Genomic DNA, 58,236 nt, shown 5'->3' with positions numbered 1-58,236 from the left:
TAATTTAGAGTGGGTCCATGAGTTTGTGGAATTCAAAATAAATTGCCCTATTTATAATTTTTAAATTGGATTGCACTGTGCGTCTATGGTATGCACTGAAATTTTCCCCGCTGTTTGAAATCCACTATTTTCATCATACCATGTCCTGAAGAATAAAAGATTGATCAAATTATTTATTTTATTTTTTTTGGAAAAAAAATGGTTTTTATATTAATATGTTGATTATTATTCTTTTGCAATTATTATTCATCTCAAATTTCTCTCCATATCATATACATATATATATATATGTATTATAAAATAAAGATATATTTTTGGGAAAATTTCCACACAAAAAAACCTTTGAATTTCAAAATTGTAAATCAATTTTGTTTACTACAGTCTAATGACAATGGACAACATTTAAAAAGTAAACGGTAACACATTTTTGTGATTATTCCTGATTTGATTTTGAAGTTTTAGAGGTATGTTTTTAGGACTTTTCCTGTATTTTTCGTTATTCTAAATATGATACTATGTGTAATATTTTTCACAACCTTTTCGATTTCCTTTGTATTTCTTCTTTTGATATTCAATTTTTCCTTAATTTTTAGACCATTTCATCAAAATAATTTTAAATCACAGTAAAAAGCAGTGGCATCCCAAACAAGGCACATTTTAGGTGAGAAAAAGAAAAGGCTATCATGATTTAAGATTTTATCCAAGAAGAATATTCATATTTAGTGTCTAAGTGCCTAAAAGATAATAGTGTCTCGAATAATCTTATCTTGATGAAAAATTACCTATGCGTAGAAAAAAATGATTTTACTCGCTTATTTGAATAGTATAACATAATGGGGTTATACATATATATATATATAGTACTGTTGAACTCACGATTTTATACACAAAAATTGGTCATAAGATAAGACTTTAACTTGAATAGTATGTTACAGAAATAGATGGGTCCCGTAAGTGAAACTTCCCTCTCTTTTTCTTTCTTTATTTTTTTTTTAAACTATTTGCCATTATAAATGAGACGTGTATCTGTCATCTGAGGAAATCGTGTATTGTATTACTAATATTGGGAAGACTTGTGACTAGATTAACAAGCCGGCTCAGACAGGGAAAAGCCGACAGCCGCCGACAGAGTCATCCCCGCTGCTATAGACCCCGGATTTTACTAACGGCAAAAATGATGGACCCCCATGCTTTTATAAACCCATCCCAGGTTAGGCCTATGTGCAACTGACACGAATGCTGGAGTGACACTCCGTAAATTAGCTCGACTCAGACTCCAGTTTATAAAAATTTGTTAAACATAATGAATATGTAAAAAATATATATATAACTTACTTTTCTTAAACACCTTCATTTATGGAGTAGGTGAGTGAGTGGGGAAAAAAAACATGAAAGAGATATATAATTAATTAAAAATAAAAAAAAAATCTGACAAATCTAGAGCGACACTCATGGGAAAAAAACAAGGCCTTATATTTGAATAGCAGGGAGCAATGGCTTGTTTTTTTCACTCTTTTTATTTTTTTATTTTTTATATTTACTTATTTTATTTATGACATTCTCGGCATGTTCTAAAACCGTGTGGCGTGTCCATGGGTGTGAAGTCAACTTTTCTGGGTATCTCAAACTTTGAGGAAGCATCCGCGCATAGGAAGATGCATGCTGACCAGCCATCGTCAAAGGAGGAGAGAAGAATCGAGCCGGACTATGGAATTTTCGTGGAAGTGAAGAATCAGAGAAATGAAGGGAGGAGATTACGATCTCTGAACAATCCTCCGTTGGAGCATGGAATAGCCGCTGCAGACAAGCTCGGCGTCGTGGTCATGGAACCCCCCCCCCCCCATATTATCTTTGGGCTTGGTCTCCTTGTTTTGTAGTTGCCTTTAACCCAAAAAACACAAGCATCGATGGCAAACCTCAATTTCAACATCACGGGTTGGTTCTGAAGTCACTCTTATTCTTCTTTCTTTATTTCTTTGAAAAAAATGACACAAAAATAACATTAAATTTGAAAATTCTAAAATAGTAACTTGAATAAGCAATTGGGATTTTGCTTATTCAAGTAACCATTCTGGGATTTTTAAGTTTAAATATCATTTTTGTGTCATTTTCCCTATTTCCTTTCCTTATCTTTATTTGTTTACTAGGCACATGTATTCTTCTATTAGAAATAATTCTTTTGAAATACTGTTGATACTAAATATGGACAACTACTGGGATTCCTGGCTAAACCCTTTCCATGAGATTGAATTCTATTAAGCCCAGACTTTTGAGGACGGGTAAGTAGAATACATGATGGACCATCATAATTTCATCAACCTCTATTTCTGTGGCCTGGGATTTATTAGCCCAACCCCCATAACTAATCATGGTGGAAAAATCATAATCCTTTTGTCCTTAATTTAAAACCGTTCGAGTAATTGGATTAGATTTAAAAAGTTAGTTAATTAGTTAGTTATAATTAATATACCGTGTTTTTCTCCCCGAGATATGAATTTACAGAATCACAGAGTCTACATAGTGATCTTTTAAGACCATATTTGAGCCTTACATAGATCACATATTTGCTTCGAATAATGAAACAAAGACTCGAATGTCTCAAGTCTTATTTTTGCCCAAAAAAGGGGTTAACTCTGTTAAGTTAAGCGGGTTAAGTTAGGATGGACTCAATTCCAAATGGGCTTGCAATATATCCAATCCAGCCCATTAAGTTAGGCTTCAAGGTTGCCGTTTTTCTTTCGGCGGGCTTCGTGTTGACATTGGACCCCAGACTTTTGCTTTTTGACCGGCAAATTAGACTGCCAACATATTTCCTGGGAGGCCCATAAGACGGCCCATATATATACGGGTCAGGCTGCAAGCAATGAGCAATTCAGTCAAATACATATTATAAATTTGTACCAATATTTATCGAAATTACATATTCCACTTTCCTCGATATGTTTAAAATACTCTCATTCGGACCAGGTATAATTATTTTGCTCCCGCAACTTGTAATTCCTATAAATATTCTTAAAAATCGGCATCTTTTTTTTTTTTGTCAGCTAAATATCAGCATCAACCGTCTTGATTAATGTTTGTGAGGGAGTGAAATTTTGGAATAATTCATTGGTACTTCAATAAACTTTGAGCATTTGCCCGATTCTTGCCAGGCATTATTAGGCCACTTTTTATATTTCTGCAGTTCTCACTGGGATTTTCGGGGATTTACTTTGTTTTCTTCTTTTCTTTCTGGTTAATGGAATGAGGATCTTTCTGATAATTTTTCCTCAATATGGTTGAGAGCCACGTTAAAAAAAACAAAAAAATAAAATAATTATGGACAACAGATCCTTCTGGTGTTTGTTCCTTCGTATGTACCGAGATATTTCCTTTCACAACTAAATAATCATCGCCATTAATTATATGCTGTGCAGCCAATGATCAACATTATTATTTTTTTGAAAAAAAATATTTATGCTCTTATCAAGCTATTCTTTTGGTTCTAAGTATAAAATCCTTTTTATAGTATGTATACGAATCTTGTATTTATGACCCCAGGAGTATAACGATTGATATAGATTCGAATCTGATTAATAATGCAAGCAACTAAACCTAGTGTTCGTTAAAGGTATCTGAATCAGTGAGTCAGTGATGACGCATAGAATCATATAACTGTCAAGCTATATATACACGTCAGATAAGGATATGATGCCCATAATTATTCCACCGTCTTAAATATAATGTCCCCCCCCCCCCCTCTCTGAAGTATGCTAATGTCCATTTCATAGTTTAGGTTCGGTTCTAAATATAACGTGATATTAACTCTTACTTTCATATTAAGGAACACACTTATTTATTGAGGCATTTTTATCCTTGAATAAATGTCAATATTATTTTCTGCACTAATAAATTTTCGGCATATTCATCACAAACAACTATTCCCCTGCCCATTTTTATTAAAAATAAATATTATCTCTATATTGTCTCTATTCATGAAAAACATTTCCAAGGCGTCTCAAATTTCTTTAGCCAGTTTCATATTCTGTCCTCTTTAGTTATTTATTTATATACTCAATATATTTATTATTTCATTCCTCAAAGCATTGTTCATTTGTTTTTTTATTCTCTCCGTCATAACTGTGGATTTTTTTTATAAAAAATATTTACAATTTTTTATATGTTTATTGTCTTTAATTAACTTTTTAATCTATAAATTTGATTAACAAAATTTTTATTAAAAAAAGGGCCGGGAGTAATTCAGAGAGGCAGAGACCAGAAAATTCGGAGAACCTTTTTTTTTTTGCCAGCAGAAAATTCTGAGATTTTGAATGATTAATAAAGGGAAAATTACGTACAGGTCCCACAGAAGGCAATTTATTACTCTAAGGTCCCACAAAATGTCAAAATCACTGACAGGTTCCAAGAGACCTCAGAGTAATATTTTAAATTTGTAAAATGACATTACTGCCCCTCATATTCCAGATTCACATTTGCTCTGTCATTGCGATTTACAATTTCAGCAGCGACTATTAACAACCCAATGAGAGGGCGTTAACAACCCTAGCAGTATCCGTTAACAACTTACTTTATAGAATCATATAACCTTCACATAAGAGTAAATTATAACCAAATAGTATAATACAACAACTTTAACACTAAAATGGGAAGCTTTTTGATATCATTAAGAATTTTAACTAGATCCAATAGGATTATAGTAATATTTTAATGCGAAGAGCCATTTACAACCTCAACAGCGACTATTAACAACCGAATGAGTGGGCATTAACAACCTAAGTAGTATCCGTTAACAACTTGCTTTATAGAATTATATAACCTCCGCATAAGAGTAAATTATAACCAAATAGTATAATACAACAACTTTAACATTAAAATGGGAAGCTTTTTGATATCATTAAGAATTTTAACTAGATCCAATAGGATTATAGTAATATTTTAATGCGAAGATCCATTTACTTATATAGTCTTAAAGTTAATCTTATATAGTTGTTAGAGGTTATATTATCTAATAAAGTTAGTTGTTAACAGACACTGCTAAGGTTGTTAACAGTTCTCTTTGGGTTATTAATACTCACCATTGAGGTTGTAAATGGATCTTCGCATTAAAATGTTGCCATAATCCTATTGGGTCTAGTTAAAATTCTTAATGATATCAAAAAGCTTCCCATTTTAGTGTTAAAGTTGTTGTATTATACTATTTGGTTATAATTTACTCTTATGCGGAGATTATATAATTCTATAAAGTAAGTTGTTAACGGATACTGCTTAGGTTGTTAATGCCCTCTCATTCGGTTGTTAATAGTCGCTATTGAGATTGTAAATGGATCTTCGCATTAAAATATTACTATAATCCTATTAGATCTAGTTAAAATTCTTAATGATATCAAAAAGCTTCCTATTTTAGTGTTAAAATTGTTGTATTATACTATTTGGTTATAATTTACTCTTATGTGAAGGTTATATGATTTTATAAAGTAAGTTGTTAACGGATACTGCTAGGGTTGTTAACGTCCTCTCATTGGGTTGTTAATAGTCACTGCTGAGGTTGTAAATCGCAATGACAGAGCAAATGTGAATCTGGAATATGAGGGGCAGTAATGTCATTTTACAAATTTAAAATATTACTCTGAGGTCTCTTGAAACCTGTCAATGATTTTGACATTTCGTGGAACCTCAGAGTAATAAATTACTTTCTGTAGGACCTGTACGTAATTTTTCCATTAATAAATGGGGCAGATGGCTCGAAACTTCGTGTGGTGTTCCAAAGACCAAATAGCTTTGCCCTCGTAACAATCAAAACCATTAGACCACTGATTATTGTAATGTTAGCGATTCAATTTGGTAAGTCGCATGGAATTATTAAATTATTATTGCAGGCATGCCACGTTTGGGATGGTAGGGAACACACATGCAAGCGCAGCTTTAAGGTTTCTGCATTCTTTAATCCAACATGGCCCCTCCTCCCATCATTTCCCAATCTTAACTCATTTTGGGTGGGCCTCCCCTTCATTAATCTCGTTTTTAGCTCACCTAACGCAAAATCAAACTCAATATTATAAAATTTTAGTCCTAATCATTGTCCCATGCCCTCCTATTATTACTCCTAACCCTTTCATCATTTCACGATACCGAATGATTGCTTCTGTGTTAGCCAGCGATGTCCCCAGATTGTTTTTCTTTAATCTAACCCAAAAAAAAAAGAAAAGAAAAGAAAGAGGGGCAGGCACTTGAAATTACAATAATTATACATGTCCAGGTCATTTTAGTCAAATCCTGCGAGAACCCTCTAAAAACATTACAGATCAGAACTGCATAACATGTGCTTCGATTATTTTTCCAATAACAAACACAGATATCGAAATCATCGCAAACCGAGTCATACCAAGGGCTTTATCAATCAAATCATGCTTCCAACCAATATTATTGAGCAGATCCAGACGCTTGAATCTATAATTATTCATCTGATCCTTAATATAGGATATAATTATTAAGTTAATTTTGCTCTTAAACATAAGACCTATTTTTTCATATTTATCAGTTTTTTTTTAAATTACTCTTATAGATACTCTCTCAATTATAATCAAGTAGAAAAAAAAACGGGGTGTTAAGAAAGATGATTATGGTATTTTAGAAAAAAACATATCACATTTTTTATAATTAATTAATTTACCTAACTTTTTTAATCTGATCAAATTAGTTAAATGAGTTTTATATCAAAAACCGAAGGAGTATTATTTAAGGGAGGGACATCTGTGCGGGTCGGGGTCGGAGCCGGGAGCCCCGTTACACTTTGACATTGAGGCAGGAAAAAGGCGGTACAGCCAGCGCACGTGCGAAGCAATTGGAACATAATCATCGATTAACGATAAAACCGATCCAAGTAAAGGATTCGTTTAACTGCTAATCACATGGTGGCCAGATCAGCGCGTCACGTGGCCAGATACTGCGGGACCCACCGGAGCGAGCCGAGCTGGCTCTGAACGAGTGGGGGGACGCACGTTTGGGGAAATCCTGGAATCCAACAGTCGCGAATTGTTTAATAGCGGATCAGACGGCCAGGGGATCCCACAGTGCTGGGGGGGAGGTGACCGGCTGAGCCGGTGAGGACGAAGGAGAGAGGAAGCCGATGGACAAAAGGGTTTGACCGTTGAACAAGGAGAGGAAAAAATAAGGAGAAAGAAAAAGAGGTTTGACCGAGAAAGTGGTGGAGGGGGATAGACATTCCACACGTGTGCTTTGCTGTCCGTCGGCATTATGGAGAAGGGTGCGCCAAGTAGGATCCACGTGGGTGGCCACAACCCAACACCTTTTCCCTGCAACTTGCTCTTTCATTAACTTCACAAACCATGCATTTTTATTTTACTCGCAACTTGTTCCCTTCTTTATTTTATTTTTAATTTTTTGCCTCCGAACATGACAGTTACGAGCACCAATTAACTGGAGCCACTATATGCGCATCGTGTTCTTTTTTTTTCAAGTTTATGATAAAGTAGTAAAGGACTCCTACTGTTTATACCATCGTTGATTTTTTTTTTGGCGAGAAATTAAAGAAAATATTTAATTAATGCTTTGTTCCTAAGAATTATCCGGGGACCACGGACCTTCCGTCGTTTCTATCAAATTGAATTCTGATAATCTTCATCACATATCATGGATCTATATTTCGTTAGATAAAAGGAAAAAAGAAAGGATTGATGTGATATAATGGTCGTATAGCCATATACTATTGGAGTGTTGACAAGTGATGGGCTTTGAAAAGAAAGCTAGCTGTAGTGATTAAGTAAACCATATTTGGTGCAGCCAAGAACACTGTTATTGATAATTTGCATATTTGCGTGGAGTAGCTGTTGACGGCGACCATATGAATTTGGAATTTCCTGTAAATTCAAATCAATAGGAAATTACGAATGCTGGTGAGTAGAAGTTGATTCTTCCCAGTAAACGGAGTTCCACTGTATGTATATACGGGGTGGAGAGGGGGCGGGGTAAATAAGAGAGCAGGGGAAAGGGGAGAGTCAGGGACAAAAGAAATCAAAAGGAGATTCGTGATGATGAGGACATGACTAAGTCAGGTGTGAAGTCTAATCAATCTGGGGTGGGCAGGGATGGGGGCCACCGAGCTTGAGAACTGAAATGCTACCACCAAATGCGCCCTACCTCCAATCATTGAACAGCGACGCGCATCCATCCAAATCCCAGGGGCAACATGGTCATCCGCATCAATCTAAAGTGGGAGCTGAACTTCCCGGGGTCCGGTGTTCACGTGCCCTTCACATGCTGCCATCCCCCTGTACGGACCCAACTGAGAAACGCGCGGCCCCATCTCTTGATTGTCGTTTCCCTTTTATTCCAATTATTCACACCACTCCCTTCCACCCCTTGTTTATGGCGATCAACCTGAAAATATTGCACATTAAATAAACCCATTATACCATGAACAATGAAAGTTTAACCGCAACTGCTGAACCCAAGCTTAAAATGATACATGATCGATCTATTGAACTGAAAAGCGGGCCCCTCGTCGTATGCAAGTCCAAAAGAGAAAGCTCTGCGCTTGCGAGAAAGGATGGTTTTCTGCAGATATGGAGTAGAATGAAGGCATAATGAGAAGGGAAGGAGAAATGGTTTTTGTGGGGGCGGGGGTACCTGGCTTCACGTGCAGCTCACATGGGGGGGGAGCCTCGTACGGGGTTAGAAATGGGCAAGATGGGGGGGTATTTGTCGGGTAGCGGCGCTGGGGCAGCGAGTGAGCATGATTTTAATAAGTGAGATCCATTATTGGGCTCTGTGGATGGCGTGGGAACACGTGGGACAGCTAGCACGCACTCGTGGGGACACTATTAATCATCACCCGACATCTTGTCCCTCCCCACGCCCCTTCTTCTCTTTTTATTTTATTCCCCCTAATCCCCTGCAAGCCCTATTATACTAATATCATTGCTTGCCGTCTTTGTTGCTGTCGTCCCTCTAATCTATTTTGCCATTCATACTAATTTTTTTAAATTAATTCTTATAATAATAATAATAGCTCTATTCAATGTATTTAATTAATAAAAATATTTTCAAAAATAACATCAATTTATTATAGATAACTAACTTAATTAATTTTTTAATTTATTAAAATTGATCAATTAATTTTTATATTAAAAATCGGAAGTATTATTTATTTACTAGATTCACACGAATCGGAGTCAGCTTTGACCGCCCCATTTTTGTTCCGCTGTGGTTAGTAATCCGCGTGACCGTCCCATGAAATTTGGCTCATTTTGTCCCACATTATAATATCACCCTGTTTTTTAAATGCCAAATCAATAGTACTGTGAAAGCAATATAACATGCTTTTTTTAAGGGTAGGAGAAGGGCAATTTGGGAACATGGGGATGCGCAATCATTAGATAATCGACTGGGTTGAGACTTGGGAGACTTTTTCTCATCATGCACGGGGGAGTGGCTTGCCTGCAAATTATGCGGAGGAGCCGGGGGCAAAGGAGGCAAAGCGTAAATTCTGCGTTCGTGATAGGAGGAGGGGCGAGTGGGGGCTGATATAGCTTAGGGTAGTGCGGCCACGAGGGAGCGAGAGAATGTGAGTGAAGGGCGGGATTGAGTGCGGTGGGATTCACGCGGAGAGGGGAGAGTGGGGAGGGAGAAGGGGGTGGGGGAAGGGGAGTTCAAATGATTGTGAGGAGGAAGATGTCGGCGCGACGAGGGACAAGATGACACGGAGGAGTTTGTTTTGGGGAGGGAGTGAGTGGGGCCCGGGGGAGTTGAAGAGATTGATTATACTGGGGAGGGAGGGGGGTCAAGCGAGGGGATACAGCACGTGTCGAGGAGGCAGGCATGTTGGTCCACGTGAGTGAGGGACAGGTTTTTCTTCCACGCTTCCCTCAAATCCGCAGCCCCCGCCTCTTCCCACGTGAACTCCACTCTCCCTTGTCCCCCCTTTCCCCTTTGGATCTTTTTTTTATTTAAACATGCCTCTGCTGGCCTATTGGTCCAAACCCACAATCCGGGTTTGAGAATTGAGAGGATCTTCCATATGATGGACCTCCTCGTCCTCGGCGTCTCTTTTCATGCCACCTTATCATTAAACACAGTATTATTAACAGGATTGGGTCTAGCAGAAAGAACTAATTTCTCATAATATGATAAACTAATATTCAAATCCTTACTGAGAGAGGTGTCTATATTTAGTACCCGATAGTATCTCAAATAGGATTGCCTCTAATAAGAGGATACCTATACTTTAACAAAAAGAAAAAAAACATAGTATTTATTCGAACGCCTTGCTACCAGTACTATGCATCACTTATTCATATTTTTTATTTCAAAAATTGAGCCATGCTATTATAATCATAAATCTAGACCAAAAAATTATAATAAAATAGAATGCGATTTATTTGAAAATTATTATTTAATGATTGCGTATTTTTTCAAATTACTAGTGTTTTTTCAGATTACTAGTATTTTTTTTTTTGCTAACCATATTGTAGTACACATGATCATCCGATTTTTTAAAAATTATTACAGCTTTCCTTCTTTTTATAATTTTAACATTAATTTTTTAAGAAGTTAGGTATAAAATAAAAATATGTTTCCATCACTAATTTTTTCACAAAAAAATTCCCAATAAAAGAAGCTAAAGTAAAAAAAAATTGACCCTTCATACTTACTCTTTAAGTATTATCTTAGATCTTAATTATAAGATTCTGTTTATAAATTATAAACAGAATCACAAATGAAATGTTATAATCACAACACAGAGAGAAGATAGTACATCAGCGGAGGTTATCATTTTCCAACATTTAAAAGGAAAAATAAAAAAAAATTACTGTTCAATTTTAAAATAACAAATTAAGAATTACTATAAAAATGTGTTGTTACTGTTTTTTTAGTGTAGTCATTTTCTTTACAAGTTTAATAATCAATAATAATTTAGAATTTTAAAATTTAATAGTCATTTTTTTAGGATTTTTTTATATATAAAAAAACTATATTAATTTTTTTTGGTTTTACAGAATTCAAACACGGAGTCATTGGTTGTTAGGAAGCAGCGGGATGATCGAGAAAATATTTGGAAGGCATTGGGATAGTACTAGGGGCAGAGAGGGTGCTGATTTAGCGTAAGCGGGGATACAATTATTGGCGACCGGAACTCGCCAGCACGCTCTTTATTGGAGGAGTGAAGGGCACGCGTGCGGAAGCGAAAGCATTCGGCCCGAGGAGGGGCTAAACGACGCTCGACAATGCGGAGGAGATTGAGGCAGAGACACGAGAGAAAGGGCGAGGGTGCAGAAAAGGTGGAGAAAGCGACGTAGGGGAAAGAGTTTTGGGAGGGAGGGGGTGGATTTTATGACTGATGCCCCTCTCGCGGGAATCGCACGGGGAAAGATTTCAGTGTCGTTTGGGATAAGGATGAGCGGGGCCCACGGCAGACACAATCATGACCACTGGTTGGAGGGAAGAGTGGAGAATTGAGGAGAGCCGTTGATGTAGGGAATTGGTTCTGCAATGGGAGAATGGTTCAGGTGGCCATGCCACCTGTCCCCACCGGGATTTTAATGCCTCAGGATTTCTTGCGATTTGCCAATCACACCCCCTTCCCCAACCAAAAGCTACCTGCATTTATTTTGGGCCTTTCCTTGCCCCCTTCTTTTTGGTACTCTCCATTCCTCCTCTTTCCCCCCGTTTTTTTTTTTTTTAAATACACTATAGTTCTATCAATTTCTTCTATTTAATCTAATCAATCATTGGTCGTTTCTCCCTTCATTTCGTAATATAGTATGAACAAAAATAAATAATGAGATTATATAAGACGGTAAATTATGTTTTGTGCGCAACTATTTTTTTTTTTACTCATTCCTGATTTTTAGACTAGGTTGAAAATATGTAGAAGTAAAGGAATAATAAAAATGTATGAGTTCCAACAAAAATATTATTTGGGTGAAAAAAATACTTCATGAAAATAAAAAAATTCCACGGTGCATGATTGTGTTAATAATGTGATGTGATGGTGCATATTATTTCTGCTACTGTTATTGTTAATATGTCATCAGTTGAAATTAATTTGGCGTCATTCGTAAGTTAATATAATCTAAACAATGTGATGTGATGCTGCATATTACATGAGTCTAATTTAATCTGAGTTAAATTCAAAATTAATTTTTTTTTTTCTGTTTCTATTTATAAGTTTCAAATTTAATAAAAAACTAATATAGTTTAAGATTTTTTTATTTACATGTTAAAAATACTTTATAAATAGGATCATAGAAGTACATCTTTTAAAAAAATAGCAATCTACGTTATAATAAATATTAATGAGTGACAAAATAGTATATTTTTACTAAATGTTAAATGAGGTGACTTGTCAAAAAAAAAAAACCTTCTCTGTAACCTTATAAATAGAACCAAATGGGCATTAGGAAATAAAAGTATATTTTTAACATATTTATTACTTTTAACTAATTATTACTCCTTCTTTTTTATTATAAAAGACAAATAATTAAATTACGTTGATAAAAAAAACATTAAAAATAGTTAATGACAATTAATGTGTAAAAAGTATAAAGTTTTCCAACAATACTCTCATTAATAAGGAGAGAGAGTATGAGTTGGAGATAAAATAAATACGGGTAAAATATGAAATCAATACAAAAAAATAAGACAACTTTTAAGTGTCTCTTATATATGGGAACATGCCATAAGCATCAAATATCTCTTATAATAAAGAACAGAGGGAGTAGTTATCTATAAATGAATTATTTAAAACTTATAATAATTATACAATGGAGTAATTTATTGCATGGTTAACTGTTACAGTTTTATTATCACAATCATATTAATAAATCATACACATATCAAAATAATACTCCCCGGTTCTTAATATAAGACCCATTTAACTAATTTGATTAGATCAATAAAGTTAGGTAAATTAGTTAATTATAAAAAATATGACATATTTTTCCTAAAACACCAAAATCATCTTTGTTAATACCTCTTCTCCCTTTTCTACTTGATTATGATTGAGGGAGTATCCATAGGGGTAATTTAGAAAAAATTAATAAATATGAGTTAAATTCAAAATTCAAAATTTCTTTTCTGATTCTATTTATAAATTTCAAATTTAATAAAAAGCTAATATGGTTTAAGATTTTTTTTTATTTGCCTGAAACATGTTAAAATGCTTTCTAAATAGATCATAAAAGTACATCTTTTAAAAAAATAGCAATCTACATTATAATAAATATAAATGAGTGACAAAATAATATATTTTTACTAAATGTTAAATGAGGTGACTTGTCAAAAAAAAAAAACCTTCTCTGTAACCTTATAAAAAGAACCAAAGGGGCATTAAGAAATAAAAGTATATTTTTAAATATTTATTACTTTTAACTAATTATTAGTTATCTATAAATTAATTATTTAAAACTTATAATAATTATACAATGGAGTAATTTATTGCATGGTTAGCTGTTACAGTTTTATTATCACAATCATATCAATTAATCATACAAGTATCAAAATAATATGTATATGTGTATGGATAATATAAATATTAGACGTCCAAGAAATATAAGTTTTAATATGATCAAATTTTTCCCATTATTTTGGGAACAATTGTGAGCTACTGTTACTATTAGAAAATGGCACGGCAGGAGAACAAGCAAGCAAGTGAGCTGAGGAAGGAAGCAGCGAACGAGGACAGTCAGGAAAGTGGAAGAGAGTGAAAAGGGGGGAGAGGATAAAAATGAAATTACCAAATGGTGAAAGGTGGAAGAGAGAGAGAGAGAGGACAGAGAGACAAAAGAGTCTCCATTATTAGGGGGGCAAAAGCCATGATTGAGGAAATTGGGCTTCCTGACATTAACTCTTCATCATTGCACTTCCTTCCCTCCACAGTTTCTCCCCCCTTTCCTTTCCGTTCTTTCTATATAATCCCCCCAACCCCCCAGCCTCTCCCTCGTATCATTCTCACACCCCTCTCCCTCTCCCTCTCCCTCTCCCTCACTCTACACCTCTAAGCTTACACAACCTCCCTCCCTCCCTTCCTTCCTAGTCACCACAAATCCAATTTCGTTTCTCGCCCCACAAGCTTGGGCTTATTATATCTGCAGCGCATAAACACCATGGGTGAAAAGGAGGACCTGGGTTTGAGTCTCAGCTTGAACTTCCCCAACAATCCTCCTAATCCTCTCCAGCTTAATCTCCTCCCTTCTTCTACTTCTCTTGCTGCCTCCAATCTTCACAAACCCTCTTGGAACGATGCCTTCGCCTCTTCAGGTGCTTCTTCTTCTCTGCATGGTTTTTTTCCTGGTTCCAGATCTGTTCTGCTTTCTTACTTTTTCATTATTTTATCTTATCTTTTTTTGCTTTCCCTTCTACTTTTGAACTTGGCTCTTTTCCGAGAAACGAACGCACTCAGAATAATTTGCCCCTCCCTTTTAGTATTTTTTCTCTTCTGCTTTTCAGTACGTCTTTTGCAACTGAACAATCGTTTTCGTTCCGCCTTTTCTAAATGCTGTCCTTCAAAGCTCTTGTTAAAATTAATTTTTTTCCCCCTTTGCGTGTGAGTTGATTTAATAATCCTTCCTCGTTAATTATTAATCTGACTCGTGCTGTTATGACGTGCAGATCGAGATTTTGAAACATGCAGAGGCGAAGGTCGATCTTTCCTGCGAGGAATCGACGTGAATCGATTGCCTTCCGGGGTGGACTGCGAAGAGGAGGCGGGTGTTTCGTCTCCGAACAGCACGATCTCCAGCGTGAGTGGCAAGAGAAGTGAGAGAGAGCCCAACGGAGAAGAGCACGACGCCGACAGAGACTGTTCTCGAGGAATCAGCGACGAAGAAGACGCTGAAACCTCCAGGAAGAAGCTGAGGCTTTCAAAAGATCAATCCGCTATTCTCGAGGAAAGCTTTAAAGAGCACAATACCCTCAATCCCGTAAGAATCATCTCCTCCTTTTTCCGGCTCATAGACAGAAAAAATCTTCATTTTCTTAGCAGTTAACAACCCAACACTTTTTTTTTTGCCTAACAAAGAATTGGTTCCTTTTCTGCAGAAGCAAAAGTTGGCGCTTGCAAAGCAGCTGGGCCTTCGACCAAGACAAGTAGAGGTCTGGTTCCAGAACAGAAGGGCAAGGTAAGATATGTTCAGCGATCTTCCTTCGTTGATAATAGATTCTTTGCGGGAAAGAATTGAGAAATTTACGGAATCTGGACTGGAATTTCAGGACCAAGCTGAAGCAAACTGAGGTAGATTGTGAGTTCTTAAAGAGATGCTGCGAGAATCTCACGGAAGAGAACAGGCGGTTGCAGAAGGAAGTTCAGGAGCTTAGAGCACTGAAACTCTCCCCACAGCTGTACATGCAAATGACCCCACCCACAACCCTCACCATGTGCCCGTCATGTGAGCGGGTCGCCGTGCCGCCCTACGCCGCCGCCGCCGTTGGCAGCAACCGCCCTCACCCGATGGCCCAAACTCATGCTCGTCCCATCCCCGTCGGCCCATGGGCTCCTGCGGCAGCTCCCATAGCTCACCGGCCCTTCGATGTTCTTCACCCGAGATCATGATAGCACGGTGAGGGGCGCTTTGGACATTTTGGTCATCGAAGCCCCTTCTCGAACGTGTACGGCCTGGAAAATGGGGGACACGGTTGTAATTGGGGACACGGGAGTTATTTGTATGTTTAAAGTTGGTGTCTAAGATATGGTTGGTGGGAGAAATGATTTGGTGGGTCTCGATTGTTTTGTACCGTTTTGACCCACCACTGTTGGTTTTTTGGGCCATGGGGGTGTACCTAGCAGCTCTTAAGATTAGGCTTAGTTTCTAATACTTTTCATTTTTGCATTCCGAAGAGTAAAGGCAGACTTTGTGTATATTGCAGCGGTCTAATATAAACTTTCAGCTGTTAGCTGAATTTGTTCTCCAAGATATAAGGTTTAACTCGTTTTCCAGCCAAAGAAAAGTCAGGTTTGAATTTAGGAAAGAAACTAGCAAATGCGTAGAAGAAGAATGGTAATCTGAGGCGCGGGATTTCTGGGAAGTGAACAAATATCGGTTTTCAGTGAGAAATATAATAATCAACACGGGGGGGGGGGGGCCCAGATGTCGGTCTCATACTGGGAAGGGTTATCCGATTTTCAGGGAGTATGAAAGTCCCAGGTTTGACCAGGAATTACGATTCTTCGATCAGATCATGATGACTCTTTCGACAATTAAAAATGTGCTTCCACTCATAACTTGAACCGTTGCAGTTCTCACTAGATATCTCCCTATTCTAGATTCGGCAATTTATTAAAGCGAAATCTTCATTATTTGATTAGACTAAAGAAGCCCTTCACCAAAAATGGTGATTTTGCCTTTAACGTGGGGTCATTTGGCATCTGCTTAATGCTTCATTTCTTGATACGCTCTTGGCACAATCGAGTCCTATCCCCAAGCCTTGTTTATTATTTTTTTTCTTAAACTTATGATGTCATTATATATTGCCTAAACTGGAGTCCCTTTTATTTATTTATTTATTTTTTGTGAAAAAAGACAAAATGATATTTAAATAAGGGTTCTATAATGTACAGATAAAACATGTAGTGGAAGGGATAAGGTAGGAAATAGAAAAAGGAGGTTAAGGTTAGAATGAGGCAGAGGGAAACACGAGTAGCAGCAATGACTCTGAAAAAAGGTAGGCATAACCTATTTTCGCCGACAGCTCGAAGCAAACAGGACCTCGTTTCCTCACTGTCCTTATCTTTTGGTCACAGGAAGGCAATTATTATTGAAATGAAATCATGAGAATGTGAGGCTACAAGTGGAGTTTTTTTTTGGGGGGCGGGGTTATTGTATCCCCCTCTCAGGTCATTATGATTTATTGACAAAATTTCTGGCACAAACAGATGGTTGTACTAAAATCAAAGATAGAGGATATCAGACACAATGGGGTCTCCAGGCATGACTTCGCACATGGAGCTTGGTCATCCAAAAGCCCCTTCTGTGACAGTGAAGTCTAGCCATTTCCCTGAAACTAATACCAGCCCATGGATTTGAGGAACAACCCCCCCCCCTTCCAAAAAAAAAAAAAAGACAGGGTTTTGATTTAAATCCACATCTCTCTGCTTTGTCTCGTGTTTAACAGTCCACAAGATTCGTTTCTGGTTTCCATTTCAAACCACCCACTTATTTTGTACATTCAACCTCATACCTCAACCGCACGAGGCCACCAGTGCCAGCGGTGCATATAATATATCATTATGGCCCATCACGTTTGATGTTCCCGAGTAATCTCTTCAATGGCCATTCTCAATAATAGTAATAAATTGACCATAACATGATCGACAGATCGTTCTCTGATTGTTGCCTCGTACTTGTAGCTTTTTTACAGCAGACACAGTTTGAGCAAAATAATACATATTACGTGGTGATGCAATTACAGTTATAACTCCATTAAACTCTTTTTTCTGCTTCTGTCAAAACCAACAGTTCTGGCTTGGGGTCTGTCGCAGAGGACAAGAGAGAACAAAAGAAAGGGTGAAACAGATAAGACGGAGGCCTTTCTGTTTGTCTGAAATGATGGCTCATAGTGCTCATCCAGGCTTCCAAAGGAAGTGCATTTCAGTTAACCCTTCTTTCTCCATTTTTGTGCTATAAATTAAATGGATCCTTAAAATAGATATATATGACATCGTTCCAATCACAACACAACCAGAAGACCAGGAAGAGAACATTCATTCTAATCCATGGTAACAAAAAGATTTCAAGATCATATGGTAGGGTCTCTGGATTAAGCCATGAGTTCATTTGCCTTCTTATTCACATCAGTTATGATGCATTAAGAAGTTTCATTGGCCTTTGAGATTTCTGCGTTCCGAGGGGCACTTCAGTTGTTTGCTGCCAGTTTAAAACATGGTCATCATCTTCAGTTTCTGTGTCTTCATCGGATTCCACGATTATTTTGTTTGCTTTCACTTCCTCTTCAAATTTTAAACTAACTGGTTCTGACACGAGAGTGACACTTCCGTGACCCATCAATTTGTCGGTTCTTAATGTTCAGACGCATCCCTCTAGATGTTCTTCGCTGGCTCTTCCATAAAATCATCGTCCCACTTTTGTCTTCAATTCCTTTCTCTCTGCGGCTTATCACTGAAATCTGTCTATAACTCTATGGGTCTGTCTGCGAGAGTCGTCAAAATGTCAAAATCATTTATAAACACGTTTCATATAAGCCGTTTCAAATAGGCCATATATCTTAAGCCCGACCTTACTGCTTCTGGTGATGCAAAATACATTTGTATTTTGACATAACATCTATGAAAAGCCACAATATTTTATAATTATGAATAGTGCATCTTATTTTTCACATTATATGAGTCCATGTTTAGTTGTTGGTATATTTCCTTGCCAGCTCCTGACTTAAATCCATTAGATCACTTCATTGAGAATTTGGATTTGAAAAAAAAAAAAACAATTTGTCTTTTTTTATTTTTAAATAATTAAATTGTTGATGAGACGAGACCTAATTTGCCTTGTGAGAAATTATCCTTTTGGATTGTCAATGGTGTCAAGCTGGATCTATACTGCATATTTGTACAATTTAGGCCCACAGAAGGGCTCCCCCCCCGGCCCAAAAAAAATGTTTCTTTTCCCATGGAACATCATTTTGTGAGAGGACGCAGAGAAAATGTATTGTCTTTGGTCCTAAAGGTAAAAATTTAGGAACCTATATAAACAGATTACAAAAAATTAGATAAATTATATTTAGAACAAGAGGTGCCAGAAATAGTAGCATAAAAAAGACCTTATACAACCTCCGGTCCTTAATATAAGACCCTATTTGACTTTTATTTTGGTCCTAAATATAAAACCCCAATCCACTTTGTCTCTTATATTTATATTTTTTTTTTCAAAGTAGCACTTCTAATAATGATAGTTCTAGTCAATACACTTAATTAGTAAGGATATTTTAAAAAAGACAACATCTATTTAGGACAAATAACAAACGCAACTTATTTCCTTAATTTCCTCAAATTAGTCAACTGATTCTTATAATTAGGATCTGAGGTAGTACTTAATTCTCCTCGCTCGATCTTGCTCTTTAGATTACATTCACATATACTTAGCCATATTGGGGGAGGGGTGATAGGGGACCTTTATCTCTTATATGTGGAAATTACTCACTGCACTAATACCGTGTTTGATTTTACGAGGTGTTTGGCAACTTCTAAACCATAGTTTCAGAAGCATTTTTTCGTAAAACGAGACAAATTCTTCCACATATTTACTTTGAAAACTGTAAAAATACTTTTGAAACTATAGTTTGATTTCTATCCAAACACCCCATATATTTAAGTGACTTTAGTGGAAGCCGGAAATTTATTTTGACAGTTTTTAACATGGATTTAAAACACAGATTAATCTATTTTCCAAATGGGTCAATTGGTCCAGAATTGATATGGGCTATCTCTCCACATTTTGGGCTTCACAAATACTATAAAATTAAAAGATCAAATTTATATTTCGCTTTTCATATTATTCCGACAATTTCAAGATGCGGATCATTGGCAGATATCAGGGCTGTCGGCAAATGGCTCCCAAAAGTTAAAAAAGAAAAGCCCCATCATATGTCCATCTTCTCCACGTGTCATTTCGTCTCCGACTGTCTTGTGACTCTATCTCACAGACACGTCATTTTAGATCCTCCCCTGTCATCCCCATTCTCCCATTCTCGATTTCTTTCTTCCTCCTTTACTTTTCATTTCAGAATGCAGATATCGTTCAGCAAAAGGTGGAGTGGAACCTAGGCGATTCTCTCACACAAGCAACCATAGGCTTACGGGTTTTCTAGTTCTATTTTCAAATTTCAAAATTTCATTTTCTTTTCCTTTTCATTTTTTCTGACCAAGATTTTATTTCTTGCATAATACGATCATATCGCCCTGTTTTCAGCGTCCGATCATTCTTTAACTAATATGCTGTTCTTTTCTCCGGAAAATTTCGTTTTCTCTTTCATCTTTTCGAATTCTTGTTCCATTCTTCGGTGTTCCTCCTGTTCCAAAATTGGTATAATTCCGGTGGGAATCTTGTGATCTGCCCGGTACGATTGGCTTTTTCACTCTAGTTGTACCCTCTGTATCAATATACTTGTTTGGTGGTTCTGATCATGGAAACAGAGGGGGTGTAATTGAAGTTTCCACTTGTTCATATTTCTGTATAGAATTTTGTTGCTTAGGTTTTTGTAAAGCTTCGCATTTTGCTCTGATTGTTTTCTGACCGCAAAGAGAGTTATGCATCTTGAGGAATTGAAGGGAGAAGAGGTGGGGGGTGGAGGGGAAGGGAAAGTATATATCGGAAATGGTGTTATTGGCGCGGCTAGTTTTGTCGTATCGGATGCGAAAAGGGCTCTGGTTGGAGCGGGCGCTCGTGCTCTCTTCTACCCCACTCTGCTTTATAATGTCGTCAGGAATAAGGTGCAGGCCGAGTTTCGGTGGTGGGATAAGGTTGATGAGGTATAGTTTTGTAACCTCCTGATTTTCTCTTCATGTACAGTGATATCAGGCTTTCATGACTGGGTGGAATTTTTTCCCCCTGGATGAATCATGAGTGTCATTGCTTGCTATCCGGTGATAGTATTAACTAGATTATTTCTTGGTCCTATTTGATCAACTATTGCTTTTCTGATGTTCTTGGCAAATTCATTTTTATGCATTAGCCCTAATTTAGCATGTGTGATTGTGTTTATGTAGAGGGAGGGTAGAATGCTTGTGGGTTGCTAATCTTGTATGTAATTTACCCAATTGGCAGAGTGTTTGCTTTGGATTTAACCTAATGCGAATCTTAACCAAAAAGCAACTCTTCCGATCGCTTTATTCTGCATATGACGGTATGATTGGTGCGGGTGCATGTGCAATACTGATTCTCTGGTGATCATGGTGCCTTTGACTGTTATACCCAAATTCTGGTCTTGGATTCAATTGGTTACGTAGTTAGGAGTTGATGCCTTTGTAAAGGGGTTATGTTAGAGTTTCAGGAGGATAGTTGAATCTAATTTGGCCAGCTGGAAGTTAATTTTCCATCGTCTTGGCTACAATCTGTGTTTTGGTCCTTCGTTTAGTGTTCCTTCTTCTAATATGTGATTTTAGGATGTTTGATTTTAGACATCTGTTGCATTTCACTTCATTGTAGCTGCTGTGATTTCTCTCACAAAAGAGAGAACTGCATTGTGATGCAAAGGTTGGATTATTTTTTCCATTTATTTCTGAAGCAGCACGAGACCCTATATGGGCTTCATTTTGTCAGTATAATCTGTAATGCATCTATGTCATTGTGGGGTTTTCATGTGTTTCTGATTAGTGATCACTTTTCTTCTTCTGGGGTTTTGATGGAGTTATATGATATATGTGAGTATTTTTTTTGAATTAGAAGCTTCAATGTACAGTTCTTTGCTCAGCGTAGATGTGTAAACTTTAGTTATCAGATGTATGTTTTTTCAATGGTGTGTTGTTATTTTTGGTTTCTATGATGCATATTTACTTGGTACTTGGTTGCATAATTTTCTTATGTTCTTTTGTGGTGCATGCTTCTCCTTTATTCTGATTCCATATATACGTATTATTCAATGGTCAGATATATCTATATTTCATTGGCGTGTTCTTATTCCTGTGGCTGGAGGATACACATGATGGTCCTTTTTTTTTTTTTTTTTTTGGTGGGGGAAAGTGACCTTCTCCTATATTCTGATGCACTTATTTTTCAGTTCATATTATTAGGTGCTGTTCCCTTTCCTGTTGATGTTCCCCGCCTAAAGGAGCTGGGTGTTCGAGGAGTCATCACATTGAATGAGTCATATGAGACTTTGGTGCCAACCTCACTTTATCACGTGAGTTTTCTGTATATAGGTTTTTTTCTGCTGCCTGTGATGAACATTTCGCACTTCACACTGAATAGAAACACTGCCAACTTATTCAGCTAATTGATAGATTGGGCTCCTGTAATTTTTTATGAATGTTTCATTGGCTTAATGGCATTCGATAATGGATATAACCTTATACAAGTGGAATTTTTTGTAATTTAGCACGACATGTTTTTGTCCTGAAAAGAATGGCACATTCCTTTTGCCTTTAGAGCTTAACGGGAATCATCTTAGAAACTGTAACTAAATCTAGTGGTTTCAATGATTTTATGTTTAGTGTCTTTTCATCGTGTTCATTTATGGTTTAATTCATGTTTAAACTTGCCAGGCTCATGGAATTGACCATCTTGTGATTCCTACTAGAGATTACTGTTTCGCACCTTCATTGCATGACATATGCTCTGCTGTAGACTTCATTCATGGTAAGCATTTGTTTGACAACAGAACCTTGAAATCTTTGATGTTAGCTGTAATTTAAGTTTCTTACTTACCCATATGGAAAAACCAAAGTTGATGAGTTATATTCAAACAATTTATGCCTTTTGCTTCCCTTCTATTCCGCATTTTATTTCTCTTTACCGTTAACACTGTCTTCCTTTGAGCACTGATAAAAGAAGAATATGAAAGAAACGAAAAGTTGAGCTACACTAGGTATCAGTGAACGCCAGTAGAAGGCTTGTAAATGTAAAGATTTTATTCAATGTTACTTATAGTATACAGTTAGACTTGGTATTTTCCAATTGGTTTCAATTTGATTCTCTTTTAATGATTGTTCTTGTTATGAAGAAAATGCGTTGGCTGGACGGGTTACATATGTCCATTGCAAAGCTGGCCGCGGTCGCAGCACAACTGTTGTCATCTGTTACCTGGTTGGTGCCTCGCCCTTACAAGAGGAGAGAAGGAAAAACATGATTGTGTTACGATTTACTGGCAGCTCCCACAATTTATTCGATTTTTTTTTTCCCCCCTGTATAGGTCCATCACAAGCTTATGACGCCCAGTGCTGCATATGATTATGTGAAGTCAATTCGACCAAGGGTTCTTCTGGCTTCCTCTCAGTGGCGAGTGAGTCTGAAATGTCATTTTAGTTATTATTACTTATTAGTTATGATTGGTTTACGGACTGTGTTGTGAGAACTTTTAAATGCACCGTAGCTCTGATCTGATTCTCAGCGACAACTCAGTTGCCCAAAAAAGACGAGAAAATTTCTCATGATGTGAATTGTGTTGAGAATTTATTATAGTAGGGGCTGTGAGTTTCTGACATAATTTTAATGTTGAAATTTCAGGCTGTTCAGGAATACTACCACCTTAGGGTTAGGAAAGCTATGACCTATGCTCCCGCAAGCAACCTAATAATAAAGGCACCTGCAGCAACGGGAGCTTCGCTAGACCTTGTAACATTTGATGACGGTTCAGTAGTTGTGGTAACGGAGTCAGACGTGGAAGGTTATGAGCCCGCTATGGGAAGGGAAATATGGGCAAATGTGAGTTTGGTTTGCCGTGTACGGGTTGTGGGACAGGCAGCATTGGCAAGAATATCTTGCCTTTGGCTGAGATATGGTCGCCACCGGCAGGCTTCCACCGGCAATCATTTGGGAGGCATCAGTGTTGATATCCATGTCTTCTGAGAGCGGAAATCAATAACAATTCCCTGTTCCTCATGGCTGAACCTGAACCTCTTATTTCCCTCTTGTATATATTTATTTCTCTTGTTTGCTGTCTTGAATCCAAATGATGAGCCCTTGAGGTCATTCCGCTTGCTCCGAGTTTTGTGCAAGGAAAACAGTAATTTAAAATAATGAAGAATGGCTACTGTCAAAAAACCATAAGAATATGATAGTTATAAGATTTACTTTTTAAATTTTTATTGCTTAAAGCAAGAGAGTCTAAGGTACATAATCAATGGTTATAGCAAATCTGTTAAACATGTGTCTTGTAATTTTTCCTGCTGATATCCTTGTCTTTATAATCAAGTATATGCCCCCAAGACTTGAGCAAATTGCTCCGAGTTAGGATCCCAACTTTCTGGAGACAACGGTCTTGACATTTCCGGATTTGGTTGAGGCATTCCCGTTCAAGTAACGCGCTACATACTTCTGCATATCTTTGTCTGATATTTGCAGATGTTCTCCCCTAACACTAACGAAGTTAACCTTACGGCCTTCATCCAGGCTCCTTAAGCCAATCCAATCCTCACTGTACAGTTTCGTCTGCATTTCAGATCAAATCACCAGCAATACCAGGAACACAATCATGTTTAAGGATAACCACCATTTCGTACTACAGTGAACATAACTTCCAGGTTGTGACGTGTGAAGTGAACATTAAATTGAGAATCCTACCTGGTTTGGGGATAAAACGGGCTCGAAGCGACCATCGGGATAATATCCGAACCACGAAGTTTCCTTTGGTATCAATACTGTGTCGTTCTCAAACTTTGTGGCGTATGAAATAAGGCGGATAAATAAATTAGCGTTCTCAAAAAGTCATCAATTCCCAATATTATAGAATATCAAAGAAAAATTACCTTTCAAGTTCAACTTACCATGATAAGCACCAAGTTCTCCAAGCTACTCAGTCTTTCCTTGTAAGTGGAATTCCTGGTACTTGGGTATTCATTGTTAAGCACAGGAAGAAAACTACATTTGTCCAGGTAATCATGGATTGCCTACAAACAAGTTTGGGCTCAGCAGTTGTTTGGAAAATATCAGACAACAACTAGAGCTAAGCAGCTTTCCTGTCACTCGAACATATGAAAAGTAATACTCACATCTGGTATTTTAAGATAATTGCTAGGAGCCAAGTGTTCCTGCAGGTTTGAGCTCGGCATGTCAGTTTGTGAACTGCAAACGTTAATGATTCCTAATATGAAGCAACAAATAAACAAACTAGATAGAATAGTTTCGATAGAGAAAAAAGGGCAACTTTATGGAAGTAAAGATAGCGTGATTACTTGAACAAAGTCACTGTAAACTGCTGATTTGATTAGTTGGTCTACAATAATGCACAGGGCACCTGACTGTACAAGCCAAACAAAAATCATTCCAAGTCGAGAGAGAGAGAGGAAATTATCAAAGAATTAGAACGGCTGGAAAACCAGAGTGATAATACTCACGCCACATTTAGGAACAGAGGCAACACCAGCATGAGGGCCTGCTAAAGAGATATAATTCTTAACCTGTTTCAACACTCAACAAGGAAAAATCATGATGTTTCTCATGGAATTTGATCCCTTCCATACTATTTATATAACTTTATCTATCTATCATTAATATAAGACCTTTTCCAAAATATAATGAAACATTTGAACATCAATTTAAAAAATTCCCTCTCCAACAATAGCTTTTCCATCCCCTCTCTCCTCCAATGAACCTACCATTTCAAGGTGATTTTGAAAAGAAGTAAAAATTTTGAACACTTTACTAATTTTAACTAACTTTCCATGAAAGTAGTTGACAGGTTTCTTTAAAGAGCCAGAAGGAGCATTTAGTATTGTATTAAAGTTTTTGCGGCTATCAGCGTTTGGCTAAAGTCTGAAGTATACAAATAGAACTTAACAGAGATAATGGGTTCTCACCGGAGGACCGCCATCACAAAATTCTATAACACCGCGAGCAATTATATTTCCCTGTCAAGGAAAACAATCCAAAAGATCAGGCTTGAAATTTTGAAAACAAAAAATTATGAGAATTGAGCATCGACATGATACATGCGGCTTGTTGAAACATTACAAAAAGAAAAGTGATTTCGTAATTGGCAAGTTTTGAATTGATGTGATCAAATTTAGTTATTTGGCAACTGGCATTTATAATCCCCCAAAAAAAAAAAGTGACTTGGCATTTAACGGGAAACCGACACGGCAGCATTTTGCAGTGCAACAGACAGAAAGTGAAACGGAGCAATGGCGGTTCTCATTTTCACCTGGGAGAGCCCAACAATGTTGTACCCCTCACGCAATATGTTCAGTTCCTTAACCTGCACATTGCGAGGCAAGAAATTAGTCAAAAGACAACGTTAACTACGAAATTCAAGTTAGATGCATTACGCAATGGTTCATGAGTCTTTATCACCTTCTGGCAAACAATCTCGACCTGCAATTCACAAGTAGAAATAGTCAAAACCATCAGAATTGGCATGCCCCGTTTTTGACTTCACCAGACTCATTTCTTCTTATGGAGATTGAAAGAAAAGGCGTATTATTCATAGCTTGTAAAAAGGAGTATGAATTCTGAGATTTAATATCGATATATTGGTTAGTGTTGATTCTTTGGATGATATATTACCTGTTTGTGCATGGGCATCAACCACGAATCAGAAACCCCATTGCCTGCCTCTCTGGAGAAAGATGAGACAACCTCATTAAACATGTCGAAAACATATCCTGTTCTATATCTAATACCAGACTGGCCTAGATATAAAACAGAGTTAGTTGCTGTATACTATAAGGAAACTAATAGACGAGTTAGAGACGCATTACATGCAATGTCCTTCAACACCAGAGAAGTTGGTCAATTTCTCAACGGTTTTTTGGACTTCAGGGCGAGAGCACTCACTATTGATACCTGTCATTAAATAAAGACGATGAGGATTTATTATACTTTAAACAGTCTACTGCTAGAGGCACTCCAGCAACAGATACATTCAATCATCAGGCACGTCCACCCAATGGGGATGACAGAGAAAACCAATATGAATACAGACTGAAAATAGAGAGAAAAGAGTCCAAATGCTTCTGAGAAAAAAAATGAAGCAGAGAGAACGAAACAAATACCGTGGAGTACTATAAAGGGTATTGAATGTGAAAATGGGATGGAGAAGGCGGCCACGGAAAAGACGAAGAGGAGAGACAGTGAACGAAGAGCCATTGTTTGATGAGTAGTTTTGTAGATATGAACCCAATTGGTGTGTGTGTGTGTCTATGAACTTATGGAAAGGGGAGAATAGAATTCATTGACATAAATGCAATTGAACAAGGGGCAAAAAGAAAGTTAATGCAATTAAAGAAGAAATAAAAGGGCAGCGATGAGATGCACTTCTGGTGAGACTTCTGAGGAGAACAGAAGTGCATTTATTTCTATTTCACAGGGTTCATTAGTAAGGTATAATGTGAATACATAAATATGACGGCAGCGAAATGGGATGTACAATTGTCCACTATTCCAGAACGAAAGATTGTGATAAACTGATAATGTGACGCGTCCTTTGTTTTGCTATATTGATTGATTACATTTTTATATTATTATAATGAAAAGTATAATAAACACGATTAAACATTAGGGTGAGAGAGCATCAAGGGGTCAGTATGAAAGCACCTCCACTTTAATTTGTTTTTTGGTTCACCGTTAATCAATGTAAACGCATTCAAAGGGTATGGGGACTTTTTTTCTGAAAAAAATTACAAATAAAGACAGTCAAATATGTAAAATTATAATTTGCGACTCTCAATTTGAAAAATAGTAAATAAGGACCTGATCCTATTTTTGTAAATATAAAATCATTGTGAAATATTTAAAATGCCCCTCAGCCAAATGACAAGTTGATTATGAGAAATGATAAGTTCATTTTATCAAATGACAACTTCAGTAGAGCAAATCACAACTTGACTGAGGGTATGCCAAATGACGAGTTGACTATGAAAAATGACAAGTTTACTTTATCAAATGACAACTTCAGTAGACCAAATCACAATTTGGTTAGGGGGCATTTCAGACATTTCACCATGATTTTATATTTGCCAAAGTGAAACCGGGTCCTTATTTGTTACTTTCCAAATTAAGAGTTCCAAATCATAATTTTATATATTTGGCTGTCTTTATTTGCACTTTTCTCTTTTTTTTAAGTGCAAAATTTTTTTTAAAAAAAGTCATGATCACTTCTATTTCTGTCTTGTTACTTTCCTTTCAAAGATAAAGAATTTGTGGAGAGAATCACAATTCCACATTACTTTCCCTTTTCAATAAACTGATGCCCCACTGCTCATCCTATCAAAACAGAGCACGTTAATTTTGTACAATCTGGGACTAGGAAACTTGATATGGAGTTGCAAACTTATTTCCATGTTCAACGCTTAGTGGGTACTGCGTAGCGAATTGTATAAATGTTGCTTTGCTCATCGTTGACTAACAACAACTGTTCACTTCTGCATTTATGGGCACCACCAATTCTGCCAACCCCTCCAATAAATGTCGTTCCTTGTTCCTACCCAATTTTAGGGGTGAGCAAAACCGAACCGTAACCGAAAACCGAACCGAACAGAATTTAATTTTGGTTTTTCGGTTCGGTTATTTCGGTTTTCGGTTATATATATTCTGTTTTTATTTTTTAAACAATTCGGTTTCGGTGTTCGGTTCGGTTAGTAGGAAAAAAAAATTTCAGTTATAACCGAATAACCGAAATAAATCTATTATATATTTATATTTAATAAATATTATTACAATAAATATATATGTGGATATATGTGAACTTTTTAAATATATTTATATTCAATAAATATGGTTATAATGAATATTATTATAATAAATCACATAGAATGATGAAATATTTATTAATTAATAGTTTTAATTGTGTTTTATTATTATTTTTAATTTAAAATCATTTTCCATATTTATATATTTCGGTTAATCGGTTAACCGAACCGAAATTTTCGGTTAGTTCGGTTAATCGGTTTCGGTTCAGTGTTTAAAATTTACTCTATTCGATTATTCGGTTAATTTGTTTATTACCGATAACCGAACCGAAAAACCGAATACTCACTCCTATCCAATTTCGTCTTCCCATTAATCTTTATGATTTGATCATTTCACTGTCGCTACTCCAAATAGATTCCAGAGGCCTATGCTTAATGCAACTGCACAAATCTTTCGGACTTTTGGTTACATGAATACCCGTAATAATCCTCAACAGGACATTGTGTTAACAAATCTGTGCGAATCTCGCCTGTCTTCGCTCCAATATTCTAGTATGTCCCATGTTAATCCAAAACCCAGAGCAATGCCTGAGATATTGGATTTTAAATTAGCGAGTCTAAGATACATAATCAAAGGTCATGACAAATCTGTTAATATAAGCCTAATTTTTCCCACTAAGATCCGCCAAAAGCCGAGCATATGGATAGAAAATATGGATCTGGATTTTATTGAATGTAAATGAGCCAGGTACAATATACAGTGTTGTGCTTACATGTACCTATACAGTACAGCTGCCCAGTTGACTATCTAGTGGATATTTGTGTTGACTTTTTAAAAGTGATTTTATGAAATCTGATATAAGGGAAAAGTTTTGTTTCAACTTGCTTGAAATTTTTTTTTTTTTAATGCTCTTGAGAGTTTCTAAAATCCCTTAACCACAGAACTAAATCTTGCTGTTACATAACAATCCAGACCTTTAGCTGGTAGTATCTTAATAACATAGTTGACCTTGTGATAATAATCAAGCATGCTCTGAAGACTCTTTCTTCTTGACCAAATTGCTCCAAGTTAGGATCCCAACTTCTTGGAGACAAAGGTCTTGACGTTTCCAGATTTGGTTGAGGCACCCCTCTTCAAGTAAGGCACTACATACTTCTGCATATCTTTGTCTGATATTTGCAGATGATCTCCCCCAACACTAATGAATTTAACCTTGCCACCTTCATCCATGCTCTTTAACCCGATCCAATCCTCAATATACAGTTTCGTCTGCAATTCAAATCAATTCCCAAGTTTAAGGATAACCACATAAATTTCAGGTTGTGACGTCTGAATATTGAATTGAGAATCCTAACCTGATTGGGGGATAAAACGGACTTGAAGGAACCATCGGGATAATATCCAAACCAGGAAGTTTCCTTCGGTATTAATACTGTTTCATTCTCGAACTTTGTAGCGTACAAAATAAGACGGATAAATAAATTAGCGTTCTCAAAAAGTCAATTCCCGATATTCATAAGATATCAAAGAAAAACTATCTTACTGGTTCAACTTACCATGATAAGCACCAAGTTCTCCAAGCTACTCAATCTTTTCTTGTACGTGGAATTTTTGGTATCCGGTTGTTCATTGTTAAGCATGGGAAGAAAACTACATTTCTCCAAGTAATCATGGATTGCCTACAAGCAAATTTGGGCTCAGCAATTCCCTCCACAGCGGGAAAAAGATATTTTGATTTGGAAAATATCAGACGACAACTAAACCTAAGCAGCTTTCCGTGTTAGTTTAAGACTTCTTTGATCAGAAGCCTCCAACATGTGGAAAGCAACACTTACATCTGGTATTTTAACATAATTACTAGGAGCCAAGTGTTCCTGCAGATTTGAGCTAGGTATGTCAGTAATAGAAGCGTAAACTGTGAACACTAATGAATCCTCATGCGATGAAATAGACAAACGAACCACAAAAAGGGGCAACTTTTTGAAATTAAAGATATGGTAAAGTGATTACTTGAACAAAGTCACGGTAAACCGCTAATTTGATTAGATGGGCTACACGAATGCACCAGGAACTTGACTGTGGAAGCCAAACAAACAACATTCCAAGTCGAAAACAGAGAAGAAAAAGTATAATTATCAAATAATTAGAATGGCTGAAAAGTCACAGTGATACTCACGCCACATTCAGGAACAGAGGCAACACCGGCATGAGGGCCTGCCAAAGATATATAATTCCTAACCTGTTTTAATACTCAAAAGGGAAAAATCATTAATGTTTGTCATATAAAATACTCCCTCTGGTCTTATTACCTATTGGTTCTTGATACAAGACCCCTTCTAAAATTTAATGAAAAATTTGAGTTTCATTTCAAAATATGTCCTCTTAGACAATGGCTTTTCCATACCCTCTCCCCTCATGAACCACATTAATCAAAGGGTAATTTTGGAAGGTTGTAAAAATTTTGGACATTTTTACTAGTCTACTTTATCTAATGGTTAATAGGCTCTTACAAAAAGGAGTGGAGGAACTATTTAGTATTGTATTAAGTTTTTTTTTGGGGGGGGGGGCCATCACCATTGGTTAAGTTTTCAATTGTACAAAAAAACGAAAAAATAGTGACAAAGATAATGGGTTCTTACCTTAGGACCTCCATCACAAAATTCTATAAGACCACGAGCAATCATATTACCCTGTCGAACAAGGCAATAACACGAACGAAACCCAAGAAGAGAAGGTTTGAATTCTAAACATTGAAGGCCGAAAATTTCAAGAATTGAACATGAGCATGATACAAGCAACTTGATGAAACATTAAGATAAGTCAGATGCCATTAATTAATATCTTGACTTGTTGATTGACTGACATTCCAAACCAAATGATAAGTTATGAATTAATGTGATCACATTTAGTAATTTCGCATTTAACGCGAAATAAACATGGAAGCATAATTTTGAAATAAAGCAGACAGAAAGTAAAACAGAGAAATCGAGTTCTCATATTCCACCTGGGAGAGCCCAACAATGTTGTAGCCCTCACGCAATATGTTCATTTTCTTAACCTACACATTGTGAGGTAAGAAAGTAGTCAAAAGACAACGTTAACTGCAAAATTCAGGTGAGATACATTACACAATGGTTCATAAATCTTTATTACCTTCTGGCAAACCATATCGACCTGCAATTCACAAGTTAAAATAGTCAAAACCATCAGAACTGGCATGCCTCGGCCCGTTTCTAACTTCACCAGACTCTTTTCTTCTTATGGAGTCTGAAAGATAAGTTGTATTATTTATAACTTGTAAATAGTATGACTTCTGACAGTTTAATATTGACATTGATTACTGTTAATTCTTTGCTGATATATTACCTGTTTGTGCATGGGCAAGAACCACGAATCCTGAACTCCATTGCCTACCTCTCTGGAGCAATATGAGACAGCCTCATTAAACAAGATTAAAATATAGCATGCATGTTCTGTATCCAATACTAGATTGCCTCAGATATGAGAGAGAGTTAGTTTGCAGCATACTGTGAGGAAACTAATAGACAAGTTAGGGAGGCATTACAGGCAATGTCCTTCAGCACCAGAGAAGTTGGTCAATTTCTCAACGATTTTTGGAGTTTCATGGATAGTGCACGAACTATTGATGCCTACCATTAAAAAAAAGGAAAGACGATGGGGATTTATTTTACCTTAAGCAGTGTACTGTTAGAAATGAAAAGGCCTTCTCAGTTACAATACGTGTACTGTTACAGATACATTCAATCATCAAGCACGTCCACTCAATGTGGGTGACAAAGAAAACCAATACGGATAAAGTTTGTGAAACAGACTGAAAATAGAAAGAGAGAAATCCAAATGGTTATATGAAAAACAATAAAAGTACGAGAGATGAAACAAATACCGTGGAGTACTATAAAGGGCAATGAATGTGAAAATGGGATGAAGGAGAAGGCCACGGAGAGGACGAAGAGGAGACACAGTGAAGGAAGGGCCATTGTTTGATATTTTTGTAGATATGAACAATCTGGCACAATTGAAACACGAATCTCATGATGATCACTTATGTTTCTAGCTTGTCAAGTTATACTTTCCTTTCGAAAATAAAGAATTTGTGGAGAGAATCACAATCCATGAGGGGCCACATTATTTTTCCTTTTCAATAATTAATCAAAGAAATATGTCAATAAGCTGATGCCCCATTGCTCATCCTATCTTTATCACGCTTGGGAGTTGGAAGTGTCATAATTTTATTAACTACTCTCGTCATTCCTAAGTATAATACTTTCTTTGTTCTAATTTACATTTTTATTTTGTTTCTATATATAAATTTTGTTTTAGATTGCAATGTATAATTATTACTTATTTCTAGTAATACCATCATTGAAAGTAATTAAGATTTAAAATAGTGTGGTATTAAATGAAGGGCAAGACTTAATTAATACAATACATAAATTTCCCTATCTCTGTGCATTTTTTTTCCCATCAGAACAAGTGAATAACAACGGAGGAAGTACATAGCTGTCAAACTCAAAACTGAAAAGCCGTGCAAACCAAAGAACTTGTTTGCATTTGAATATCAGTTCCTTCTAAATCCTTCCGGGGGTATTTTTGAAAATATCATTTATTATAAAAGTGAAACTGGTAAGTTAGGCCACGTGCTCGCTTGCCATGGCCTACGGAATCCATTTTGCCTCAGCTCAGATTCTTCGAAACCGAAAAAGCTCCTCACAGCGGACGTTGTTATGTGATTTGCTTTTTTTTTTTTTTTTAAGTAGTCTGTCTTTAGTTTTGATTTTATTTTCCGACTTATATTAAGGAAAAGAGACAGACACTAAATAACATTATGTATTATGCTTAGGAGCATGAGCAGTGATCCAGCGAACACAATGGAAATGTGTTAGTAATAATGATTTATTAAAACAGGAGCACGTTGATTTTGTACAACCTAGGAACAGGAAACGTAATACTCCTATGGAGGTACAAATGAGTAACTTATTTCCAAATTCAACGCTTGGTCGGTATTTTGTAGCGAATAGTATACGTAAATGTTGCCTTGTCCTCATCGTTGGCTAACAACAACTGTCCCTATAATGCATTTGTGGGCTGTCAAGCTCTCCAATAAATGCCGTTCCTCATTCTTACCCAATTTCGTCGTACCATTAATCTTTATGATGACCACTGTCGCCAGTTCGAATAGGCTCAAGAAGCCTATGCTTAATGCAACCGCAGAAAACATTCAAACTTTTGGTAAGATGAACACCAATCATCAACACCCACAATATTCCTCAACTGGACATTGAGTTAATAAACCTGTGCGAATCTCGTCTGATTTTGGTCAGATTATAGCATGTCCCAGGTTAATCCAGGACCCAGAGTGTTGCCTGAGAGATAAGGATTGTATTAAAAAAGAATTGCAGCAGTTTTCACAGCTTCGCATGAGAGGGTGTTTGGCAGTGAGGAAGCTGGCCTTTCATTTCATCTCAAGAGGATAATGGATAAGAGGACCCTAATCACTGCACTTGGTTGCAGGGGAATTTGCATTCAGCTCTTTAATTGAGCCATGGAATATGGAAAACCAGAAAAGCATGAGGAAGCTTCTGAATGCATTCATCTCTAGAGAATGCCAAAATGACGCAAGATCAGGGCTTTAGACAATAGACATGTGAATCTCCTTCTTTCCGGTTGCTTTTATGATTCAGGCCTAAATGTTACTTTGATGCTAGGGGTGGAGGAGAAATTGACAAGTAAACACGCAACGTCTAGTTTTTTGCAAAGCAGATTCTGCAGACACCTAGAATCACTTTACATAAAGCCTTTGGATTTTTGTACGCTTAAGTAACATAGGGCTTGCTTTTTAACGCGGGGTGATTAAAGTCTAACCTGCATTTTCGCCTATAAGGCACCCTAAAAACCATGCGAAGAAGAAAAAGAAAGGTAATAAATTAAGAGGGTGCAGCCAGAAACTCAGAATCAAGTAACAGTGAAATTCCTTCATTAATCTTTAGCAACCCGTCGAGACGAATGATACTTTGCTCGTTTCCCAACTCACTAAAATTTATACACTCGTCACTCAAAATTAAAAAAGCGGTCGTCATGCTGGCCAAAGGAGTCGCTTCTACAGAGAGAGATATAAAGTGCAGTGCAGACATATTGAGTAGTACAAAAATTTACAGCAGCATCCTGATAGCACTAAAATTACAAACATTACTTTGTGGGTATACCATATGGAAACTATAGAGGTTTGTTCAACTCTGAATGCGACGTCAATTGACCAAACGAGAATCACAAGAGCTCACGCGCCAGGCGCACAGGATTTTCCTTTACAAAGGCCACTTCACCAACATTAGGTGCAGTCAACAGATTTTGATCAGCATCCTCATTTTCACTGTCCCCAGACGAAGACAACCCCCCAGAGTCTGATCTCTCATCATCTATAATGGCACACAGTTAGAGACCCCAGGGAAGATTACTATCAAACATGGAGAATAGAGGCAAAACAAAACTCCATTTTTCTAAGTCCAGAGGGTCATGCGACGCAAACCAGTGATAAATGATCGCTGTTATCATAGAAGGTAACTGTTTTTCTTTCCAAAAATAAAACCTGAGATCTCCCTCATATGCAAGTAGTTCAATAATTAACAAAGGTGGTTTGATGTCAAATACGTGTTTGTGTTTGTTGTGTGGTTTAAATACGTTAGAATATCTTCCAATGTTCAAAAGGGCAAAGGAAAGCAAGTTCATGCTTTGCCTCCTTTTCTTCTTTCACCACATAATATTTTTTAAGGTTTTCTTCCGCATTTTCATCAATGAGTACTAAAATGTAGAAATATATAAAAATCGTGATATTGCAGAAATATGATTAAAAATTACACAGGATTGTTGCATAGTCTCACCAGAATTTGCCAAACGTTCTGGAATATGTGCAACTGCAGCAACCTGAAGGCTTTCCGGCAGGAGACAATTGCAGAAAGAACCTGAAACTTTAAATAAAATTTGATCAGATGAAAACAAAACAAGCAAGGGGAGTCACCAGATTCCAAAAGTAACAGCCAGAGTTAACCGTCAATTGCTAATTCCCGAAACTCCCAGTATAGGCATTTGGTGTAGACAGAGAAGCATCTAATTCAAAATATAAATGACGGGTAGAATGGAAGGCAGCATACGCATCTGTATTATGTATTACATAAGCATGCTAACCTTATAGCATACACTATAATCAAAGATGAAAAGGCAAATCATATGCGGAGAGGTTCCTTACCTACTCGAGCCAACCGATTTACCCATGCAGGTATAGACTTTCCAGTTAGTTGTTGGCAGACTTCATCTGTAAAATGGTTACAATTCTTGGCAATCAGATGGTAAGTGTCTCCATGATATTTACTGGCGAGGGTTTCCATAAAAGAACGGAATTCTGAAATAGACATATCTGTGGTACCCAAGAACACTGATCGCCTGAAGATGAAGCCAGGACAGCTTCTAGGTTCCACCTCAAAGACACCACTTGTTGGGTACTCATGAGCTCCAAAGCCATATTCCATACCATGCACTGTCCATAAACAAGATAAGCTATACCTTGTTATAACATTGTATTGGAAAAATAAAGCAGTGTGTGCAGGCTCCTAGTCAGTATTTGTTCAAGCAGCATGATTCAACATCTTTATCTTTATAGTACGACTGCTTTAGTTCTTTGCTTATTCACATTGTCTCCTTGTCAATTAGCTTAGCATAGCATGTCCCAAGCTTGTTCAAACAGAGAAGGTATAATAGCCAGGAACTAAATTTCGTGTTATTAGGCCATGATACTAGGTTTGAATGAAAAATTCCCTCTGGTATACTAACACAATTATTAAATGATCATCCACGTTTGACCTTCCGATGATATTTCAAGAAAGTCCTTAGTGTCTGATAAATCATAAATCCATTGGCCAAGCCTACACCCCCCCTTTCTTTCTTCTTCTGTCCAGATGGTTAAGATTTACCTAATAACTTGACAAAAAGCACGTACATGTCAACCTAAAGATCAACAGAGATTTTCACCCCAAAAAAAAAAAAAAAAGATCAACATAGAGAAAAGCAAGATGAATGAATGAATTCTTTGGTTTAAAAAGTTTGCTTCACCTAAATCTTGGGCGCATAAGGGCGAACAGTAGCAAAGAAGGAAACAAGTTAAAACCTTAGGATGATCATTTGAACCATTATTTCCTATTTTCACCGCTATACAGTGCATTCTTCTACATCCATATTTTGTAATCTCGATTATAAAATAATGCAACAGACAGTAAGATAGCTTTTCTATTCGAGGATACGTCATCACAGCAACTTCTATCCAATATGTAAATATTGGAATCTGCTTTCCTCTTCATTTCAATGTTCAAAATGGAACATGATATCATTTAATAATGATGGAAATTATTTCTCTTATAACCAAGCTAATATCCAAGGCAGTATGAGAATTTCCTACAACACACGCAAAGAAAAATAAAGCGCTGAAAACGCAAAATTTTAAAAGTTTGCAGCAAAGGAACCATAAGGATTATACAGCCAGCCAATATTATTAAAACCTCATACCTTCAATTCCCGAATGATAGATTCCAATTCCAAACATGTAAAAATAATTGTTCATAGGTGTAAGGTCATATACATTGAGATACACCATAGCACTATTTTTCGTCCCACCATCTTGCTCGCTTTCTGGGTTCGGGTTTAACGGCAACAACCCCATTTGGTGAAATTTCCTCCAATCCTTATCCAGAATTCTGCGACAATAACTCCGTAATCACAAGCCTATCCTGTCTGTGAAGAAACGCCTATAAAAACATCAATATAAACGCCTTGGCGAATCAACTCTGATTTTCAAACATAGAGATACCATGAAAGGGGGGGAAATCATGGCTTTTATATGGTTGGCGCAAAAACAGACGAGGATAAGAGCAGAAAAGAGTAATCGGGGGTACTTGAAATCGTTGTCTTTAATATGGGCTTGATTTGAAGAAAGTAGACCAGAAATAAGGAAGATCAGGGGAGGTTGAAAGCTTCTCAGGTTTCATTTATCTTTTTTCCTGAAATTCTCCGCGCGAAATGAATGAACTTGATGAATAAGATGTCTCAAATTGAAAAGGTTGGATGAAGAAGAATCGCAAGAGAAGCCACAGAAAGAAGAATGAAGAGCGGGATCAAACATTAAGCAATCGTATTAGGCAAAATGATGAGCGAAACAGAGAAGAACTCACGGAGAGGCAGGGCTTATTGCGTTCGCGGCATAGGCCGCCATAATTCATGAAAATACCAACTGTAATGTGAATTGCAAAGGGTGAAACATATTAGTATAGTACCCTTTCCCCTATCGTTATAAAATACCTTGGCTACTCTTTTCTCTTTTGCGTATCTTGTTTTTTTTTTTGGCCAAACTTTTGCGTATTTTGTTGGGTCTTACAGTTTTGTATGTTTGTTTAAGAAAGCATATCGTATAATTTAATATTAATACATTTATATTTCTATTCGTAATCAATATATCAATTTATTTATTTATTTATATATATCTGTGCATTTTTTTGTTAAGTTTTTACATTTTACGTTCAAAATACAATATGTCCATAATTTTTCAACTAAAATTTAATAGTTTTGATTGAATGATTATATCTTTGCTACTTTAATTAAAATAAGTTGTTAGCAAGAATACACCAAAGAGTAATTAAATTTATGTTTAGTGGTAGAAAGGTTTTACATAACTTACTAATAATGGTTGGATTGATTACAAAGGATTTAATTTTTTTTTTCAATGAATAAGTTTCAAACTTTGACCTTATTATGAGAATTGTCCTGAGTTAAATCTGACAGTATTTAAACCTGACTCAATTGTAATGATTATAAAAAATAAAACAAAAAAGAGAAAAAAAACCTCTTGAGTAAGATACTTTGGAAAATGCTGCATGTGGGACTCTTTCATTTATAAAGAGCAAATTGTCTACTTATTTGCGAAATGCTCATTTACAAGATGAAACTTAATTGGGTGAAATCAAATCCAAGTTGTAACAGAAGAAACAAGATAGAGTTAAGTCGGGTCACAATCTGGGCGGCGAAATTGATAGTGCATAATCAAAACCCGCAATGACAGCTTTGCGTGGAAGCAGGTCTGCACAGTTTTAAATACTAGTCAGCAAATAGAACATGATTGAATCTCCATTTGTTGGGTTTTGCAACGCACCTCTTTATCTCACGTGGCGTTGTCTTCCCTGTGCTCATACATATGCCGAAAGATCCTTCATTTCGATTCGACCCTATCGACAACGCTACTTGGTTTGAGATTCTCATATAACATTATATTATATGGCCGTGGGAGTTACGCGTCAAATACTGTTGTTTCAGTTCCACCACGAAGTCTCTGTTGTCCTCTTGTTTTTCTGCTCTCAAATATTCCTTAAGATGCTGCTTCAGAAGCGTCAGAATATCTCCCATCATTCTCACCTTATCAAGTTGATTTCAGCTTATGGAGTACGCCAGATGATGTAATTGAAAAAGGAACAGGGTTCTTTTCATTATTATTATTAAATATGTACAGTACAACGAACGTGTCAGGTAATTCATTTGACTAGAATCAAACCCTGGGACGACGAGAAGAGCTTTAAAGAAGGGGAAAACGAGGGGGGTCACTGAGACTGTGATTGTGATTTCATGTTAAAAAAGGAAGAGTGGTATGAGGCCAGACTCGTTGCTAATATATTTATACTTGTGGGTGTGTGTGTGTGTATATATAAGGAGAGAGAAAGAGAGGAAGAGAGAGGTTTAGTTGGCTATACAATTCACATCTGGGTGGGTGTCCGTGACATTGTAATACAAGGAAGATGACTTGCCATCAAACCTAGAAATCATGTGATGAGGTGATAGTCCACAGTAACGCTTTCCCATGCGAGCAATGCATATGTCTATGATCTTCTTGAACATTGAATCCTCCTGGATCTGTGGCTGTTCCACAAACTCCACAAGCGGCATCCACTGCATGAACCGTCACGATTATTTCTATCATTTTCTTCATACTTCTAAGCCAACAAAATTGTGCTCATATTCGAGAGTCTCACCTTAGCAGCTTCAATTTCAACACCATCAATAATGATGTTACTTGAGAGGGGTCTTAGCATGCAGATGAAGAACAAATCTGATTTCTGGAATGCCACATTGTGAGCGTGTCTGCAGCTCATGTTCATCACGTTCATTAGATTTTTACGGTCAACAAAGATACAAGCAAAGTGATAATCGGTGTCAAACCCTTTTAGATGATTAGATCCCGTTATAATTAGTGGAACATTTTTGTGAATTAAAAAAAAAGTGATATTCGAATGGGATCACCAATTATTAATATCAGCCCTCCCGATCTGTGTTTCAGTTCTAACCTGAATGCTATCACTTCAATGAACTCAGTATCAATCTGCAACATAAGGCAAAAAGTATTAGAAGAAAACCCTCACTAAAGCCAGTTACATCATATCATACGACCTCATCAATAACAAAATTAATACAGAGTTACTTCACAGGAATATATTGTTCAAATCACTTTATTCTTACCCCCGTTTCTTCCTTCACTTCTCTTACAGCTCCAGTATATATCTCCTCCGCCTGGCAAAAGCTCAGTCATGCAATCTTGATTAAAGCTGGAAATTGGAGTACAGAAACAAAATATGGATTCTATTCTTGATTAGAAGTACATACCTCAAGAATAAATCCAGTTGGAATCTTCCAAAGACCTAAAGTTGCAGGAGAACAGTGTTTCTCTTGAACTACAAGTACCTGTGCAAATTCATGGTAGGAAATTACAGTCAAATACAGAGCTTGCCTTGCATAATCAAGTTAGCCAAGAACAGCTTGAGATTACAGATAAGGTTTAAAACACGGCAAACAGAGTAACATAAAAAGGTTCCTTGAAAACTTTTTGAATGGAATAGAAGGAAGCAGACCTCATTGTTGTCATTGATGACAAATCCCCCAACTCCTACTTGGTGGGATGCATTAGCAGGAAGCATGCAAGGTCCTTCAGGAATCCAGTATGTTAACATCAGATGTCCAGGCTCCGCATGGTGGTATTGAAAGCCTTCCTGATTCATAGGTTCAACAACACTTGATTGAGTAAAACCAAAAGGCAGAGATAGTTATAGAAAGACCAATGGGTGATTGTCCAAGTCTTTTCGTGAGCGTCTGTTGAATTATTCAGGGATCCTTTTACAGAGGGCACGACACATTCTGAGACTTTTCATATAAACATGCATGAAAGTATTGATCATATTACAAGCAAGAGTTAGACTAAACTACCTTCACAGCGATGGGAACAAGGTCAGATTTTTCTAAGGGCAACTTAAGCCAAATCCCCTTCTTTCCCTGCAATTATCAGATAGCTACATGTAAGTTTGTCTGCAAGAAGATGACTCTATATCTTGCAACACGATAGAAATCTTGATCTAACAGCCGAGCAAAGGAAATGAGATCAGACGCTTTCTCATCATGTTTGCGTTGAGCAAGTGTTAAGCATATATCTAGCTCCTTTAATGCTTAAATATAATATAATTTGAAAATATATCAGACTGGGTAGAGGGTTTACCATCCTTTTCCAATGAGAAAGAGAGAGACGCAAAATATATGCAAAGGCAGACGGGTTGTCTGGCAACCCATCTGAATTAACGACAACTCCCCCATACTGGTCATCCAAAGCATCAAGTACTCCTGTATTTCTGAAATACAGGTTGAAAGCTGCTCCATTTAAATGTGTTCCATTTAAATTTGTCCCATTTATATTATGGGAACTGGTTTTTGCTGCAACATTATCTGCCAAATACTTGTGATCTGAAGTGCCCGACCACTGAGCCCTTGGAACCAACCCTGTAATTCAACACAAGACACCAAATAAAGTTTAAAAAACACAGCATCTTTTTCTTTCTTTTGTTAGCGAAATGCCAGCATTGGATTTGAACCAACGGAACTGGACCATGGCTCATAATTTATCGGCATCAAGTTAACAAAAGACGAAACTCTCTGAAAAAACGAAAGAACATAAGGATGCTATGTTACGTCCACAGGAAAATAAACAAGAAACAAAAATAAAGGAAATGCCTTTGAGGATCTATGGGATTTTCTTGCTTACCTCTGCGACAGTTGAAGTGAATAGAGGATGGGAGAGTAGCTTGACGCCCGAGTTTGGAGAGCAGGACAGAGTCAGTTGTTCCTAAATGAGCAATCTCAGAAGTAGACACAGAAACGGAATCAAAGAATTTCAGCCCCATCTTTTTCAAAACCCAAATCTCACAGAAAACCGCAAACCTGTTGCCACGAACTAATAAGAATCCAAATTTTGATATGGTTGGAGGTGAATACAAGCGAGAATCTACACGAATATCTAGAGTGCCATAGCAGATATCGCTCTACGAGTAAAGGGGCGACATGGGACTCATCGTCATTCGGAGAGCACGAGAGCTCTCATGATTGAGAAGGAAGCCTGATGTTTGATAATCAAACGGAGACAAGCCGGTAAATTGCAGGTAGCAGCTTGGCTCCTTGCGTGGGTGGGAAATGAACAATTATGCAGTTTTGCGGTGTACATAATGAGTGGTGTGTGCCGGGGCAATGATTATAAAAAACCGAATAAAAATCTTCATGATAGAGAGGCAAGGGGAGTGACTCAAACTCACCTCTGCAGTATGACGCGGACGCCACCCCCACGCCTTCCAAAAAGCGCGTGACCACCAATCAGAAAAGTAATTAGGCATGTGTTTATGATATCTACGCCAGGTGAATTAAATGAACATGACAAAGCATATACATATACACACGCACACATAATATATAGACGCATGACCCTGTTCTGCGTTATTAAATCTATGGTTCCCACAAGCTGATGACGGAAAAGCGAAGACAAACGATGGGGCCCGCAAGTTAATTTTCTCATAAAATTATTTCCCACAATCCGCTGTTGGGGGACGGTGTGGAATCAAAATGGGAAAGGGAGAGGAGGGAAGGGCGTGGAGAGGTCTAGTGAGCACGCATTTTTGGATAAATTAAGGAGTTGGATGAAGGACAAGTAAGCCTCCCTTTTATGGTTTTATTAATAATAAAAATTAGGGAGGTGGGGGGGTTGTTGCCCACGTAACGTGGAGGTATATTCCCATTTGGATGTGATCAGTGAGTGAATCAAAAGTTACCGCTGGTCAAAAAAAAAAGAGAATCAAAAGTTACCTTCAGCGTTAGGAGTGATTAAGCAAATTAAACTTGTGATTAATTCCAAATATTATATGTTATGAGCAGGGGGTATGGTTCACGCCCAGGGAGGATGATGCCCAAAGACAAGCAGAAACTAACACATGGAACCATACGGGGTATTATTTATATATATATATATATTTATCTATAACATTAAAATAAACAAGTGTCAACACATGGTTCACGATGGGAATACCCAGCCGCTTGACGTGGCGCGTGGTGGAATCGTTGGGTGGATTTGAGGTGTCCTTCTAAGCCTTAAACATTGGGTAATGCAGATATTGCGTGGAGAGCATTATCCACACGTGATTCCGCATCACTTTGTGCCTGCCAACGCTGCTACCCTCCAACCCCAAAAAAAAAAAAAACGGGGGTATGGATATCTTTGTCCTTCTCCAGCGATTCCTAATTCAAATTACTAAAAACCCCCCACTGTTTTATTTTATTTCCTCTTCAGATTAACAAATTTTGACGGAGACTGTTGTCTTCTTTTCCGGATATTTCTGCAACATTTTGAAATATCCGGGTGTCCTCAAGGAAAAAAATCTTCATATTCCATCCAAAAAAGTACTACACGTTATTTTCATATTGGGAATCTAAATTCTGTGTGGGCTGGGGCTAGCAACAAAACAGCTCGTGGGCTTGTCTGACCCGTTGCTGATGGGTGGCTCCCTCCTGGTTGAGACTAATACTAGGCCTTCGACTGCCGATTTGGCCGCTAGGCCCAGATTTTAATTTATACTAGGCCTTCTCTTGAGGCGCAAGAAGGAAGTCGACTATATATATATATTTTATGCAAGAAGTGGACTATGTTTAATACAAAGGACTATAGGAATACTGACTCGGGACATCTGAACAAAATGGATTGGTGGTTGAAAGCATGTGGCGGTCTCCCGGGCCTTTTTTCTATGGTTGGCCCTTCAAAATAGGAATTGTTTATTATAAATGGGCTTTTGAGCCCAGGCCTTATAGGCCCAAAATAGTTCAGGCTTGCCCACGAGTCTCTTTTTTATTTTGCATGATGAATACTACAACATTCTACAAAACTGAGCTTCGAATTCATGTTTAAAAAAGTATCCACATTTAGTACCTGACAGTGTCTCAAATATAGTTGTTTCTAATAAAAAGACACATATGCTTTAACAAACAAAAAAAAAATTCTACAAACCTTCTGCTCCCCTCCAAACCAGTCTTGCCAAACCCATTTTCTCATGTGCTACAGTCAAATTCCTTTTCTTGCTTTTCAAGAGATTGTAATTTTTTTAAAAAAATAAAATGCTCTCATGTCATTTCTTTCCCCATATCCTTCTATGCTTGACTGTGATATGATCATTTAAAAATATTTTTTTAAATTTTATTAAATAATATTTATTAAAATGTTATGTGAGAACATAATGTCATAGATTTAATACTTATTCTTTCATAACTATAAAGATATAATATTTTTGAAGAACATCATAGCTCTTAAAATTTAATAGTATATGATTAAGTATTACTCCAGAACTTCTTTTTTTCCCCAAAAAAAAAAAAAGAAGAGGCTTTTGAGTCCAGCCTTGAGCACAATTGATATGGGACGAGTCCCAGGAAATGGCTAAACCTGGAACGGCACAGCTTCTGAACTTGAGCTTATATGAGCCAGGAACATCGGTCAAAGTTATGGTTAAATGTTGTAATTCTTGAGATGTTGATTGGAAGAAAAGTCAAATGTCAAATGATAGATGAGAGAGAATTGCGTTTATATTTATTGGCGAGGGAGAATTTTCAAACAAGCGGGTCAAAATTCAAATCCCATAACTTCTAATTTCATTATTAAATCTCCTTGGACTAATACACCCCCAATCATTTTAAATTTGTCGTCCTTCTTTATCCTCAGCAATGCGACCATTATATAACAAACATAGGACCTTTTATTTTATGATAACAGGCAGAGATATTTTAATAATCCTCAAACTTCAGTGGCAAAAGGTCTAAAAATCTACCTTCATCGTAATATACTACGTATTAAATAATTGCAATAGCAGTACAAGATATTACTTCGGCTTGATACGTAAGATTATTATACCTTCAATTTATTTATTATTGTTTTTAATATACTCCCTGCTGTCTTGATTACTGGGCAAAAATGTGAAGCCCCGTTAAATTATAAATAAAGAACAAATATGTGATGGTTGAACTTCTGCTTCAATACTGCTCTTCTTTAATTGGATTAAGTTGTTTTGTTGGGCAAAAAATTGGATTAAGTTGTTTGCATGTGCTTTTAATTCATAGACGCACATGCACTTTGCTGTGGTCATAATTACGGTGAAGACTAAAATTGAAAAGTTGCACACTTTTTTTTTTAATTTAAATTTGTGTCGAACCGAAGGAACACATCATTACTAAGATTAAAATATATATTTAGTCTTTTAATTTTATATAAGATTTTAATTTAATCTTTTAATTTTAAAAAGTATGTATTTGATTTTTTAATCTTAGAATTATTAGGATTTGATGATGAGTTTTTTGTAAGATGTACACAGATGGTTGCGCTGATGCGATGGCAAGATGTAGTGCAAGCTGGGATGGATATGAGGACAGGCGCCTTTTTTCGAAGGGCCCGCCCATAGTGGAAGAGGCGTTCAGAGAGGACAAGTTGGGAAGCAAGTGGCGTGATGCTGGTTGAGTTCTTGTCGGTTTTGCTTTTCTTGTAGTTTCTTTTTAATTTTCTGAGCTGTGGGCCCTGTCTATAAAAAAATATTAATATTTTAAAAATTAAACTTAATATATTAGTATTTGAGAATATTTTATTAATATTTAATATTTTAATGTCATGTTTTTTTAAAAAATTTAGAGTTGAAAAACTAAAAGTATAGTTTTTAAAATTAAGAAACTAAATTAAAACTTTATATAAAGTTAAAAAACGAAAAATATATTTTAGTTTTATTACTGATACTTCTCCTGTCTTAAATATAATGTTCTTATACTAACATACTCCTCCGATCCTAAATGTAAGACTCTTATACACACTAATATAAGGGTTTTATATTTAGAACTGGAGGAGTATATAAAGATTCAGACGAATATCGCAAAAAGAAGGCGAGGTTCATGTCCTGTCGATTACTTTACACTCTCTAACTTCGCCCTCTTATCTGGTTTTGCTGCGAGGATAAAGTCAAAGGATGGAACAGCTTTAATTGAACAAGGATGAAAGTCAAAGGATGGAACAGCCTTGAAGAAAAAGCAGGTTACATTGTTATTGCTGGGTAAGACGTTAAAATTCAAAAACGACGTTGAAGTCAGAGATGATTAATTGATGCACGCGATAAATTCAGATTATGGACAACATGAAATCTCCCTATTAAGTGATTAGTGGAAATTACAAGGAGTTAAAAAGATGACGATAAAGGTCATGTCTGATAAGAAACATTAAAAATGAAGGGTATAGGTTATAATTGGGATTAAAAAATCTTATTAAAAGAATATTTAGTATGAGAGATTTTCTGTTACATGGCATTAGACAAACTCATATATGTGAGATTGGAGAATATTATAGTCAGATGTAGTATTATCTAATTCCATATCAATGGGTTTCCCTAACTTCATGTAACAAATAATTACTCATGCTAAATATTTTTTTAATGATTTTTTTCAGTTACAATCGATACCAAACAGTACTTGAGGGTCCCAATCGCCCCAACCCAAGTCTTAATTTGACTTGTATGCCAGGGAACGATGGAGGTGAAGGTATACTTGAGATCCCCACAGTTCGATGAAAGGTAATTATCGATTCGTTAATAAATCCAGTCATATACATAAAACTTATTAACTTTCGCATCATTCATGGTGCCCCTGTGCCGCAAGAGACTACATATACACGAGATTGAACTTTAAGGGCCGTACGGTTCATTTAATCGCGTCAGCAGACAGTATAAAAAACAATTTAAGAGCCGTATGGACATAGTTAATCACAGGACAGTGATGGATTAATTATGAAGTCGAAGCCGCAACGTAACTGGTTTGTTTTACGATATTATTTAAGCACAGTATTAAGACGAGGGATTAGATGAAATCAGCAAGATGTTTACTTGTAGATCCCCACTATTAGGCACGTGAAGCTAATTCCGCACACGACAATCAATAGAGATCCAGTCAGCCCCAATACAGTAATACAGAATTCATCAATTCTTTCAAATGAGAGCTTTATTTTTCAACAAATTATATTATTTCGTGCCACCGTTGAATTTGTAAAGGCCTGCATTTCAAAGACCTCCTTCCTTTTTGTCTTGCTTTGCTTGTGTCTCGGCACTCCTTTCAGAATGCCGCTCCCACTGCGTATCACATTTACCATTTATCAGTACTGATGATTTATAATATTACAGGAAATTTTGATATCATTACTTTTCCCTTGCTTTTCTTTTGTTTTAACAAATAAGGTTTTCATTTTTTAATTTCGGGTTTAGCTAGGTTAGTTATAAATCATCAGTAGAATGTCTCATTTATCAAACCTAACGTAATTATAAACTGTATATTCGCAAGTGCATATGAATTAACACTAAGATATGTAGTTTTGGCCAAAAAAAAACACTGACTTATATAGTTATATGGTTGATGTGATAATGAGGTAACAATATGATTATGTAGTTTTGGCCACAAAAAAAAACACTGAATTATAAGATCAGACATGCTTTAACCTTATGATGAGTTCGTGACTTAATTTATTTTAATTTGTATGTTTATATAAAATAAAAAAAAGATACCATATAGATAATTCAACCCGAATATTTGATTAAAAAAAAGAATTAAATTCGATTAAATCATATCCATCTTTGAGAAAATATTGCAACAAAGCTATGAACAGTGTTCATCTCCAAAGTGGGATGTCATACGACCATAAGCTGGGGACAACCCAAGGTGGGAAGTGGAGATAACGGCGATAACGGCGGGACACTGAAAATCCCGTTTAAATCGTTGTCCCAGAACCCCTTCCAGTTAGACGGCGTTAACGGAGCGTCCTTTGCACAGTTCTCCTGAGACTCCGTCGTCGTTTTCGCCTTCTTCACCACCGGCTTTACCTCCACTTCCGACACCTTGTGTTCGTCTTGACGACGGCGTTTTCCCTCGCCGGAGCTAGGCGCCGAGCTCGATGTTTCTATTTCCAAAGGGAAGTTTAGGATGGCTTTGGAGCCGCGAAGCTTAAAGGCAGCTCGATCGTAGGCTTTGGCGGCTTCAATCGCTGTGTCAAATGTTCCTAACCACACCCTGGATCCCCGTTTGTTCGGGTCTCGGATCTCCGCTGCATACTTTCCCCACGGCCTCTGTCGGACTCCTCTGTAGTGCTTTTTCTCGACTTCCTTTGTGTTTTTCTGCTCCAACATCTCCGCCGCCTCCTCTTGCTGCTCCGGATTCCCAAACTGGATCCATTCGGTTTTCTTCGGAAGCGAGATTTGCAACGCCGGTTTCCTACTTGAAGGAGATTTCTTCTGCGATTCATGAGGTCTTGGGTCGAAGTCCAACACGCAACTGTTTGACGGAGAGCTTTCTTCTGTATTGGATTCGAGTTTAGGGAACCTTGTTTCGAATTGCGAAGCTTGGATTTGGGGTTTGGCGTTGCGAGGTCAATTATTTGGGGTTTGGTCTCGAATTCAAACGGATTTGTTTGATCTTGTGATGAAGCTACAGGATGGGTCTGGAAGTCGAGGATATCGGGAACGTAATCGGACATGATGGAATTGGCGTCGGAAATGGAAGATTGGGAACAGAGAGATTGAGAATTTGAAATAGATGAGCTGGCTTCCCAAACCAAAGGGCATCAGCAGCGAGGTTGCCAGCGGAGAGAGTTCACCAAGAAGATGTAATTTTATGCGTTCGAGAGCGGAAACCTGAACTTGATTGGCCATCGCAGTGTTTGATCAAATTCTGCAGGGGATCGTCTGGGGGAAAGGTAGAAGAAGAAGTAGAAAAGGAACTTTTTAATTTCAGAATTGACGATGGAAGGAGCTAAGCTGTGTTATCGAAGTTGAGTACATAGGAGAGTGGAAAAAAGGGATATATATAGGCGTGAATCTTTGAACATCTCCAGTTCCACCACGTTCAAACCTAGCGCTACGAGGGTCGCAGGAAGCATCGTCTTCCCTTATTTCCCTCATCAATTATCCTCCTGGCTTCTTTATCCTGCGGCACGGAACACGCCATATCCTGCTCTACCTCTCTCTTACCGTTGGATCTGACATCGATAAGAGTCAACGGCGAAGCCTCTGAGATAATCGCTCATCAGCGCGCGCCTTTTCTTTTGTCTTCTTGTTTAGTCTTTTCACCTTAGCTCCGTTTTCCACATTCCAAGTGGCTTCCTAAAAAAGTAGCCTGTGGTGGTGGGGGTAAGTTGATGAATATTTTTTGAAAAATTTTTAGATGCATTAGGTAAAGAGATCCATTCAAAAATCAACAGTGTAATTACAAAAGTAAATTCTGATGACCCGGTTTGATGTGAATATATACATTGCACGCAATAATATTTTATATTTATCCAATTATTTTAACCACGGGAATTAATAATTAATTAGGTACAGTATCTTAGAGTGAAAGAGGTTGAAACAAAAGTCCTCAAAATCTGGTCATTTGGTTAACAAGACGGGAACCTTAAGATTGGAGGTCCTCATACCCGCTGCTTTGACAAGGTTTCTAGAAACCTAAACGTTCGGCTCTAATATAACGTGCAAGTAAAGAAAAACTGGGCCATGAGATGTTTGTCTGTTAGTTTTGCATATAGTAAAACTAACATGAGAAATTTACTCCGCCCTTGTGGCTAAACTAAGATCAGACAATCAACTTTGGAACAAGAACTTCTAGAAAAGGCGATCCTTTTCAAGAGAGCTTCCTTAGAATGGTGACCACGAAGGATTCTATTCTAGTTTTGGCTTCACACTGACATGAGAGCATCAAGAAAAGTTCTGAAATTATTGTTCATACTTCACAGGCCAACCAGATTTTTTTTCCCGAAAAAGGGTAATATATGCCAACATGATGGATGGCCGAACAAAAACAAAAACAAAGGATTCTATTCTAGAAAAGAAAAGGAATTCTGTCCTTTATCTGGAAGGTGCATTGCATTGAGAGTTATATAAATTGAAAGGGTCTTGCAGAAATTAATAATGCTTAATATAGTATAAACTTAACAGAACAGACAGAAAGGAGGCCTTAAGCCTGCCATGTCCTGCTCCACCGCCCCATGATTAGTGGGTTAATTAAAACTGACATGGTCGTCCAAATTTTTGTCTATTTGCATTTGCCCCTTTTCTTTACGTACGATGAAACTAATTAGTTTTATTTTATTACGATTAGATCCCAGGTCTCGTGATGATTTGCCGGCTATTATATTTTATCTTAATTTATTTCCTTTATTTGTAACCTCGCTAATGTTAATTGTGACTTGATTTTAATTTTTTACGTATTACCTTCCATTTGGAAAAGAATTTTGAATTTCGATGTGAACGACATATGATTTAGTCAATGGTTTCAGGTGCGTTAATACTCATAACACAAAGTCTTTTACTGTACCCAGGCATGTTTCAACTTTCAACCACAAACCACTTCATATTTTTTCCCCATGGTTATTAAACATGGACCCACCACAGGCTGAGCACATCTTGTTCAAATATTCTTTATTCGTTTCGAAATTCTCTTCATGTGAGGAGCCAAGAAGGAGTGGAATTAATATAATATTTGTATATAACTAAGTCTTAGGTTGTACCGGGTAAGCCTTCACATCATAAATTTGATGTATGGACTATGTCTTGTTCATAATAAAACGAGATGTTTAAAATTTGTAGCTGACCAAGCTCGTCACAATCAATCTTGTGGCAGGATGCCAAAATTCCAAGGTCTCTGATCGCAAGAAATATTGCGATGAGTTCGACTGCTCGACGTACAGCTCAAGATTGAAGAAAATGTCTGAGTCTTTCTATAAATAATAAATGGCGAGATTTCAGGTTTTTATTATAAAAAGATGTATTTCTCGGGAGCAATGTAAAGCAACGAAGGGCTTCACCGTAACCCTTCACAAACTCAACTCTACCTCTTAGAACCTCTAATTTCAATATCATCCTGACTTTTGAAACAGTGTATTACTTTATTTCAAAGTATTGACAACAAAGAGTAGACCCATCGCTTCCGACTACGTTGCTAAAATTTATATTTATTTCCAATTATATTTGACAAAATAAAGTAGCGACACAGATATTTATCTCGAGTTTTTTTAAGAATAGCATTTGTTTAACAATGAATTAAAGACTCCTTTCCAAGGCAGAACTGAAATGGAAATTGATTGTATTTAATTTGATTTTCACCTCTAATTATTGCTATTTTCTCCTGTCCTAAATATATGTCCTATTTACCCACTCTATAAGAATTAAAAAAGAAGTTATGTTAGTTATTTTTAATAAAGCATGCTAACCATTTATGATTTTTTTCCCTGAAATATCCCTCTCATGCTCGTTAAATTATTGACATTCATTCATTTAAATCTGAAAAAGAAATAATACATTAAATAAGTATACTTGTAACAAATAATTAATGTGCTAAACAAAAATAAATAAGATCTCACATAAAAGACTAAATTGACATTCTTATCAGTAACATTTTATATTTTGGGCCAGGAGGAGTAATAATTTTCTGCCAAAGTTGATTTAGTGGTACAAGGCCTGCTAAATCTCTGAGTCTTAAGGTGGACTTCCTAAAGAGATACTCCTGTGTTTGGAGGGACAGCTACAAACTCTGAATCAATTAGTCAGTTATTTGGATGCTTAACTTAGAAAAAACAACCGGCACTGGATAATGGTACCAAAAAAATATTTTCCTGGTGGTGTGCCAGACTCATGGCAACCACACTTTCAGAAACGTCATATTTGAATTTTCAAGTTCTAAGGGTATATTAATTACGCGGTGACATAGCGATAGAACCAAAACAGGCCTCGAAAATGGCAATTAACATTACTATATGCATAGGGTTTTCACTGATCATTTCTTAAATATGGTTGACCAGCAAAAGGATGACGGAATGCATGCTACGCGTCGGTGCCTCCCTAGCTAACTACTAGTACTACGTATTAGTTCTGAAGGTCAACAATCTAATGAGGGTTGACCTGCTCTTGGATGGGTTTGGATTTCCACGTTAGAAGGAAAATTTCATGTTGAGGAGGGAGAAAAAAAAAACTCGTACTTTTATACAAAGAAAATCATACGTTGGGTCTTGCATCTGATACAAAATTTGTAGGATAACATATAACTCGTAAACAGCCTGACTTATTATAATTTATATTAATAATCTGTTGAGTAATATATACTTTTATCTCTCCATTTTATTTTACAAAATTTCCTGTAATAGGAATCGAAAGATTCAAAGGGGTATTATTTTTATGTGTTTCTCCTGTCAGTTAAGACGAAATTATATTATCTCGTATTCATTTATGATGCACGTTTAATTATGAATAAATTGTGCAGTTTAAAGTATATGTGTGGCATTTATTATTTAATTAGTCTTACATATCAAGTAGGTTTCGTTATTCTTCATACGTACGGTCAATATGCGGAATAGCTTACTCAGATATCCTTCTAACCCAATATAGCGTATTATGGGATAAACCATAGTTGTATTTGAATTTTTAGCTGTCATAATTAGAGCATAAAAAGGGGAAAAAAGATCTCATTAGATTTCGATTATTGTGGCTAGGGATCGCGTCATGAGAAGGTGTAAAAATAAAAAATAAAAAAGGTTCGGTAGGCATACTAATTCCACAAAATGCATTGACAAGCCCACACCGCTAAAGCTAATTCGTTTCAATTAAAATAAAGCAATAAAATCACAAGAAGAGAGAGAGAAGGGCTACTCATCACAACAAAAAAAAAAAACAAAAGAGATGCAGAAGGACAAAAGAAGGTGGACAGTCTGCTCTAATTGGATAAGGGTGAGGTTCACGTATATCACAGTATATATATGCCACGTGACAACATAGCGGCACACCACCTCATCTACTATTTTTTTACTATTTGGGTCTTCCCCAAAATTTATTTTAGAACAAAGGTGCAATTTATTTTCAATGACGGCGCTTTTTCTTCAAGTACAACAAACTTATCTTTAATTATATGTAAAATGAAAAATATTTGCATATAACTGAAAATATCTTTTACACACATTTAAATAATTTTTGCATTCAGTCACTAGGATCTGGATCCCTATATACATTTGGATAATAAATTTTGTCATAAGAGATTATTTAACAATTTTTCTTATTATTATTAGTATTTTATTTCAAACATGACAGTGCTTGTTTCATGGATAATGGAAGCTGACTCATCATGAACCAATATGTGTGCATATCACAGTCCATCCTACTTTTGCGCGGCACATATGTTCTCCTATGCTAGAGCGTGTCTTTCTCTCAAACACTCCCTGACACTTTCTTTTTTTTTTTTTTAATAAAAGTATAAAATATTATCTCCGGTCCTAATTATAAGAGTTAGTTGATTAATTTAAGGAGATTAAGGAAGTAAGTTGAGTTAGTTATTTGTCCTAAATAGATGTTGTTTTTTCTAAAATATCCTTACTAATCAAATGTATTGACTAGAACTATCATTATTAGAATGACTACTTTGGAAAAAAATGTATAAATATAAGAGACAAAGTAATTGGGATCTCATATCTAGGACCAAAATAAAAGTCAAACAGGATCTTATATTAAGAACCGGAAGTAAGTACTATCTCATCCTAATTATAAAATCTTTTTTGTAATTTATAAACAAGGTCTTATAATTAGAATGGAGGTAGTAGCGGATTTTTTTTTTAATGATCAATTCACGGCCCCAGAAAATAAATTATTAATCAATTCTAACTCATAATAATAATAATAATAATAAAAGAGTTAGATAGACGTATTTGCATAAAAATAAAACGAAAACAAAAAGCCTCTTACTGGCAGGCGAGTGTAGAGAATTTGTGGTAGATGTAAATAGAGGGGGATCCTGGAAGATATATAGAAGGCATTTCTAGGTATTAGTCTCTTTTTATCAAGCATAACCATTTTTTTTTTTACATTTTTTGAAGTACTGTAAAATTATTTTTGGAAAAGCCGCAAACTTTTGCATGAATTTCTTTTGGTGATCTCTCTCTGTTTTTTCCGAATCCCCAAAAGACAAACAAATTGCGAGGCACAAGCAAGAGAAAAGTAAACTAAAGAAGCTTACAAAGGATCGTTTGGGTTTGACTTCGAAATTCTGGAGGGGCTTGCCATAATGGGAAAGCCTGTAATTGAAATTTGAAAGTCAATAGGTGCCAACAGGAGCACGTGCATGCACCCGACCCCGACCGCAATATTTGAGTCTTTCCCTTCCGCTAAATCCAACATTGCAGTCTTCCTCCAACACTACCCGCTCAGGCCCCACCTCACCCACTAGCCTTGCATGGGCCCCACCCCCTGGTCTTATCTCATGTTTGAATAATCCATATCCCCACGTGCTCATATTATTCGATTTAAACTAGTATTAAAAAATGTTGCCGTCAAATGTTGAATGCCACTTTTAGAAAGTCTGACCGAACCCCTCGCCCTTTGTGAAGGTCCACTCCAGTTACGTGTGGCAAATCTCTCCATCCATTCAAACAAGTTGAATTTTTTTTTTTTTTGAATTTATACCTCATTATAAAAATCACACTGCTTTGCTTTGGAAGATTGAATTTAATTTCAAATACAAGATTTTAATTCATTTACTTCTTAAATTTATAATTTTTTCTAAAATGTATTATTTTTTATTTTTAATATAAAAATTAATTGACTAATTTGAGCAAATCAAGAAAGTTTGTTGAGTTAATTATTTGTAATAATTATGTGTTGTCTTCTTTAAAATACTCATGTTAATAATGTATTAGTTAAAATTACTATTTGATTGAACATGTAACATATGAAACTACTGTAAGAATTATTTTGAAAAAATAAATAAATATAAAAGATAAAATAGATTTGAGTCTTATATTTATGACTAAATTAAAAGTCAAACTAGCTCTTATATTAAGTATGGGATGTAGTATTTATTTATTGTAAGGAGTTTTTATCAAAAAGTAATTTCAATACACATAATTAAAAAGAATTTAAGAAAAGCAACATATATTTGTTATAAATAATAAATTTAATTAATTTTCTTAAAATTTCAAATTAATTATTTAATTTTTATATTAAAAATTAGAGGGTCGTTAATATTAGGGAGGGCACCTAATGGAACCTCAAAAGATGGGCAATTTTAGGCGTCTAACTTTCTCAAAGATCGGTCTCATTCAATGTTTGCGGTTTATATGCTTCCTATTGGTCAAATCAAATAATCTTATTTATCTAATTGCGGGCCGAACTCTTTAATGAGCTCAGAATTATCAATAAAAAAATGGATTAGTTCGTACTTGCAGTGCATGACGTCTTATTACCTGTCAATTAATTTGCCCGAAAGCTTTTGTCAAGCCGTGCATGATGCAAATAATAGTATATATGTTAAGCCATCATCGTATTCACCTAACCATTCGTGAAAGATCACTTACTTATTACTTAAGAATTATTTATGTCTACATTTTGGGGGCGAAAGATTGTTAGTTTAATTTATTTGTGCGAGAATTAGACCTTAATATTATTTGAACATACCACTGCGCTTAATTCTTCTTCTTCTTCTTGGTTTTTTTAAATAAATGATCTGAAGAATGCGAAAGGGACACTATGATATATACACAGAGAATACTTAATAATCGCCAGTGCCAAATATAAACAGCCTCATATTTTGAATTCTAATGTGCAAGCTGATGAGTGAAGACAGAAGCATAATCTTCATTTCATCTAGACACAGGTGTGTAAAGAATGAGTAATGTATGATGTTAGGTGGTATTATATATATACTACTTTTCTTGTTCCTTAATGGTAAAATACAAGATAATTGTATAAACTTGGTTTTTAATTTTTTTGGCCAACAACTTGCTATTTTTAATTACTAGCTTGGAAGTTTCAATTTAACGGCTTCAATAGTATGTATATATATACCTACTAACACTGTTATTTCTCACAAAGCAGAGGTAGGTGGGGAGCTTCAAAGGTAAATCAGACTTGTATTTGGTAATACAAGTTTCTTTCATAGGAAACGATTTTGGAAGGACTTGCGGAGTTTTGAATTGTCTAAGTGATACAAATAAACATCTGTTATTTCCATTCTTTTTCAGATGGATGCGATCATCACATCTGCTAACTCTACCTTGAGTTAAATTCCCGAGAATTTCGTCATGTGGGGGCCGGGAAGCTGAAAAAACAAAAATTTCCAACTAGAGATTCAAATTAAAGCTAGAATTCACCACTAGAAACGATATATACGAGTGTTATATATATAAGAAGAGCACTTAATTTTAATGAATTTTGGAGTTCATTAGCAAGCTGATCGCTCGTCTTCAGTGTACATGACTGCCAAATAGAGTAACCAAAGAGCCAGTGAATGAATGAATCGACAGATGGTTAGGTACTAAGCATTCGGATGCATTTGGAGTGAAGAAATTTTGACGTTCATTATACATACTCTATATCAAATGGTTTAGACTTAATTAAAAGCAGGAAAAACATATATACCTACTTTATAAAATATTTTTATAACAGCGCATCCACTGTATACATAGCTCGAAACTGTTGGTGCTAAATTTTAACTGTTTGCGTTGATTTATTAGCTCTTAATTACTTCTCCGGTCCTTAATAGAAGATCTAATTAATTAGTTTGAGTAGATTAAAAATGTCAGTTAAATTAGTTGACATGATATGTTTTTTCTAAAACACCATAAGTATCTTCTTTAATTTCTTCCCTGTTCCTCTTACTTGATTATGGTTAGAAGAATATCAATAAGGTTAACATAAACAAAAATTAATAAACATGTGAAATATGTCTTATGTATAGAATAAACATCAACTTTCTAATTAGATTTTATATTAAAGATTGTAGGAGTATAATTTAATATTTGAATAGTAGTTTAAAAATATCAAACACAAACTATTTAAATTTAATGAAACAATTAATACGAGGAGTAGAGATGAGCGAGTGCGGAAAATAAAGAAGAGAGAAGGGAGAATTACAATAAGGTCTCAATGAATAAAGAAAATTGCAAAACGAAGTCCTAGAGGTTGTCATTTTCCACTCTAGAACTTATTATTACAAACTACTCATATTGTTATTAGAACATTTTAGTAATTATTTTTCTTTCTTAGCTCCAAGCACAATTAAAAAAAAAAAGGTGAAAAGAATTGATTTGGGGCCTTTTAGCAAGGCAAGGATGACTGATAAGTCCTTCAAAGCAATACCTTGAAAATGCTAGTTAAGGCCAAGATGATTTACTAATCTTAACAAAAATCTATGCCCTAAAATGCCTTTCTACTTAATTACTCTTCCGGTTCTTAATATAAGATCCATTTAACTAATTTGATTAGATTAAGAAAGTTAGGTAAGTTAGTTAATTATAAGAAAAGTGACACATTTTTTTTAAAATACCATAATCATCTTTCTTAATACTCCATCTCCCTCTTCTACTTGATTATGGTTGAGAGAATATCTATAAGGGTAATTTAGAGAAAACTGATAAATATGAGAAATGGGTTTTATATGTAGGACATAAACCAACTCAAGAATTAGATCCTATATTAAAGACCGGAGGAGTATATTATGAATGGAGCTTTAAAAAATCGAAAGCTCAATTGCAAAGACTAATCTTCATTTGTCAATCTAGATATTTAAATATATCTTTTATTAAATAGGAAAAAGGTTGCAAAATATACAAAATAATTTTCTTTTCTGCATATTTGTCCACACAAAGTATTCAACTTTTAATCTTTTACCACTGTAATGTTGGTGAGAAAGAAAAGGGAAGGCGTTAATTAAGGCAAGTTGGGGGGCAGCGTGGAGCAGTAAGACGACGACGGCGACATAATGATGTTCTGCATTGGCCCGGATGAGATGAATAATAATCAAAACAACCTATACCAAATCATTCCCACACGTGAGGCTGAGAAACTTCCTAGAAATTGACGGCGACCCTCCAATAATGTTCGGTGTCAGCTACATTAGGAAAGAAATTCAACACAATGTCCAAAAATGTCCCAAGACCAGATTCATATGAAAGTGTCAAAGCCACTTCTTTTCCCATATATATAATACCCATTTACATCTCAACCCCCACCTATCGCTTCTTCCCTTCTTCGCTTCCTACCTTCCATACCCAATATATCTTCCCTCCCACCCTCATTACCCAATTACGTACTCTCAACTCATCTTCTTTGGCCTCTCAAGTCATCTTCCCAACCAACTCTATCCAATGCAAACCCACGACTCCTTGCCCGGATCCACTAGCCACGACTCCAATTTTGTCTTTTTGGAATCCATTCGCCGTCACTTGCTCGGTGAGTCCAACGCTGCTCCGGCTGCTATATCCAGTAACACCCCTGTTTACTCTCGGAGCTCCAGTTTCAACAGAATGGACGCGTGTCTGAATGATCACTGGGGCGAATTGCCTCTCAGACAGGACGATCCCGAAGACATGCTACTCTACGGTGTACTCCGGGACGCAGTCCGAGTGGGATGGGCCCCAACCATGAACGTCAGCTCACCAGAAAGCGTCTGCTCGGGTTTGCAATCCGCCATTACAGTGAAACCAGAGCCGGCT

General features: G+C 36.4%; 8 protein-coding genes across 12 annotated transcripts in view; 3 read left to right on the top strand and 5 right to left on the bottom strand.

Annotated features, from left to right (window-relative positions):
• Positions 1-13,987: 13,987 nt before the first annotated feature.
• LOC114720976 (homeobox-leucine zipper protein HAT4-like) lies at positions 13,988-15,910 on the top strand. The gene is made up of 4 exons (XM_028906727.1): positions 13,988-14,277; positions 14,629-14,939; positions 15,058-15,137; positions 15,229-15,910. Exons 1-4 carry the CDS (start codon positions 14,124-14,126, stop codon positions 15,566-15,568), a joined length of 885 nt encoding a protein of 294 aa, XP_028762560.1. The 5' UTR covers positions 13,988-14,123; the 3' UTR covers positions 15,569-15,910.
• Positions 15,911-19,771: 3,861 nt separating this feature from the next.
• Positions 19,772-23,703, top strand: LOC114721033 (putative dual specificity protein phosphatase DSP8). Its single transcript, XM_028906826.1, has 6 exons — positions 19,772-20,494; positions 21,742-21,864; positions 22,226-22,319; positions 22,684-22,766; positions 22,873-22,962; positions 23,187-23,703. The coding sequence occupies exons 1-6, from the start codon at positions 20,273-20,275 to the stop codon at positions 23,526-23,528; spliced, it is 954 nt and encodes a 317-aa protein (XP_028762659.1). The 5' UTR covers positions 19,772-20,272; the 3' UTR covers positions 23,529-23,703.
• Positions 23,704-23,734: 31 nt separating this feature from the next.
• Positions 23,735-26,971, bottom strand: LOC114721034 (palmitoyl-protein thioesterase 1-like). Its single transcript, XM_028906827.1, has 12 exons — positions 26,672-26,971; positions 26,378-26,462; positions 26,184-26,235; positions 25,971-25,991; positions 25,822-25,875; positions 25,478-25,528; positions 25,016-25,078; positions 24,854-24,919; positions 24,671-24,709; positions 24,446-24,568; positions 24,243-24,335; positions 23,735-24,110 (listed from the first exon to the last, which is right to left on the bottom strand). Exons 1-12 carry the CDS (start codon positions 26,763-26,765, stop codon positions 23,910-23,912), a joined length of 942 nt encoding a protein of 313 aa, XP_028762660.1. The 5' UTR covers positions 26,766-26,971; the 3' UTR covers positions 23,735-23,909.
• Positions 26,972-29,007: 2,036 nt separating this feature from the next.
• On the bottom strand, positions 29,008-32,305 carry LOC114721042 (palmitoyl-protein thioesterase 1). Its single transcript, XM_028906834.1, has 12 exons — positions 32,212-32,305; positions 31,873-31,957; positions 31,674-31,725; positions 31,461-31,481; positions 31,312-31,365; positions 30,947-30,997; positions 30,484-30,546; positions 30,318-30,383; positions 30,143-30,181; positions 29,864-29,986; positions 29,663-29,755; positions 29,008-29,576 (listed from the first exon to the last, which is right to left on the bottom strand). The coding sequence occupies exons 1-12, from the start codon at positions 32,303-32,305 to the stop codon at positions 29,376-29,378; spliced, it is 942 nt and encodes a 313-aa protein (XP_028762667.1). The 3' UTR covers positions 29,008-29,375.
• A 1,974-nt stretch (positions 32,306-34,279) lies between these two features.
• Positions 34,280-37,597, bottom strand: LOC114721032 (deSI-like protein At4g17486). 4 transcript variants are annotated; one of them, XM_028906822.1, is made up of 5 exons: positions 37,541-37,597; positions 36,879-37,066; positions 35,569-35,856; positions 35,204-35,290; positions 34,280-34,741 (listed from the first exon to the last, which is right to left on the bottom strand). In XM_028906822.1, the coding sequence occupies exons 1-5, from the start codon at positions 37,579-37,581 to the stop codon at positions 34,593-34,595; spliced, it is 753 nt and encodes a 250-aa protein (XP_028762655.1). In that variant the 5' UTR covers positions 37,582-37,597; the 3' UTR covers positions 34,280-34,592. The 4 variants fall into 4 exon arrangements, with proteins under 4 accessions (XP_028762655.1, XP_028762656.1, XP_028762657.1 ...); XM_028906823.1 differs by having other exon boundaries at positions 35,204-35,284; positions 37,541-37,596; XM_028906824.1 differs by having other exon boundaries at positions 36,879-37,103; positions 37,541-37,563.
• Positions 37,598-38,301: 704 nt separating this feature from the next.
• Positions 38,302-41,877, bottom strand: LOC114721031 (nudix hydrolase 8). Of its 2 annotated transcripts, XM_028906820.1 has the most exons (11): positions 41,437-41,877; positions 41,080-41,174; positions 40,897-41,049; positions 40,611-40,676; positions 40,259-40,396; positions 40,014-40,091; positions 39,870-39,920; positions 39,698-39,732; positions 39,386-39,494; positions 38,515-39,302; positions 38,302-38,442 (listed from the first exon to the last, which is right to left on the bottom strand). In XM_028906820.1, exons 1-10 carry the CDS (start codon positions 41,573-41,575, stop codon positions 39,093-39,095), a joined length of 1,074 nt encoding a protein of 357 aa, XP_028762653.1. In that variant the 5' UTR covers positions 41,576-41,877; the 3' UTR covers positions 38,302-38,442; positions 38,515-39,092. The 2 variants fall into 2 exon arrangements, with proteins under 2 accessions (XP_028762653.1, XP_028762652.1); XM_028906819.1 differs by having other exon boundaries at positions 40,897-41,174.
• Positions 41,878-47,288: 5,411 nt separating this feature from the next.
• On the bottom strand, positions 47,289-48,139 carry LOC114721041 (ethylene-responsive transcription factor 5; the record flags this gene model as incomplete). The annotated part of the gene is made up of 1 exon (XM_028906833.1): positions 47,289-48,139. A coding segment is annotated over one exon (732 nt), but the record flags the coding sequence as incomplete, so codon positions are not given.
• Positions 48,140-57,742: 9,603 nt separating this feature from the next.
• Positions 57,743-58,236, top strand: part of LOC114721083 (ethylene-responsive transcription factor 1A-like) — a 1,056-nt gene continuing 562 nt past the window's right edge. The window contains exon 1 of the mRNA XM_028906900.1: positions 57,743-58,236. This exon is cut by the window's right edge and continues 562 nt beyond it. Within this exon, the coding sequence (XP_028762733.1) occupies positions 57,889-58,236 (348 nt within the window). The 5' untranslated portion in view covers positions 57,743-57,888.

This window comes from Neltuma alba, unplaced genomic scaffold (genome assembly GCF_004799145.2).
Source record: "Neltuma alba isolate B1F8T4 unplaced genomic scaffold, ASM479914v2 tig00012009_pilon, whole genome shotgun sequence".
NCBI lineage: Eukaryota > Viridiplantae > Streptophyta > Magnoliopsida > Fabales > Fabaceae > Neltuma > Neltuma alba.
The sequence above is the reverse complement of the archived record's forward strand: the minus strand, read 5'-3'. Positions and strand labels throughout refer to the sequence as shown.

Coding starts and splice junctions, on each gene's coding strand:
- LOC114720976 (XM_028906727.1), top strand. CDS start 14,124: ATGGGTGAAAAGGAGGACCTGGGTTTGAGTCTCAGCTTGAACTTCCCC. Junction 14,278..14,628: donor CGATGCCTTCGCCTCTTCAG/GTGCTTCTTCTT, acceptor TATGACGTGCAG/ATCGAGATTTTGAAACATGC. Junction 15,138..15,228: donor TTCCAGAACAGAAGGGCAAG/GTAAGATATGTT, acceptor CTGGAATTTCAG/GACCAAGCTGAAGCAAACTG.
- LOC114721033 (XM_028906826.1), top strand. CDS start 20,273: ATGCATCTTGAGGAATTGAAGGGAGAAGAGGTGGGGGGTGGAGGGGAA. Junction 22,320..22,683: donor TGCTGTAGACTTCATTCATG/GTAAGCATTTGT, acceptor CTTGTTATGAAG/AAAATGCGTTGGCTGGACGG. Junction 22,963..23,186: donor TGGCTTCCTCTCAGTGGCGA/GTGAGTCTGAAA, acceptor TTGAAATTTCAG/GCTGTTCAGGAATACTACCA.
- LOC114721034 (XM_028906827.1), bottom strand. CDS start 26,765: ATGGCTCTTCGTTCACTGTCTCTCCTCTTCGTCTTTTCCGTGGCCGCC. Junction 26,236..26,377: donor GGTGTTGAAGGACATTGCAT/GTAATGCGTCTC, acceptor ATCTTTCTCCAG/AGAGGCAGGCAATGGGGTTT. Junction 25,079..25,477: donor TTTGTGATGGCGGTCCTCCG/GTGAGAACCCAT, acceptor GTGTTGAAACAG/GTTAAGAATTATATCTCTTT.
- LOC114721042 (XM_028906834.1), bottom strand. CDS start 32,305: ATGGCCCTTCCTTCACTGTGTCTCCTCTTCGTCCTCTCCGTGGCCTTC. Junction 31,958..32,211: donor GCCCTTTATAGTACTCCACG/GTATTTGTTTCA, acceptor TTTTAATGGTAG/GCATCAATAGTTCGTGCACT. Junction 31,482..31,673: donor TCTTGCCCATGCACAAACAG/GTAATATATCAG, acceptor TGTGAATTGCAG/GTCGATATGGTTTGCCAGAA.
- LOC114721032 (XM_028906822.1), bottom strand. CDS start 37,581: ATGGCGGCCTATGCCGCGAACGCAATAAGCCCTGCCTCTCC. Junction 35,857..36,878: donor CTATCATTCGGGAATTGAAG/GTATGAGGTTTT, acceptor GTTTATGGACAG/TGCATGGTATGGAATATGGC. Junction 34,742..35,203: donor AGAACGTTTGGCAAATTCTG/GTGAGACTATGC, acceptor GTGCCATTATAG/ATGATGAGAGATCAGACTCT.
- LOC114721031 (XM_028906819.1), bottom strand. CDS start 41,575: ATGGGGCTGAAATTCTTTGATTCCGTTTCTGTGTCTACTTCTGAGATT. Junction 40,677..40,896: donor TTTCTCATTGGAAAAGGATG/GTAAACCCTCTA, acceptor TGATAATTGCAG/GGAAAGAAGGGGATTTGGCT. Junction 40,397..40,610: donor TTGTTCCCATCGCTGTGAAG/GTAGTTTAGTCT, acceptor CCTATGAATCAG/GAAGGCTTTCAATACCACCA.